The 72089-nt window shown below is 28.7% G+C and overlaps 2 protein-coding genes across 3 annotated transcripts; one reads left to right on the top strand and one right to left on the bottom strand.

Moving 5' to 3' along the window:
- Window positions 1-13545: 13545 nt before the first annotated feature.
- Window positions 13546-46478, top strand: LOC130672344 (uncharacterized). Of its 2 annotated transcripts, none has more exons than XM_057476897.1 (8): window positions 13546-14139; window positions 27872-27953; window positions 35308-35552; window positions 35676-35869; window positions 37916-38038; window positions 39009-39223; window positions 39436-39864; window positions 42087-46478. In XM_057476897.1, the coding sequence occupies exons 2-8, from the start codon at window positions 27882-27884 to the stop codon at window positions 42639-42641; spliced, it is 1833 nt and encodes a 610-aa protein (XP_057332880.1). In that variant the 5' UTR covers window positions 13546-14139; window positions 27872-27881; the 3' UTR covers window positions 42642-46478. The 2 variants fall into 2 exon arrangements, with proteins under 2 accessions (XP_057332880.1, XP_057332872.1); XM_057476889.1 differs by having other exon boundaries at window positions 42084-46478.
- A 5591-nt stretch (window positions 46479-52069) lies between these two features.
- LOC130674428 (uncharacterized) lies at window positions 52070-71307 on the bottom strand. Its single transcript, XM_057479756.1, has 3 exons — window positions 70722-71307; window positions 65147-65238; window positions 52070-57451 (listed from the first exon to the last, which is right to left on the bottom strand). Exons 2-3 carry the CDS (start codon window positions 65189-65191, stop codon window positions 55796-55798), a joined length of 1701 nt encoding a protein of 566 aa, XP_057335739.1. The 5' UTR covers window positions 65192-65238; window positions 70722-71307; the 3' UTR covers window positions 52070-55795.
- Window positions 71308-72089: the final 782 nt, after the last annotated feature.

The raw sequence follows: 72089 nt of genomic DNA, 5'->3' as shown, positions 1-72089 counted from the left end.
ATTATTAGGGATGTGGGAATTATTCGTATCAAGCCAATTATTAAAATTGAATGATTCGAAATAATTAAACTATTCGTTACTTTTCGAGTTTTCTGAAAAATATTACCCGCATGAAAATATCATGTATGGTAAACATATATTAAAAAATGTATGTTACAGATATAAATATATATGTATCAATACATGAAATCTTATATAGAACTATATATAGATTTTGGCCGATTTTATTATATTTCTATATATGTATTTTCTTATATGATTTCATATATTTCCGTATAACTTCAATATATTATTTATATATTTGAAAACTTATAATTTTAATATATTCAAAAATAAATATTATTTATGTATGGATACAAATAAGAATACATATATAATTCATCATTATATGGCACGATATATGTACCATGTATTTAACTTTATAAATTTTTTGTATATTTTTCGATATATAGAACCATATAAGTCTCCCCTTATATGTAAGAATAAATAAAATCTATTCTTTTCTGTCTTCCTCTCTCTGTTATAAGATTCAAACATTGTGTTCAGAATATATATATATATATGTATGTGTGCTAGCTTAAAAAATTTACATGTATAATTATCAATATATGTAATACATATATGTGCTAACTTATAAGTTTACATATATGATTATAAATATATATAATACATGTATTAACTTATAAACTTACGTATATAATTAATTATATTAAAACTTACTATATTATATATAAGAAAATATATATCGTTTTGGCCACTTATATGGTCCCATATTGATTATATATTTTTCCATATATGGTATTTTCATGCGGGTAATTATCGTAAAAAATTATTTAAAATTAATCATGTGTTAGTTAAGTTTCGTTACTTGAGACTTGAACCGAATATTTGAATTTGAATCATAGTTTGAATTTTTTCAACTATTAGATTTCTTCGCTTTGAATTTTAAATCGAGTAGTCGTAATATTCGATCCAAATCAATGGTAAGCTAAGGCACAATGGGCCATTTGAGGCACAATGGTCCATCCCAAAAATATGAAAAAAAAAAAAATTGTTGACTTCTTTCATAATTTAGAAGCTTATTAAGAATTTGGAAGCAAGTAAAGTATCTAGGGTAAAATAAGGTACAGAATTTATTTTTTTTTTAAACAAAAATTTTTATTTTACATGTTTTGAGGGTTAAGATCGTTGTGAAATTCGTTCTATATCAGAAATTTGAGACTTTTAAAAAAATTGATATATTTTCTAAAAGATTGATATCTTGAAGCGTTTGTTTTATTAAAAAGTTAGGAATAGATATAATAGTTAACAATATGCACAAAGTTGCATAGTCGAATGACGATTGTGTAGCAAGTGTTCCGGTGAACTCATCTGTTAAGTATTAACACACCTGCTGCAAACTACACGACTAGTACTATACCGCAAATATTCAAACTATAAGCTTGTAATCTCAAAACCACGCTCTTGCTTCCGATGAAGTAAATAATTATAAAGACAGTATTTTACAATTACTAAAAGAGGATTTATTTTTATGTTCTTATTTGAAAACGGAAGATGTTTTTTTTTTTTTAATAGTCACAAAAAGTCATCTTATAAGGAAACCTGGGGTAAAATGAGACACCATATTTGAGACAAAAAAAAATAATTTCCAATATATTAAAAGTTATATTTTTCTTGATGTATTGAAAATTATAGTCTTTATATACTTATATTTTTTGAGAAGCTGCCCGATAGCATAGAAATGAAAATTACAAATTAAAATGCATGGTTTTTATTATGTATCATACCATAGTACGAAAAATATGTATAGTACCATATATTTTGCAATATATTGAACGTTATATATTGCAAAATATATGGAGTACTATATATTTTGCAATACACTGGAAAACTTACATAAAAAATATACATCATACTGTATATTAATAAATATACGACTTTCAATACAATATATCAATATATAATAAAATATACCACGATATATATGCTAAATATACATAAAAAAAGTTATATTGATAAATATATAATTAATATATTGTAGCAGTATATTTTTTTTCAATATATTATCATGTATTTAGACGACAAAAATATAAAGATTGTTTTATATATTGTGCAATATATCACATTATAATATTCATATATTTTTAAGTATATTTTTTCATGTTTAAAGCTTTTTCATGCGGGTCTGCTAACTTTAGGATCATGTTTACTATCACACAATAGTTCAATTAAATAATAATTGTTGACATTTTTGATAACCTAAAAATAATTCACGGTACAAAAATAAAGTGGAAAAGTTAACATTTTTTTTTGTGTCGCCATTAACATTTAAGAAGTGTTGAAGTTATTTGAATCGTTTATTTGAGAAACCCCATAAGTCATGTTTTTTACGAAATTGGGTTTTTTGCATTTTTGGGTTCTTTGAATATCCCTCCATAGAAATCAATCAAAATATGCATCAAATCAGCGTTTAAAAAACAATTAACGGGGTAACAGCAATTTAATTTAATTGAGAAACCCCATAAGTCAATGACTCAAATAAACATATGCAGTTTTAGTTTTATAGAAATGATTTTTTTTTTTTTAATTTAAAATTCGCGCTTTTTTGGGAAATTAATTTCAAATGTTGTTTTATTGTTGACTGTTATATGACCAATTAAAATGTTTAAATTAATTATAATTTTTAATAATTTCTGAGTTTCAAAGTTCAAATACATGTTTAATACTTCATTTTATCAGTGTAATAAATTATTTGAGTGGAAACATTTAAAAAAACAATGATTTTATAACTTTTTTTTCCGTTTGGTTGCGAAACCCCATAAGTCAATCAACTTTAAATAATTTTTTTAAGTAGTTTCAGTGAAAACATTAAACTTTTTTGTTGGAATCGTTTTCAGAGACGCCAACATTATTGTATTTAATTATTTATTTATTATTTTAATGTCAAGTTTTTCCAAAAAAATGTTTTTTGTGTTTCCTGAAAAATTTTGTTTTCTTGACTTACGGGGTTTCTCAAATAAACGATTCACTTCTCATATAACTCGAACTGTGTGTTGAAATTTTAACACAAATTTTGTGTTGAAAAATAACACAAATATTGTGTGGACCGTTTCTAACATACAGATTCTGTTGATTTTACCACAATATTTTTTACTGTGTATGTCTTTAGCAAAACAATATTATTGAGAAACGTGAAGAAAAGTATAAATAAAACAATAAAATAAAAAAGAAATAAACAAACAAAACGTTTCCATAATTTCCACGAATGATTGCACATAAATCATGATAAAAATCTAGAAACTGTGATAAGAATAGTAGTTGGTTAAAACGAATATGGTATTGGTACGATGAGAAAATAAGACTCTTCTCTTCTACTATACTGGATTGGTGACAAAACGTTTAAAGACACACGTCGAATAAGAAGAAGAAGAAGTATAATAAATAAAAAACTGATTCTCTTTTCTGTTTCTGTTTATGTTATATCAAGCAATACAGCTTTCGTCTCCCTTCAACTTAAAGCTCTTTACTCTTTTCATATTATTATATACATCCTCTAACGTTGAACGAATTGAATGTATTGACCGTATCAATGTCGTGGTGAGACGTATAACGGGGTAAAGAGAGGATTGAGATCGACACATAGGGCAGAGTTTAATCAGGTTCGACTAGTTAGTTGGCAGGTGCGAGGACATACGAACCAACGTATTAACCTCGACTGGGATAGAGAAAGACAAACAACCAGATGGGTAAGGTGAAGTTATACGGTGTGTTCTCCAAGAAGCCTATGGCTACTATTGGCTTGACTGCAACTCTATATCAACACAAGAAATAGCTACCAGATCTTCTTCATGGTCACTCATGTGTATAGTGCACTATACACTTTAAGTAGTGCATTGTACAATAATACTTAGTCTTTTTATATTTTTATCATTTATCCTCATATATATATATATCTATATATTATTTTCAGTTTCTTTAACAACATCACAAGCAATCCAGTATATTCGTACAAGACACATACGTATTATTTTATTTTTATTTGTTATTTCCACCAACTCAACAGCGCACAGGTTTTAATACTCATCCACAAGTTCACGTACACGACAACGCATTCTATCTGAGGCGTTCTCACAGTCGTTAAACGTTTTTAATTTCTCGTTCTTGCTGTGAAATGTGGGATCCAAGAATTTGAGTTTTAACCTTGTAGTAAATGTGAGAAGTTTTTTTTTTTTCATCATTTTCCATTGACGTTTTTGCGGGATTTTTTAATTTAAAGCTGTCATAGATATGGATGTAATCAGAATTTTTTTAAATTGAAAGATTCATTTTTGAATTTTGGGCTTTTTCTGTAGTATTTGAAAATTCTTTAGTTATTTGATAGATTGGTTCATTAGAAATGACTGAGGTGGTTTCATTTCTGGTTCTAGGGGAAATCGGTACGAGATGTACTTATTAATTTTATCGGCTATTGGTTTTACAATTCACTTCGATTTCCTTTAGATAAAAAGAAGAGATTTTTTTGTAGCTAGGGTAGAATTTGGTGATACTTTTTTTTTATAGATTTTATATGAAGACGTTGCAATGCAGTCAAATGAGGGTTTGACATGTGAAATTTTTATTTTGAATTCAAAAAAATATTTTTTAAGTTTATCTCCACGATCCTGAATTTGATAATCAATCGAACTTTTAAATTATATAGATTTTTAAGAAATATTGCATTTCCACCTCGATTCGCGGGCATAGACGTGCAGTCGATTTAAAGGTAAAATTATTAGAATTGGAGGTAAAAAGTTTATTTTTGTTGTTTTATTTATGGATATTGCAACTTTTAAATTATATAGATTTTTAACAAATATTGCTCTATAACTCAATGGTATTATTCTAACTAATAATGGGCACGTGTGGCAGCCTGTAAGGCATCGACAAATTGTTGTTTCATGCACTTTTAAATAAATAATTATTATTTGCATCGTAGCTTGAGAGATTTTATTGCAGTTACGCGACAAATCGATGGACTCGCGAGGATGCTCTTATTCAATTTTACCGGAAGTTGATGATTTGTAACAAACTGGCAAACTGCAGTTGTAAAAAAAAATTAATAATAAATCGTATGATATCTGAGACGTTGAACTGCAAAATTAAAAAAGGATTTGTCTCATTGTTTTTTTTTTTTTTTTTTTTTTTATATCAAGTTATTTATGTTGTAATCAGACATTTGTATTTGTCTTTGGGCAGACATTTGTTCTTGACATAAAAGACGTGGCCTGGACGTCTATTGGAGAAAATTTGAAACTTTTTAAAGGAAATTTGGAAGCCTGTTGATTGCAACTTTCAAAATTATTCAAAGAATTCTTACGGCAAATTTTAAGAAACTGTTGTATAAGATTTAGATCTAATTAGATTTTTGAATCAATAGAATACATAGTTTTCGAGTTGTTTGAAAGATAAAACTTTTTTTAATCTTAAAAACTCATTTGTAAATTTTCCAATTTCGAACAGTCGTTATAAAATAAGATATTTTGATAAATTCTAGGCCAATATTAGTTGCTTCAATTTTTAAAACTAAATCTTGTACAAAATTATTGGAAAATGAATGTACTTTGTCATAGAATCAGTGGAAAAATTTGAGTTTCAAAAATGTATATTTATTTAGCAAATCAAGTTCAAAATTTGTCTTCGAAAATTTAAAAGTTGTTAAAAAAAAATTGTGACTAGTTTTTCGCAAATATCTTCGTGAATATCGAGTTTTTCGGAAAAATGAAAATGAGCTTTTTTGTAGCTCCTTCAATTCTCTATAAAAAAGTTATCTTATACTTTTTTGAAAATCTGAATATCTATCGAGATTTTCGGAGTTTAAAATTCTAAGGATTAAATATCGAAATTAGAAGTTTTAAATTGCTCGAGGTCTTATAGAGCGTTCACGGTCAAATATATATCCTTGCCAAACAACAAGTATTAAATTGAAAAATGCATTACACAAAAGTAATAATTGTTTCTATAAAACAATTTATCAAGTTAATTAATTAAAAAATAAAATTCTGATAAACTAAATCCGGTTAAATAAAACAAGTAAGATTTCATAAAATTCTCATTTAGTCGTAAGATAAAAATAAATTATCACTATTATGATTATTTATTCAACGAATCGAGACTATAAATCAACATTACTCTTTATTTACACTTCAATTATCTCTATCGCGCTATATAATTTACGACTTAACGTCGAGTGTTAAAATTGTTATTAAATCTAAGAAACGCCTACCGCAAAAGCAATAGCTCATGAAGAAGAAAATAAACTAAAGACATACCTTTATACACTACTCATCGACAGTAGCGTCACTCGTCACGTTTCTCTGTCAGTGACATTTAAAACGCCATTATCCTTGGCATTCATTGTAGATACATTGCACTTAGTCTCTATCTTTCTTTCTTTCTTTCCCTCTCTCTCTCTTTTTCTTTCTCTCTCACTTTTTTATTCTCTTTTCCGCTTTGAAACCACCCTGGCATGGGTTATACTAGCACGTTTTTACCGTTAAACTCAATGCCCATTGAACTTAATTAATGACTCAAACGTGTATAAACTCGAAAAAAAAATATTCAAAAAAAAACATTTTTTATAAATTCCAAATACTTGATAATTAAAAATTATGACAGAACTTTTTAATCCCCCGATTTTTTTTTTAACATCAATTTTATTAATGAGAAAAAAAATTTATCATTGCGATTAGCAAAAATAATTTTTCATTTTTTATTTCGAAGCATAAATTGACCCACTCAAATTTGTCTTTAAACTTATAACCAAATAATGAAATTAAAATCAATATTTTGACGTCTGATTCAAAATCGATAGTTTCAATTTTCAAATTTTATTGAAATGTCAATTTTTCCGTTTGAAAATTTGAAATCTGTCAAAAAGCCGTTGAGTTTCAGAAAAAAATTTTTTTGTTTCATGAATTTTTGAATTGCAGACAAAAACCCGACAATTAAACAAAATATCTCATTATTGGAAGAAATGTCAGACCCTAAGTACATATTTTTACAAATGACGATTAATTTTAGCATGTGTGAAAACTGATACAGAATTTGTATCCTCGTGTTTCGAACCCTGTAACAAATGGGTCATACTACTATAGCATCAGTAATAATATTGTTTTGGCTGGCAATTTTTTTTTCATATAAACTGTGATAAATTTTTTTTACTATCCCACGTTCGTTTCAAATCCGTTAATTTATTCAATACATTTAAAAAAAATTTAAACGCTTACACGCACATTCTCACGCCAATATAGGGAGGAGAGAGACGAAATAAGACAGCAGTTTTTAGTAAAAAAATTTGTTTTTTAAATCTTTACATATAGTCTCTAAAAAAATATAAGGTAAGTTGGTTACCCCGAGTAGAGCGACCGTATAAACAAAATACAATTTTTTCGAGATCAAATTTTGGAACGGTCCTATTTTGGATGACCAACTCACCCGACATTTTGCCCCTCACTCTTGAGAAATGTGATGTCTAATTTTGTCTTACTCTTATACTTCCAAGAATGTCTTCAAATTTAAGCACTAGAGAGTTCTAGAAATTTCAAAAATTACCTATTATTTTTAAAATCATTCAGCAGAACTTATTAACCTCAAAAATCGAGTCATGTTAAAAAAAAAATATAAAAATTAAACAAACTGTTCAAGTTCCTGTTTACTATTAACAAAATTCTAAGAACCACGTGCTTAACACAGTCGTCTAAGTACTTCCCCTTGAACCCCTCCCGCATCCATTCCACGATATTTTCTTTATTTTATTCCCATATGTAATGCATTTTCTTCTTTCGTTCCACTATACCGTCTTATAACGTCACGTACGCTAGCATGTGTCAGGTGTTAAGTTGTAACCGTACGTGGATTCATACGTATTGCTTTGAAAAAACAATACGTATGAATCCACGTACGGTTACAACATCTCTACATTGTTATTTCTATTCTTTTATTATTATTATTATTATTATTATTATTATTATTATTATTATTATTATTATTATTATTATTATTTGACCATAATTTACTTTCTTTTATTATTTAAGCTCATAGACTGTTAACTGTAATATATATATATATATATATATACATATGTATACATTATTAATTATTAGTCTATTAGCCGCTCCCTGGTTTGAGAGACATGAGACAAACTGAAAGACAAGAGACTGAGTGTAGCAGTTTTATTTATCTTCGTATAAGTATTTATATATGTCTATAATACTGTATAGTAGTAAAGTAGTATAGAACGTAATGATCTTACTGTATATTGTAAGTATGTAAGAGTGTGTAAGTAAAAGAAACGTAGAGTACAAGGCCGCGACTCTCGACGACCCGTGAGGCTAATGCGACGTAATGGATACGACAAAAAGGATCTTGAGATGGACTACCGGTTGACATGCCGCATCTCTTCGACGATCTTTAACATTTTGTTTTGTTTGCTACGGATGGATAAAAAATTTATATTCTTTTTTTAATTGCTTAAGAAATTTTATTTATTTATTTATCTATTGGGTACTGAGGAATTGTTTAAATTAAAGCTGCTCGCTTGTAACAATATTTTTAATTTTCCTTGTTATGTTCGAAAGTCAGTTTTAGAGAAATAACTGCAGGGGTCTTTTCAATAATTTTAATCATGTGCGCATGTAAAAAATTTAAGCTGCATATTAAACACGACAATTTGTTTACTTGACTTTACTATGCAGCATAATAATTTTTACTATACAGTCAGGGAGGGAGGGGGGGGGGTAAATAGGCCCCTTGAGAAAAAAGAGCTCATATCCTCAGTGTTTCTCGCTTGTTTTACTTCTTTCTAGCCCCTTACCATGTTTTTGGTTCAATATGCCGCTTTTGTTGAAAATCAAAAATAGGCCCCTCAAATAAAAAGTCATAATATTTGATTTTTTTACCCCCTTTAGTTTTTCTGTCTTCTGCCATGAATTTGTAATGAATATTAGAGTGTTTCAAAAAATCGACGAAGTATCTCTAGACAAAGACCCGGTTAAAATATGAGACCTTAATATTAATATTTAAAGGTGGCAATTCACGATTTTCTATTTTCCATTTAAATAACATGGGAAAAAAAAAATTTTAAGTTTGGAATTTTATACCTCGGTGATGGCTTATTGAACAGATAGGTTCAAGACATGTTTTTATAAGGAATTAAACGCTCTACAAAAAAAGTCTCTTATCATTTTTTGATAAATCCATCTGTTCAAAAGTTATTGGACCTCGAAGTCAAGTTAGAGTAAATTTCGAGATCTTTTTACTTTTCCGGCGAAACTATCGGACTTATCATAAAATGTTATGAAATCTTTTTTGTAGACAATATTATGTCCTACAAATTATCATTGATAAATTTTTTTTAAACTCTGCATTGTTTTCTAGTTATTTCCATTTTAATGCCAAACTCCTAAAAAAATAGTGTTCTGATCGATTTTAAGACTCATGCGTGTTCGATTATATCGTTTATAAAGATCTTATCAGATACACCTATGAGTTCTTCTGTGACCGAGTGGTCCAAGGCGTCGGTCGAGGGTCGAATGGACCCGTGTTCGAATCCAAACCCGTTCAGGCGATTATTATTTTATACTTTTATTTGAAATTTCTATTGCATCGAATTCTTAAATTTTACGATGTGAAATACTACAGAGTTTAGTACTGTGTTATTTGTAGGTTATATAATTTCTTAATTGAAATTTACAATGCAACCATAAAAATTGTAATGATTTTATAGTCCTCTGTTACAATGATCAATAGGAAAACTTTTGATGTTAGCATCGTAAATTGAACTGGAATTTTTTCTCCGTGTATACATTCGAATATTTCCTCTACCATTCACTGAAATTTTTCATTTTATTATTCTCACTTTTTACCTAAAAACTATTAAATGAATTTAAAACCCTCATTCTGATGGTAAGCAATAAAAAAATAAAAAATTTGTATTTGGGTCCGAAACGAAAAATTAAATGTTACAGTAATAGATCGAGGTGAAAAATGAAGTGTTTATCCTCTTGTAATGGGACTCATAAGTTATAAAATGACAAAAAATAATGAGAATAAACAAGAGCGGGAAATGTTTTGTTTCTATTCCAGGGATTAATTAAAAGTGCCGTTGGACGGGTTCGCACATAAAATGTTTCAGTTTGATTTCTATTCCGTATCATCTACGCTCCCACAAAATAAGCGAAAATCAGTTAAAAATTAAAATTAATTTTTATTTTTTTTCAAAAATCCATTTTAATAGGCCACTAGTGTGACCACCTGAAAAAAAGTGATTTTTGGGAATTTTTTTAAAGAAAACTACTGCATGGAAGGTTTCAATGCTTCAAGGATATATTTGTGGATATATAATGAATACAAGATAAAATGTTTGGACAAAAAAATACAAAATTCAGCGAGTTATCACAATCTCCCAAGGCTCTAAAAAAAAAGTCCTCCACTACAGTGATAGCGACCTTGCAGTGCCGAAAATAAAAAAAAAACAAAAAGTTTATTAAACTAGAAGGTATTTTCCGTAACATGACCCTCGTGCTGAGAAAAAAATTGAAATTTAACAAAATGGCGAAGTTTTTAAAAAAAAATTCAAATTTCGCGCGAAAATTTGATGATCATTGGCCTGGATGCCTGGAAAAATTACATTTTTGATTCGATCGTAAAACTGGAGGTTCATAGTACGTAGACACACATATAAAAGAAGCTGCAATTCGAATAAAATATATCGGATAATTTGTCTTCGAGTTTTAAGGGAGAGGGGTGCAGATTGGGCCCCTTAAGGAAAATAATTATAATATCATTAATTTTTTTTACGCGTTTACTTCTTTTTAGACCCTTGATACTTATTTTCACATCATTATGCTGGATCCATTAAAATTGAAAAATCGAAAATTAGGGGCAAAGTTGGCCTTCCAAAAAATTTCGGATTTGATATATTTTATTCTTTACACGTGTGATATTTGCAAATAACTATAAAATAATTGTATTTTAATAATATAAAAAATCATTTTAATAGTCTGCTGCAAGATAACTTTAAAACGTAATTTTATCTTTAATTTTGTTACTAAATTATATTTAATGAACAGTTTTGGTGGCCTATTTTAGGCCTCATTATATAAGAAATTTTGATAAGCTTATTATCCGTCCGAATTTATTGGCGTATAGAAAATTTTATGGGCCCACTTTGCCCCCTCCTCCCTTAACTGCAATTTTGAAAAATGTATTTTCGAGAATCGATAAACGGCTACTCTTTAGATGCCTGTGTCTCAAAAAAACTATTCGATGCACTTTAAATTTTACTGTTATTTTTGAAGATATAGACTATCGAAATATGCAAAAAAAAAAAATTTATTTTTTCAAAATTTCACACTAGTGATTCCCCTTCATTAAAAATTTTTTTTACTCATTTTTATTTATAATATTATAAATAATAATAATGGTAAAAAATTTTTGGATTTTAATAGTAGTTAATTTCCCTGAAGAATTGCTGGGTGATGATGGCAGGTGGTATGTCCCTAGTGTGTTACGTGGAAGCCATTATCGTCGCGATTCTCCCGTCAAGTGACTTGTGATGCTGAAGATGATGCAGAAGAAGTATAAGTATAAGTATAACCTTCAAGTGTAACATATTCGAGAATGTCGGTATTAAATGTCTGTCTCATGACTATACATAATAATTTTCTTCTTTAAGATTTAAATAATAGATAACAATAAAATTTTTGAACCCGCGAGGGCTGAATAAGGGCTTATGCAAACAATTAGCGATAACTGATAAGAATTATTTTATAGTGATAAGTGATCAGTGACGAGCGATGACAAGAGTTATAGTAATAATTATAATGATTCGAATGACATGATAAAATTTATTATACAGCAAAGTATAAGGTTACGAAGTATATAGCTGAATAAAATGAATAAAAATAAAAAGAAGCAGAGTAAGAGGCGAAGAAGAATTTGCTGGCATTCCACGCGCCTCTCGCTCGTCACCCAATTCGAGTCACATCTGCTGTTCCTCATGTTAGTCATTGCGTATTGCTTTTAAAGTAGGAAAAGGCCAAGTAAATGACAACATACATATACTCTAGTCATTTATGTGTACATAAACATTTATTTATTTATTTTTATCACCAGCGAATATTTATATGGGAGATCACGACAAAATGAGATATTTTTTTTTTTAGTTACAATTTGTAAAAAAAGTGAGGCAAGTTTATTACCTCAATTTGAGGGAAAATTTTGAATTTTTGAAACAAAATTTTTGTTATTTCAACTGGTAAATTTGACTGCCGGGTAAAGTAGACCAGTGTTCAACTTTTTTTATTCATGAATGAAAATTTTTTATGAATTTCAATTTTTATAGGCTACAAAAATTTTCAATTCTAATAGTGGCCATTTTACCCTAATTTCGGATTTTTTAAAATTTCAGTAAAATAATTAAAGTAAAAATAAAATTTCTACTGGAAGTTTCGAATTTCTGCCTTGTCTAAGGTGACCAATTTACCCCGCCTATTTTAAAAATCATAATCAATTATTTTTTATTAAAAAAAAAAAATTATGTCTCATTTTACCCCGGGTTACCTTATCTTTATATATTACAGTTTATTTTATTGAAAAAAAAATTTTTTAAAAAATAATTTGATAATTTATTAAAAATGCATTAGGCATTCAAAGTTTTTTTAAAATATACTTCTTTAAAAACTTCACTTCGTTCGTTTTATTATTTTTATTCTTTCAACTTCCCCGCTTCTTATTATATACTTCGAAGTCAAAGTTATCTCAACGACTCCGTATATTCTAAGAATTAACTTCAAGACCGTACACTGAACTGTCGTCATGTTTTTAGCTCCATTTAATTCAAAATAACAAAAAAACAATAATGCGAAATCAAACAAAAAAACGTTAACAATAAATGCAAACTCAAATAATAAATCAACATAAATTTAAACGCTTACTGAATATTTATAAAAAAAAAAGAAAAAAATGATAATTATATAATTTTTATATAACATACGAAACGTTTGGAATTTAAAATAAAAAAAAAAGTATAAATAAAAAATGACCGTGACAATAAATGTGAATCTCCGGTGAGAAATTCGGTAAATGTGTCGTGAGTAGTGGGGAAATAAGGCCCATCGTCTGGGCTTCAGTGTCGTTGCCCTCTATGGGTCTGTATACTCTTAGGACGGTCTGATGTCCACAGTGTCCACTTGACGTACGTCGTACAATTGAGGCTTTTCTCCCCACCCGCATAACTTGGGCCTTATCCCCACCACGTACACTCCGCTGGGCCTTACCCTCACTCAAGCGCCGTTGAGGCTTTATCCCTACCCCGTATTCTTCTCTTACGCACAGCGATCATGCTTCTATCCCTACTACACATTGTTCAAGCATCTGTAGCTCAGCGTACGCCGGGTCTTACCCCTCCCCTAACTAATGCCAGTCTGTTGGGGCCTTACTCCCACTTTTTACTCATCGTTCAGGCATCATCCCCACCACCCAATGCACCTGTCGCTTTACCGGCTTACCAGTCAAGTTATAGCGGACACTCGAATACGGAGCACGTTCTGCGACTACGGATAACTTTTAAATCTCTTATCGACTATTTTATCAACTTAAAACAACATTATTTATATTTTTATCATTATTACTATATGACTGCTATTACAAATATATATATTGTGTTAAATTATATATTTTATTTATTTATCCAATAAATAACTTTATTATTTGGGATACGATCACGTGAAATTGTGACATGTGAAGGACTAAAGAAATTTTTACTTTAGTGTAGTGGGATTTTTTTTAAATAATAAATATATAAAAATTTAATCAATTAAATTGACAAATAAATCTGATAAGATTTTGTAAATTGAGTGATTAAAAGTGTAGATTTTTTAGTTGTTTCAGTTGAATTAAATTAAACTTGTTTTAATTAAAATTTTTAATTATATTAGGAAATTAAATTGAATTGAAATAAAAAAAAAAAAAAAAAAAAAAAAAAAAAAAAAAAAAAAAAAGAACGGGTGTTTTTGGTATTGGTGGCCGGGATGCGGCACTCGAAGAACGTGAGTTCTAGTAGGTAACACGTGGCAATTTCACACACTCCTAATTTATTAGGTAAGAATTTTTTTTTAATTTTCAACATAAATTTTTTTTTGTGATTTATTGCCATCGATGTATGAATTAATTTTATAAATATTCAATATTTATAAATCAAATAATTTTGTTTTTACCTGCCAATTTAATTCATCGGAATGCGCTCTTTATTAATCATCGAAATCTTTTTAATTTATTACTTAACGCGATATTCGGTAGGGCCAAAGATTGATCTTTTCGTTATTTATATTTTTTTTTTTACTCTTTAAGAAGAAGGGAGAGAATGTGGTCAGTCGGGAAGTTATAAAACGAACACACAGAAAAAAAATTTATTTTTTCGGAACTTTCGCAAAAACCACGTGGATTTATTTTCATATATTTTTTTTTTCATTAATAAATTAATTATAATTTATATCTATATAAATATATGACAGATTTTTTTTTTAAATTAAAATTTTAAATTAATTTTTTTTTTTACTTAAATTTTTATTTTACGAGGATTTAAACGTTAATAAAATATATGTTTAACCCTCAATTAGTTGTCAGAGGTGTCAATTACTCAAACAAATCTCGAGTTAAGTATAATTATTATACTTATTACCCAGCAAAATGAAGAGTTATTGCTTATTACTCATAACATCTCTTTAAAGATACTTTTAAGGCGGAATTTCTTGCCCATAAATCAGACAAAATTAATTTTTTTTGTCTTCAAATATATATAGGGTGACTGAGCAAGTGAATGAACGGCCGTATTTTACGATATTTTAATGTAGAGGATGCAACAAAATTATAATTGAAGTTCTAATAGTTGTCAATTGAACCGCAATAAAGTATTTTCTTTATGTAATTGTGATTGAAATCTTAATTATTCAAGTAAAAATGAATGAATGTTCATTTACTGGCCGTGTTCACTCACTTGACCGATCACTATAAATACCCGGGTAAAAAAATTTCAAGCCTCCCGTATGAAAAAACAATGTGTGGTTAAAATATATAAAATCATATATGTTTGCAACAAAAAATATATGATATATTATATTATATATTATAACAAATCATATAGAGATTTTGGCCGATTTAATATAAAATTATATACAGTAGTAAATATATGTATTCCATATATGTAACTTATATGTTTTTTATATTAAGCTATTATACATTTACATTCACCTTATAATATATTGTATTGATATATTTCCTTTTATATTCAAAAAATATAAAAATTTTATATGAAATGAAATATATGGTAGCATATAATTTATATTATATATGGCACCATATATTTTCTTTGTTATATTTAAGCACATATTTTATTCGGTGTATGTATATGTATATAGGTATATATATTCGCATCAAATTAACTAATTTTGAAAATTTTAACTGCAATTTAAAGAGTATATTAAAATTTAGATCTAATTTAATTGGAGTTGGTCATACGAATAAGAAACTTTTTTTTCCCATACACAATATAAATATATGTTTTTATATACGATCAGAATATATTTTTCGTATATGATAGAAATATATATTTTTATGTATGATAAAAATATAGTCATCGTATATAACAAGAATATATATTTTCATATATGATAAAAATATATTTTTTGTACATGATCGACAAATATATTTTATATATGCTAAACATATACGGACTCGTATATGATGAATATTATATTTTTTAATATAAAAAAAAATATATCCGAAAATATAGTTAAATTGGCCACATATTTTTTCTGATATTTATCATATATTTTGACCATATATGTTATTTTCATACGGGCTACAAAATAGTTAAATTTTTTTGTAGCCCGGAAAGTGGACGACAATTGGCCAAGGTGAACACAAGGCCAAAAATTGGCCGATAATTAGGCCTAAAAATGGTCGAAAATAGGCCGACTCAATTTACTGATCAAATTTCAGCCAATTTCCGGTCTGTTTATTAGGAACAATAAAATTTCGGCGTATTTTCATAAAATTCTTTACTTCCGGCGTATTTTCGGTCAAATATTTTTTCTCGAGTATATATGTATATATTATCGATGTTTGTAATAAAAAAAAATATATGTCCCGAATAGAGAAAGAAATAAAGTAATAAAATTAATGAATCATTCAAAGTTCGCATTAATAAGAAAAAAAAATTCAAAATTCGAAATAGCTAACGGTTTATTTTTTTATTTTTTTTATTTGTGCGAATATATATGTCATCGTATGTTTTCATAGTTCATGAAATATTCACTAGGCATACAACGACTTAACTTGGTCGTCTCTTAAATAGTCACACCCATTTACTTTCTTGGATATAACTGTATTTTTTTATAATACATTTTCTTTAATTTTTCAAACAAATATAAGCTTACAAGTCAGTGTGCCGACTAGTCATCACTTATTCTTGTTTAACTACTGCCTTCTTCTCAAATATTTGTTTAAAGTTACTACCTCTATTTTTTATTTTTACTTTAAGTAAATACAATAAAATTTTACGGTAGATCGGACAAATGTTTATTTAATCTTTTTTTTTTTCTCTAATTGGTGTTAGGGATTATCTATGAACGCATTATTGCGGTTTAGAACCAGTGTCTTTATACACAGAGAATTTTGTAGTAAAAATTACTCAAAATTTTTAGGTAACCGTAGAAAATCTCGATATTTTTGAAAATTGAACTGCTTCCCTTTAATAAAATTTTCTTATAATATACTCAGAAATTATTTTTCTATACCACATATTAATATTTCTGACTTATCGAAAAATTTATTACTTTATTTTAATATTCAGATAAAGAAAAAACGCAATAGAAAATTTATCAACTTAAATTTCAAAATTCAAACTTTTATAGAACTTTGTACTACACAGCGTGGCAATTTTTTAAAAAAATATTTCGAATTCGAGTTTGTTAAATTTAACACCAAAAACCAAAACACCGGGATTCATAGACTTACACCGTTTTTTTTTTTCACAGTAAGTGTATTTAAATTTGTCCTTAACGCGGATAATTTTGGATACTACACTTTTTTTTTACACCGATTTAACACCAATATTTTAACACCGCGCGGTGTTGAGTACATTTTGGATACCGTTCTTTTTACAGTACATATATACACTGTACAAAATAACCGGGGTAAGCCCAAGCGGTGTAGGTGTTAAAATTTGCGGTGTTAAATTTACCCCCGAAAGCGGTGTTAAAATAGCGCCGCCGCCGGTGTAAATATTTTTTACTGATGTTAAAATATTTTACTTAGGGTGCGCGCATGTATGTTCATGTGTTTTTGAGTGAGTGCGCGTGTGTGTCATGTGTGTGTGCGTGTGTGAAGACACCGGTTTACACCGGTATTTTAACACTGCCAAATTACGCCTCCTACACCGGTGTAATTTTATTTTAACACCGCGCGAAGTTAAAATGAGTCCATTTTTAACACTGCTCTTTTTACAGTGTATTTATATATATTTATATATTTTTTGTGACTAATTGAATTATTTACTTAATAATAAGATAAAAAATTTACATTTCAATGTCAATTAAAACTCAACTAAAATTACTAATTAAGATAAAAAAAAACTATTTATTTTAAATAGGATTTAGGAACGTTTTTTTTCTATTTATATATAAATTTTGTAAACCGTTATAAAGTAATAACAATAAATACCGAAATTCAATTGATTCTCATAACACGTTTACGCAATTTAACTATCAATGGCTGTTAGCTATACATTAAGAATAAAATTAGAATAAGAGTTGGAGGGAAAGAGAGAGAGAGATATAGATATAGATATGGATTTATATGTATGGATAAGATTATGAGAGAGAAAGAAAGTAAGAAGGAAGGAAAAAAAAGATAAAAAGAAAGATGAAAGGCACCGGAGCGCGTGAGTATCATGAATGGAAGGTTCTCTTGGGTTGCGCGTCTGGATCGTGCAGCTAACGAGTCACGGTCTACGAATGACCGGCGTAATTACGAGTGTGGACAGCCGTTAAAGGCCAAGCCTTTCCACCTCGATTCACGGGCATAGACGTGCAGTCGATTTAAAGGTAAAATTATTAGAATTAGAGGTAAAAAGTTTATTTTCGTTGTTTTATTTATGGATATTGCAACTTTTAAATTATATAGATTTTTAACAAATATTGCTCTATAACTCAATGGTATTATTCTAACTAATAATGGGCACGTGTGGCAGCCTGTAAGGCATCGACAAATTGTTGTTTCATGCACTTTTAAATAAATAATTATTATTTGCATCGTAGTTTGAGAGATTTTATTGCAGTTACGCGACAAATCGATGGACTCGCGAGGATGCTCTTATTCAATTTTACCGGAAGTTGATGATTTGTAACAAACTGGCAAACTGCAGTTGTAAAAAAAAATTAATAATAAATCGTATGATATCTGAGACGTTGAACTGCAAAATTGAAAAAGGATTTGTCTCATTGTTTTTTTATTTTTTTTATATCAAGTTATTTATGTTGTAATCTGACATTTGTATTTGTCTTTGGGCAGACATTTGTTCTTGACATCAAAGACGAGGCCTGGACGTCTATTGGAGAAAATTTGAAACTTTTTAGAGGTAGTAAGTTCAAATACATGATTATTATTTTCCGAAATTTGGAAGCCTGTTGATTGCGACTTTCAAATTTATTCAAATAATTCTTACGGCAAATTTTAAGAAACTGTTGTATAAGATTTAGATCTAATTAGATTTTTAAATCAATAGAATACATAGTTTTCGAGTTATTTGAAAGATAAAACTTTTTTTAATCTTAAAAACTCTTATTTGTAAATTTTCCAATTTCGAACAGTCGTTATAAAATAAGATATTTTGATAAATTTAAGGCCAATATCAGTTGCTTCAATATTTCAAACTAAATCTTGTGCAAAATTATTGGACAATTACTGTAGTTCGTCATAGAATTCGTGGAAAAACTTGGGTTTCAAAAATGTATATTTATTTAGTAAATCAAGTTCAAAATTTGTCTTCAAAAATTTGAATGTTATTAAAAAAAAGTGTGACTGGTTTTTCGCAAATATCTTCATGAATATCGAATTTTTCGGAAAAATGAAGATGACATTTTTTGTAGCTCTTTTAATTTTCTGTAAAAAAGGTATCTTATACTTTTTTCAAAAACTGAATAGCTACTGAGATATTTGGAGTTTAAAATTCTAATAATTAGACATAGAAATTTTGAGTTAAAAATTTTTGGGTCTGATTGGTTTTTTGAAAATATCTCTGTAAATATTGAATTATTTGAAAAATTGTAAGAAACTTTTTTTGTAGCTCTTTAAATTATCTACAAAAAAGGTATCTTATACTTTTCTCAAAAATTGAATAACTATCGAGATTTTCGGAGTTTAAAATTCTCAAGATTAGTTATCGAAATTAGGATACTTAATTACGATTCGTGAGTAGAAAAGGACAAGTTGGTCAGCCTAGACATTTTTCTGTATATTTTATAATTATAAAGTTTAAATTAATTCAAATTAATTAAAGAATTCAATGAGTTTAATTCACAAGTTTTTCCATTGAAAAATAATTCACTCGATAAATTTATTAAACAAAAGTTCTGAGAAGCAAAATAGAATGAAGTATAATAAAATGAGAATAGATATATAGAATAGGAAATAAAATGAAGTAAAAAAAGTCTGTTGGAATTAAATTGTAACGCTGGATGCTTACTCTTAATTATCTCTATGTTACAAATATATTATATATACTATTTTACTCTCTCATTTCTTCTTTTATTCGTTCATTCGCTCACTCGTTACTTCGAACATCTATTCTCTTCACTTAGATTTTTTTTTTGCTTTTATTTCTAAAGTTACGGAATTGGATTTTTTTATTATTATAGACACTGTTAGGAGCTCGTTAGCTAATCAATTACCATTACCGAAATTTTTTGAGTTAACAAGTTTAAATATATATATTAGACACATTGCTAGAATTTTATATAATAGGAAGTTTGTGAGGATTGATATACATTTTATTAAATTTATTTAATTTTGAACTTTCAGCTCACGAAAAAATGGTTACTTAAAACGACTATTCGATATAGTGATGTAGTACCCTTTATATATTACATATCACGTATTCCGAAGGGAAAAATATTAATGTGACATATGTGCTCTGATGTATTGGCTTTGTAGTACATATATTTTTTCTTACGGGATATGACCTAAATCCTTAGAACATAAAATTTGAAAAACTTAACACTTCATAACTAAAAAAAAAATTGAAAAAAACAAAGAGATCTTTGCTTATGTTCAAATTATGATCTACTTCTTGAACGAATTAATTGATTATTTGGATCGTTCTTGCAGTTATCATAAAATTCAAATGAGGTAAAAGACCTAGTACCCGATCGGGGAACTAATACTCGATCACTCCATAAATTTGTATATCTGTATTTATTAAAATTTATTAAATATAAATATGAGTTATCGGATACTAGTTCCTTGGTCGGGTACTGGGTCTCTTACCTTACTTGAGAAGAAATATGATTTAATTAAGAATCAACTGATCGTGATATGCGTCTAAGTAGCTGATGCAAATCGAATGATTTGAATTTTTGAAAAATGGTTCAAATTTTAAATAAAAATTTTTTGTAGCTTGTAAAAAATTACACAGATACTTATAATATATATGTAAACGTTTTTTTTCATAATATACTGGCATAAAAAATTCAAGTTTCAACGACAGAAACCTGAAACAAGTTAATTTACAGCTGATGGTGTAAAGAAATATTGGCGAATTTGTAAACCACATTTTTCCCATCGGGATAAAAAGAAGAAAAAAAGGTTTATAATAAATGTTATCTACCACGATTAAGAATGTTTCTGGTTAAAACGATATTAATGTACTGAGATAACTTACGCACAAATGCTTTATCAACAAGATTAAAATTCAATTACGAACTCTGTCTTACAGTGGGAAGAAACTTGTTCCTCATTTTTTACAATAACTTGTATACAAAAAAAAATCTGGAAAACAGTTGACCCTGCGGGCTAAACCCAAGTACTTTTCAATTTGAATTCGCTGAGCTCAAAAATATATCACATGTTTTTGAGCTCTTTGACCCTGAAAAATATTCGCGTTTATAAGTTTTCAAGCTCAAAAAAAGTTTTCGTCAGAGCTCCTAATTTGAGCGTGATGTCATCTAAATTTTACTCCGAAAATGTTGGGGTCTTTCAGGCCCTTACTGTGTGATTAGAGTTAAAAAAGTAGTTTTCCTGGATTTTCACAGATCCCCAAAAGAATTTCATACCTCAAACCATATGCTTTCCATTTTCTCTTTATTAAACAGTATCTCAGAATTTTCCCAAGATAAAATTATGCATACAATCATTTCCAGAACTTTTAAAAGTTGCCTCGGGTCTATACCATCCCCTGTAGGAAATGTGCGACTTTTCAAGAGTGTAAGTGATTAGAGTTTAATTCTATGTTCATATGATACTGAAATTAGCCGACGTCTAGTAATTTTGAATTTCTTAACAAATGATAAGAAAATATAAAAAAAAAAATATTTCAAAAAATTGCACTTGTAGTCTTTCAAATTTTCTACATGTGCATATTTTTATTTTTTTTTTTTCTTCAAATTTAATTGCCCTAAAAAAAATCAAAAAATTTTTAATTGTTTGCTAACTTCAAGATCGTGTTCATAATTCGTAATATGAAACTTTTTTCATTACTATGCAATAAAAACTTTTTCCTGTAATAAATCGGAAGTGAATCCGAAATTTTTGACAGTGTAAGTTTTTATTTACTGTTAAGTCGTTCCAGAAAGTAAGTCGCCGTCGAGAATTTTCAAAAATTTTCGGTTTGTAATGTAAATGTTAATGTGTAGTAACGGGGTGAGATTAGACTTCTTTTCCAATAGTGGGGGTAAAGATCGACGGTGACTTACTCTCTGGGAAGACTTTATTAGAATAAACCTAAGCCAAGACACTATTCAAATCCTCGCTAATGTTTTTCTAGTATATATTTGCAGGTTATATTTAATCAAAAGCCTGATTCATTACATTAAATTCATAGAAAGAATGATAAAATATATGTGTATATATATTTATATATACTATTAATATATTTAAATTTATTCTGCTCACATATATTATGAACATTCTTTACGTCAACATCTATCATGTTAAATTGATTTAGCAAATGTTAGCTGAGTATTAATTAAATAATTAATTAGTTTTATTTAAAATACACATACGATTAATTGTAGCCGATTTAATTAATTCAGAGTTGTTGAACTCCAATTATTACTATACACTTCATTATAGATCATATACACGATTATAAAGCAATTAATTTACCCCGAATTATCGTATTACTAACCGACTTCTATTTGAGGTCTATTGTATTAATAGCTCCGATGATTTCGAAATCATTAGAATGCTGTCATTTTTTCATAAAATTTCAACGCGGCGATTTCAGTTATCAGATAATTCAAATTCGAAATTTTGGTCCTAGAAGAAATTTCGCCCGGCAAAAAAACTTTTTTTAAATTTTCGATCTGAGATCGACATGAATTTGAAAAAGTCTATTACCCCGCATGAAAATACCATAGATGATAAATATATATGGAAAAATATATAATCAATATGGGACCATATAAGTGGCCAAAAACGATAAATATTTTCTTATATATAACATAGTAAGTTTTAATATAATTAATTATATACGTAAGTTTATAAGTTAATACATGTATTATATATATTTATAATCATATATGTAAACTTATAAGTTAGCACATATATGTATTACATATATTGATAATTATATATGTAAATTTGTAAGCTAGTACACATGTATATATATTCTGAACACAATGTTTGAATCTTATAACATAGAGAGGAAGACAGAAAAGAATAGATTTTATTTATTCTTACATATATGGGGAGACTTATATGCTTCTATATATCGAAAAATATACAAAAATTTCTAAAGTTAAATACATGGTACATATATCGTGCCATATAATGATGAATTATATATGTATTCTTATTTGTTTCCATATATAAATAACATTTATTTTTGAATATATTAAAATTATAAGTTTTCAAATATATAAATAATATATTGAAGTTATACGGAAATATATGAAATCATACAAGAGAAAACATATATAGAAATATAATGAAATCGGCCAAAATCTATATAGAGTTCCATATAAGATTTCATGTATTGTCACATATATATTTATATCTGTAACATATATTTTTTAATATATATTTATCATATGTGATATTTTCATGCGGGACAAAAAAAAAATTGTCATTATTTTGACTCATTACTTCCACCGCATTTTTTCAAATCAATTGGATTCAAATCTAGTAGTACTAGTCAGCGATTCGAGTTGACATTTGTTCATTTCCACTAAAAAAATTCTTTCGAATCTTCAGAAAAAAAAATTATTCATAAAATTTATTAACTTCAATTTTTTAAAATTAATCACAAAAATTCAAAAAAATTTTTTACACCCCCACCTAAAAAAATTATTTTTCCCCATTAATAATTTTTTTTTTCCAACAAAATAATTTCTGCGATCTAAATATTATTATTAATTATAATAATAAATATATAATGAGATCATAAAATATATGTATTTATATATATAAAATTTATGTCTAGCAAAACTACAAAAACTTTTTTACCTCAATCCCATGTAAAATCTTGAATAATTGCAGTGACAATTTTTAATTAAGAAAAAAAAACAGTAATAATTTATTATCGCTTATGAATAATAAGTACATATTTTATCACTCGCTTTTTATGATTATTGTTATTGTTGTTATAATTACAATAATTAATATTTTAATTAATAAGAATACTGTAGTAAGTAACGGTATAATTAGTGATGAAAAGAAATTTTTTAATGGTCGAAAAAAAAAGAATATTATTATTATATTACAATAATTAAAATAATATCATAATAAGTAAGCTGGTTCGGTGAGGTCGAACGTCAGCCGGAAGTATGAAATAATAAAAATAAGGATAGGATGCTCGAGCTTGATCTCACGCACTCGCGGTTTAATATACACGTCCGTTCACATGTTTCTCCACTGGGTCATATTTAACATGTCGAACATTCTCAGATCTGTATGGACATCTTCACATATATATGTATATATATTTACATAAATAATCTCATATTTTACAAAACTCGATCGCGTTCCATTCTAGATAACATCACATGTTTTATGAAAGGATTTTACATATGCTACACATATGAGAATATATATATATGTGTACATATACTATATTTGTATGGACGTGTGTATATGTCGATATAATTATTATGCGCATTTATTATTTATTAACTGTGCCAAGAATGTATGTTGAGATTCCAATAAATCGGAAGAATTTGTTTGTTTTTATGATTAATTATTATTATTGTAAGCTAATTATTTAATGTGGCTAATCAACCATAAGTCAATATTGGGGGAGGGTGGGGCACGACGACCCCATTAAACCGGTAATTATTTTTTATGGCTTTTAATCTCTAGGTCAACTTAATTTGGACCTATCTTAATCAAATCCATTGAGATTTTACCAAGACTCAAAAAAAAAAAAATTTTTTCTGGGGCACGACGGCCCCCACTCCAACCCCCATAAAAAATTTTTGTTTTTTATTTATTGAAAAAAAATTATTTTAAGCTCAAATATACTATTTTCGTACCGTTGTAATCCCATGGACTTCTAATTTACTAAAAAAAAAATTTATTTAGCTGATATAATCAATTTTATGGATTTTTTTTATTTTAATCACAATATAATCTATTGACCTAAAAGAGTTTCAATCAATAAATTTTTCAAATTCATTTTAGTTTAGAAAAAAAATCAATTTTCTGTAGCTAATTTTTTTTTAGGTCTATTATACCCCAGATATTGCAGATCAGCCTAAAATATCTTTAAAACATCACAGATATCATAATTTGACCGAAAATGAAAAAGAAAAATTTTCCCAACTTTTTGAGGGGGGCTTTCGTGCCCCCCCCCCCTACTTGGGACTGATTCGCAGTGAATATTCACTGATTTGCAGGTTTTTTTCACTGATTCATTTTAAAAGAGCGGACCATGTAGGCCACCTGGCGAGAATTGAAAAAAAAACATTGCAGAAATTACTGTGGCCATATTAAAATTGACAATGATTTTATCACTACTCACTGCAACCGATGTAAATTTTATTGTGATCATAGTAATTTTTTTACATGTGTTTATTTCACTTTCCCCTGTGTAAAAAAATTCGTTCCATAAATATTCTAAAAAAGTTCCGCATGTGGAACATCTAAAAATGAGACAGATTAGAATTACGAATGGAACTTTTTTGGAACGTTAGTAATTTTGATGGTAAAAAAAAAGTTTTTATGAGTAAATTTGGAGTCAAAAAAGGACATTCTTGGAACTTCTTCGGAATTTTTTGTGGACGTTTTTTTTTGTTCTATAAAAAATTCAAAAGTAGTGATTTTGGAATTTTTTGGAGTACCTGTTTTAGTCCATAAAAAAATCAAAAGTCGTGACTCTGGAACTTTTTTGGAATATCCATATAAAACTCCAAAGAAGTTCCAAAAACGGCCTGTTAGAGACAAAAAAGGCTCATAACAATGAGTCTTACGGTATCAAAATTTGCTCATAAAAACTTTTTTTTACCATCAAAATTACTAACGTTCCAAAAAAGTTCCATTCGAAGTTCTAATCTGTCTCATGTTCAAAAGTTCCACATGCTGAACTTTTTTTTATTCTTTTTGAAATGAATTTTTTTTACACAGGCCGTCAGGCCGATATTGTCCGGATTTACTATCACAAATTTTGAAAAAAAATAAAAAGTAAAAATTATGATGTACCCGAAGATCGCAACGTTTTTCGCGGAACGAAAATAAGAAAGAATAAATGAGAAGTAAAAAATCTACTGGATCTAGATTTCGTAAATGTTTCGCACGTTACCCGAAAAGGACAGGCCACCCCGAACTACTCCTTAAGTCGCCATTAGACACAAATTTCATGAATTATTTTCATTTTCGTTGCGTGAAAAACGTTCGAAACTTCAAGTACATAAATTATGTTAATATTTAATAAGAATAAATTCTTATCATGTATAACATATGTAATTGATTACTTGATTACTTGATCTACAAAAAATAAATCAGCACGTGGTATGATTTATTAACCGATGAAATTAATGAATAACCAGTTTGATATGAAATAGTAATAAATAATAATAAACACATTAAGCGTACATACATTACAGCGTTATAGGCTGCAATTTAATACAGTGTGTATTAATGTCACACTGACATCTATGTATGTATAGTACAGGTAACTAATTAGCATGGCTAACTGATACTTGAAAGGCTTGTACAACGCCTCCAATCATCTGTAGCCCTTGTATTACCTTGTATTAGTTGATACCTAGCAATTACGCTTAATTGACTTTACTGACTGGCCAGTTGTGAGTAACGAGACTTGTGTTTATAGATGTACAACGCCTACCGATTATTTATTACATATATATCTTTATTTTATCATCATAATAATAATTATTTAATTTATAATTTATTAAGTGTCAATACGAGACATCTATATATTTTACTATTGATTAAAAGAAAAAAAGTAAAAAATAATCCAATGAGATTTTGACTTATGGTAACGTGGGATAAAATGGCCATCTCATATTTTCATTTCAAAGTGGAAGTTATTTTTTTATCAATTTAAGAAATCTGATAATTTTTTTAGTAATGAGAGCATTATTATGACTCAGGGGACAAAGTGGCCATTTTGAAATTTGTCGTATAAATTAGTTGATGGTAATTGCGCATGTGCAAAATAAAATTATTCCAGAAGTGTCCATGAGAGTGATCTTCAAAATTTGAGATAATTCTGAGCTCTGTTGACCATTTTGAGGACTGAAAAGTTTTTTTAAATTCTAAATCTAACCTCGTTCTTCAAAAATTCTAATAAGAGCCAAAAATTGTTCATATTTAGTTTAAGTCTTATTATTTTCTTACGCTTTTCAAATCTGAAAAATTTTCAAATTAAATTCTTTTAACTAAAAAGAACTTCGCAAAACCGGCTTGCTAATTACTTAGTCAAAATTTTGTTTATCTTTTTGGCTCTTTTTGGAACGAATTTCCCACACGGACGCTAGAAAAAAAATCTACAGGAATCTCCTTAGAAATCCATGGGGATTTCCAGGTGGATTTTTATTTTGATTCCCATGGAAAGTTCCCGTAGGAATTTTTCATATTTTGCGGAAAGTCTGTTTAGGAACCGTGATCGTGGATGTATTCTTTTTTTTTTCAGATATTGATGACTCACTGCTTATAATTATTACCTCTGTAAATAAATTTATGAATAAAATATGTAATTAAATATTTCAGTTAAAAAAGAAAAAAATGTTAATTAAGAATCTACTCTATGACCGCTATACCCTACGCTTCCATTTATTATAGTGCTATGTCATAATTGGTAATTCGCAAAACCGTGTTAATTATTAAAGCGTAACTAAAAAATGTAATTGAAACCTCAATTATAATTCTAACGTTACATTTTATGATACAAACATTTTATAAATTGACGATTTACACGAAACATTATTTATTATTATCATCATTATTTATGTTATAATTATATCCGGTTTTTTTTTATTTAAATTAACATCACAAAAAATACATATATATAAACATGTATATACAATTATTTTTATGCATTTTAAATAATTCCGAAAAAATCATTTTTTTTTACTAATAATTAATTTTCATATTTTAGGTTCACGCATATGCGCGTGAGAGGCTGTCGGACCACCAGAATGCGAGGGGTGTGGAAGTTGCTACGCATAATCATCTACACGGTAAATACATTTTTAACAATAAATTTTTACCTATTAATCGTCTTATTCAACACTGATTCCGGGAGTTTACTGCTAGCTTATGTCTAAGATAAGTCCTTTCGCCGCTATTCTTATAGCTGTATGCAAAATCAGGTCGATATGATTTTTCAACGAGTATTTATGTAAATGAATGCGAGGAAACCGATTTTGATAATTAAAAAGTTCTACGGTGATCCAGTTTTTTGTTATAAACAATTTAATTGTTAAAACTTAAATTACAAGAAAACTATAATTGATAACTCTTAGGCTGTGGATGCACGCGCAATTTTTAACCAAAAGGACCTGGCAAAAAGTTTGTATTTTTTAAGACGCTATATCTTAATAAATAATAGAAATAGACGAAAGATGATTCGGGCGTTATTCGTGTATTTTGATGCAACGAAGCTAATTTTGTCATTATTTAAGAGCAAGGAGTCACGGGAATGTTTAATCACACAACAAAATTCTGTGCTGATTTCCGAACAGCACAATGATTGTGTTACATTCTGAACATACTGATCATTAAACATAAAAAATCCATCAAAGTAAATTATTCCCACCGGCTCATCAACACAAAAATTTTAACCGACTAATTTTTTTATACAAATACACAAAATTTCTACTGCATAGTCTCGTTTTGCCCCAGGTTTTCTTACATCAGCCTAACAGTGATCATCTATTAAATATTATGTAATGATAGCTATCAACTATTAGCGATACTTAAGATGACTCGATAACGTCATTTTATTCCCGTGTACCGAAAGTTGAAATCATCCAGTAAACTAACACTGATAAACAAACAGATAAACTAAACAACAATAATAATAATAATCGACATTATATGACACGAAATCCATAACGACAATGAATTGACACAGTAGGATATAACATCTTGCAAGCGGATATATTCATGCCTACTCTAAGTACCGTTATGAGTATATCATTAAAGCATTACAACGTCTGCGTTTATGTTACATATATACATATATCTTATCTCTTTTCTTTTTCCTCACTTCTCTATCCTAATGTATTAACTCGCTCTTCACCTACTTATACCTTCTATCTTCCGACTCCTTTATCTTTTACGATTCTTGTCTTTTATCTATCGCTTTTACATCAACCTCTGTCTACTGATAATCCATTTATCCTTTTGGATAAATTATCATTATTTATAACTATTTTGCATTATAAAGTACCTTTATAAATTTATATACAACTGCTATTACTATTATAAATTATTCTTTTATTTTCATACCAATCAAAATTATTGTTCATATAAAAAATACTTCGCACAGTCGAACTTTGGAATTTGATACAATTTCGAACTTTTGTTGAATCTCGATACTGAATAAATATGTTAGAGAATAGAACTGTACGAAAAAAAATAGTTACACGGTAAAAAATATTTTGCGGATATCACTATCCCAGTATTGGTATCGACGATTTTTATAGGTTATAAAATTGTATGCATAGATGATTCAATCATTACGGGAATATTAACATTGGCCATAGTTGTCGCGGACGCCGCAATGTCAGTATGGCCGTCAGGCCCTTACTGTATTGCCGTATCCACATTGTTTCTGGCCGATAAACCTAGCCTAACGACATCTATATAGTTTTGTTGGTAATAGGATAGTATACATTGATTGACACGCCAGAAATGATGGCGCGAAAAACTAGTAGCATTGTGCTCTCGGCATTGTAGTATCGGTCTTAGGGCTATGCTGTTTCGCCGTGCCTGCTATGCATACGTGTGAGCAATACAATAGCTCCAGTACTATACAGTATAGTAAATAACGCCATACGTCTGGGACTCGTTACAATACTGTCTTGGAATATTTCACATACTATTTTAGTATCTGTCTTGAGACAATACCAACATGGTGTTGAACGCCATGCATTTTTTACAGTGTAGGAATGGTTACTGTGCTACACAATAATGTCCTAGTGGCAATATTGATCAATTCTGGAGCAAATCTTGAGCAAGTCAAAGAGAATACAGCGAAATATTAAATCTATACATACTGTAGTTTCAAAATTTTGACTAAGATAGCTACTAGGGTGATCGTAAAGTATGAAAATGATCTAAGGATATTACTAGTTCTCGTTATAATAGGGGTGGGTAGTTTTTACATACGACTGAGTACGATTCAACACAGTAACCATTACTATGTTACACATTATATCGAAAACACGACTGGTTATCGTGTTCATAGTCATCGTTCGCTTACCAAATAACACAGGTTTCTTTCAGCAGTAGATGTGTTACTGTATAAAATAGGCATAGGCGCTGTGTAAAGATGCGAAAGACTCCCTAAACAAATGCGTTCCACTGTCGTTTAACATATAGTAACTATTCCTGTGCTGGACAGGAACTGATATTTCCAATCACATGTCTAACTACTGCTGACAAAATTAGTTCCCGCTCATATGGTTTCTTATACAGTAACCCAAATCTTCATAGTTCACTACATGGATTTCTAGATTCACACTAATCCATATTTTCCTACATGAATCCCCATACAATCTTATATAGATTTTATATATGAGGTATCTATATCCCTTAATGATACCTGCGTACAGTTAAAAGTAAAAAAAAAAAACGACATTAAAGTTTCTTTTATTTTTTATACCCGGAAATAAGCAACACCGCATTCTACATAATTACCACATTAAATATTTAAAAACTTGTTTGGATTTCATTAATCAAAAAAATTATTTCATTTTGATCATGATTATTCACTGACTTTAAATAATTGCCTAGATAGTCTAGAAAGAAAAAGATATATAAATTCACTAACAAAAACGAAAGTCTTGTTAATTTTTTTTTTTGTGTATGCTACCAAAAAATCCTGTATGGGATTCCAGTTAAAACTCCACATGATTTCCAATCGATTTTCATGGGTTTCCATGGATCTGGATTATTATCAAGATACCGACATTTGTAATTTTTTCTCATGGATTTTCATAGATTCCGATGATCCCATACTTTATAGATTTCCATAGAAATCCATAGGAGTTCATGAATTCCCATGATCTATTCGGCAGGATTCCTAGAGGATTCCATAGGTTTTCATCTGAATTTTAATTTTTAGTTATCGACACAGGAAATATTTTCCCTTTATATTAAAAAATCTATACGAGCATCCATATAGATTGACCATAGAAAAAAGTATGGAATCCTATAAAAATTTGTGGGAAAATTTCTTTTGTCGATTTTTAAGTAAGAATCCAAATAGAAACCCATGAAACTCTATAATAATTCATGGGGACCGACTGAATGCATCATAAATATCCATGGGAACGATAGGATTCCATAAGAATTAACCAATTGCGTTATGGAAATCTATGGATTCCTATGAGTTTCTGCGGAAACCCATAGAGAAAGATAAAGGCTCCCATAAAAATCCATAAGAAAAATTTCCTACGTCGATATATCAAAATAGAAATCCATGAAATCCGGCCAAATACATCACAGGAATCTATGGAAACCCATAAAAATTACTAGATAATTTTCTATGTGAATTTTTATACAGGTTTTAAATTTTCGAACCCTCTAATCAATAATTTTCTAATAAATTTATGGTCATCGCTACCTTAGATGTTTAGCTAAGCCTCGGTGTTGGTTATTGAATAATTTAATAAATAATTATACTGTCAAAGTGATAAATGTTATTTTTATCGTCATTGATGATAAATTAATCGTAATTGTGTAATGATATAAATTAAAATGAACATTTATATCCTTTAATCTTAAGTTCCTCTTTTATTATTTTCCTCACTCTTTATCCCATTCTCTTTCTCTCTTATACAATGCTACTCTCTTTTGTCTTTGTTTAACGTTCGCAGAAACTTGTTTTCACTTGTGTGAAAAACGTCGACCGTTAATGCAGCGGTAAAGACGCCTCTCCCGTTACAGGATTGCACACGTTGTCAAGAGAAAGCAAGAAATACAAAGAAAGAAAGATAGAAAAATAAAATAAATAAATAAGTAAGAAAGATGTAGAATAGAATGAGAGACTGAGAGAGAGATAAATATATTAAAAGAGTAAGAATATGTGTGAACAACATATTTCCGGTTAATACTCTTTAGTTGGTTTATCGATTTCTCGAAACTCTGATTTGAATTTTTTTTATTTTTGTTGGAAATATATGTATATGTACTAGGGTGATCCAAAAAATAACAAACTTTTTTTTTTTTCTTCCAAACAGGTTCAAAAGTTTCATTTAGATAAAAAAAGACGCCTGTGAAAATTAGAGCTCTTAATATTAACATTAAGAGGTTCCTCATCGCACTTTTCTATTTTCCATAAGAATAACATGGGAAAAATTTTTTTTACGTCTTCTGATTTTCATAAGTAGCTAACGATGCGTCATAGGAATAATTGGCAGGCATATTTTTGTAGGGAATTGAATGCTCTACAAAAAAAGATTCTTATCATTTTTTGAGGAATCTATTTGTTCAAAAGTTATTTGAGGTTGAAGACGAATTCATATTAAATTTTGAGATTTTCTACTTTTCCGGCGAAACTATCAGACTTATTACAAAATATCATCAGACCTTTTTTGTAGACAATTTTATTCCCTAAAAGTTATTTCTAATAAAGTTTTTTCGAATTCCGCATTGCTTTCTAGTTATTTTTATTTTAATGTCAAGCTCTTAAAATCGATCAGAAGACTATTTTTTTATGAGCATGACATTAAAATAAAAATAACTAGAAAACAATGCGGAATTCGAAAAAAATTTATTCGAAATAACTTTTAGGGAATAAAATTGTCTACAAAAAAGGTCTAATGATATTTTGTAATAAGTCTGATAGTTTCGCCGGAAAAGTAGCAAATCTCAAAATTTAATATGAATTCGACTTCAACCTCAAATAACTTTTGAACAAATAGATTCCTCGAAAAATGATAAGAATCTTTTTTTGTAGAGCATTCAATTCCATACAAAAATATGCCTGTCATTTATTCCTATGACGCATCGTTAGCTACTTATAAAATTCAGAAGACGTAAAAAAAATTTTTCCCATGTTATTCTTATGGAAAATAGAAAAGTGCGATGAGGAACCTCTTAATGTTAATATTAAGAGCTCTAATTTTCACAGGCGTCTTTTTTTATCTAAATGAAACTTTTGAACCTGTTTGGAAGAAAAAAAAAAAAGTTTGTTATTTTTTGGATCACCCTAATATGTACATATATATACATCTGAAGAAAAATAAATGGATCTGATTAGATATCATATCTAAACGGTTAGATAGAACTAGAACCAAATTTTGATACGATCTAACTATATATAATTATATGTGGTTATGAATAATTATATATACTTGTATATGATTGGATCTAATCATTTATCTCAAATAGATTTTGAATTAATGAAATAAATTAAATTTATCCAGGAATATATGCAGGCAAAATAGCATACATACAACAATACTAAACATATAAACCAGATATATACTATTTTACCGGGATATATATTTTTTCGTGTGGGTTATATGTCGCAATGATCAATAATTATAATTATTATTAATAATTTACTCCTTGTGGCGTTAAAAATTCAATTACCGTTTTCACTGGGATTCGAACCCGGGTCCTTCTGCGTATCAGTCGGAGCTCGAACCACTCTGCCAATTCATGTACTCAATATTTAGAGTTTTTAGAATGTATGTATTTATCACAAAAATCTTATTAATCTTAACAATGCGCGTAACATTGATTATGATCCAGCAATTCTAAATAACTAGCGCATATAAGAACTAAGCTAATTATTTAAATGCAAATCGATATAAAGACCCAATAAATATATCCACATATATCTCATTTTTTTCTTGCACAAAACTGCGTCCTGTTGCAGCGCCTAATTTTTTCCGTGTAGTTTTGAAAGCTATATCTAGTTATATATAACTATTCATAATTATATACAACTATATATGATCATATCTAATTATATATAAGTAGACATGATCATTTTTTCTTATATATATATATATATATATATGTACACTTATATATATTGTCAGTATTCATTCTTATCATTTGTAAGTCTCAATGGACATCGGACATATAATTTTACAATAGTAGTAGTCAGTTTAGCGTGGTAATACATATGTTTGTAGCTAGTAGTAAAAGACGTCAAATAAAGCATCATCAATTACGTTCAGTATTACAACCAACTTAAACTGTAATGCCAGACAACTTTGACCATTAACCATTAATGTCACAACAAAACCATTCATTCTGATTTATTCTTTATTTATATTTCATTACCGCGCTTTATTTTCGATTTAACACTACAATAGAGGTAAGCGGAGTAAAGTTAATCACCTGAATAAGTGAATACTTAGTAACATATTTTTACAATCTATTAAATATTTGAAGAAGGGAGACTACCCTGCCAATACTCATATTAATTTTATCAACTCTTCTATGTCTTTATACCCTAATAGCCGAGGTGACGGTAAGTTGACTCAAATCTACTGTCGCAACCTCACGTCAAACTTTTTCCAAAATTAAATTTTATTGGTAACAGCCCGAGTCGAAATATTAGACGTAAGTTGAACGTTCTTAACGTTTTAAACGTAAATTGAACATTCTTAACGTTTTAAACGTGAATTGAACGTTTTTAACGGTTTGAAAGTAAATTGCACGATTTTTTTGCATTTTGGTTCGAATAAAATTGGTAATTTCATGAGTTATGATCTTAGTTTAATGATAACATTAATTAATTTATTTCAATATTTGTAATCACAATTTTCATAACCTTGATATCATAATATATGAAAAGATATAATAGTGTTAAAGATAGAAGTATGAAACTGAAGAACATTTTTTTTCAAAATACGAATTTTTTATTAAAGAGCCGGAAAGGCAGACGACAAAATTTTAGATAATTGACGTGATTATAATCCAGGAGTACAAAATCGATGAAAAAAATTTTTTGGTATACTTATGTTTTCTTATTGTAAGTCTAAATAGGTTTTAGTTACGTTTTCGATTTATGATACTCCAATCTACGTTTTGAATAAGTTAAAAGTTGTCAAATTGAGTTTTTAATGTCCAAAACGTTCAATATACGTTCCAAACGTTAAGAACGTTCAATTTACGTCTAATGTTTAATGACAAATTTTTGTGTCGACGTCTTCAGATTTCGGCAGTAGCATAACGCAAACTTGAATATAGTTTAACTTGTATTCATATTGTAGTCAGAAGTTAGAAAGTTTGAAGCTGGCATCAAGCTTCTTCTTTGATCCCAAATTTTGCTCATCAACTCTATTTACTAGAAATATTTTGTAGCAGCCTTTCTAACTGCATTATTGTATTTTATTGTTAAAGATGGTTGGCATAAAAATAGTCAGTGGTAACGGTGACATCTGGCCACTAGAACGTCCGGAAGGTATGCCATCAATCCAATCCTTGGAGGTTATGTGCGGTAAAGATCATATGGACGTTCATTTGTCATTTTCCCAACCATTTGATGGTATTGTATCATCAAAAGGACAACACGCTGATCCAAGATGTGTCTACGTGCCGCCATCTACTAGCCAAACTTTTTTTTCATTTCGAATAGCTTACGCTAGGTCAGTAAAATATAAAAATAGTATATTGTGCACCTAGGGACTTTTCTTCTAGGTGTATAATCTACTATTTTATGGTTTTTGTTCATTTATGACTGTATTTAATTGAGCAATTTCATTTTTCAGATGTGGCACCAAACCCGATATGCATGGGCAGTTTTATGAGAATACTGTTGTTGTACAATATGACAAAGATTTACTTGAAGTATGGGATGAAGCTAAAAGATTACGGTGTGAATGGTTTAATGATTATGAAAAAACAGCATCAAAACCGCCAATGGTCATCGCAGATTTGGACGTTATTCAATTAGACTTTAGGGGTATTTATATTTTTTTTGATAAATGTTCTCTATTCAAAATTTATTTTTAAGTTCCCGCTAAGAAAATTAAAAAAAAGGGAAGTTATTGGTTTCGGTCCGATTTTCGAAAATCGAATTCCTACCAGATCTTGATGTTTTGAGGTCCTAGGAAGCGGTGACATGACCTTTGACCCGAAGACAAAATACCCGCGACAAAATGAATATAGAAGTAATTTTGATAATTAATATAACCATGATGATAATAAATTAATGATTACCTGTTGGCATAATATCCACTGAAAAAGTATATCTATCAATTATATATTGATTCTATATTTGATCAGTATGTTTTTTTCTCTAAGATTGCCATCTTTCGCCCGAAATTGACAATAAATTCCATTACCATTTCGTAGAACTGGTAATCCTAATAAGATACTTACATACGGTAATAATTTTAAATTCGAGATAAAGAGGTCCAAGTGTATGTATTCGAGTTACGGAGGGGAAAAATGTACAGAAATAGCTTGTAGGGACTCACTAATTATTTCGATTTATAAAGGGTAAAAATTTCGAGCAACGGAGGTTTAGGGGCTTGGAGGGAAAGGCGTGAAACATTTCTTCGAGTTTAGGAGGTTTTCGACTTATCGAGGTTCGACTTACAGAGTTTCTACTGTATTAAGTTACATCACATTATATTTAATCTCATCATTGTTTTACGTGCTTTCGTTTTGCTTTAACTTTATTTGTATTTTTTTTGTGTTCAAATATGCCGTTGAAATTTGTTAGATCACAAGAGGGAAAAAAATTACTTATCCAAGAAGATTAACCAGAGATATTTTTGATATTGTTCAGTATAAATAATAATAATAATAATAATGATAATGATATATATACAAGCATTAAGTTTTTTGGTTGCGGTGATTTTTTCGAGAGTATTTTGTCGTCGGGTCAAAATTACGTAGCCCTAGGAAGCTATTTTGAATAATTTCAAGATGATGTCCGAGTGTATGGATGCGTGTATGTACGTACATATGTACGTTCGTACGAATGTAAATATTCTTAAACTTTTGAACGAATGAACCAATTTGACTTTTTGAGGTCGCATTTGAAGCGGCTATTAATCTTGAACAGTAGGACATTCTAATCCGCTTATCTGCTACCCTCACCTTCGGCTCGAGGACCCAATTGCGCATGCGGGTCGAAAAGTCCTATTTTAATCACTAAGTGTGTAATATACTAATTATTTTATAAATTTTTTTTCTTTTATTTATCAAAATTTGCCGTGCCTTCAACCGTTACAGAGCATAACTTAGTCCAGTCGACAGGTGTCGCTTTCTTCGCACACCCTGCTAATGAACATTTCGAGTCCACGTTCGAAAAGTGTCCTCACAGATCCTAAGAATGCGTCAAAGATACAAAATTAAATGAATAAAGGCATCGATAGATGACTTCAGTGTCGCATTGCATAAAAATAATATTAAAACATGGAAATGATTACTCGGTAGTAGGTTTTAAGTATCATCTGTCAGAGAACTGATGATGAAGAGACTTGAAAGGCGCATATACAATTAATCATACAAAATGAGATCTTAATGATGTCCATTGGATAGTAAACTATGAGAGATGACGGAATTACAAGGTGATGTCTCCACTGTTGTATTCTCATGAATAAAATTACTACTGTTTGCAGATATTACGATAATAATAAATGAATTAAAATACTGATGTTAGAAGTTCTTCAATTGATTCCTCTTATATATTTTCTTCCGCCTCTTATGCTTGTTATGTTCCGTTTCTTATTCTTATTCTTATTCGTTTAAAAGATTAAAACGACATTCAGAACTCGTGCTACTGCGGTAAACCACAAACACGTCAGTGGTTACATCCTCATGCTCTTTTCATCTCTCATGTTTCTTTATATTATTTTATTTAGGTTTTTTTTTAAATAACGTATACCTGTTTTGCTAATGTAAAATGTACTGTATACTGCATCTTTATGATGTTGATCATCATGACAACTGATGTACCATTAAATCTTTTATTTCATACATCTGTTATGTCATGCAGGAGACAATGTTGACTGTTGGATGGAGATACAGCATGGAAAAGGACCATGGGCACCTCCGGTATCGGGAATTGTACCCTTGGGCTCTACATTGACATTAGTCGTTGCGATTAATGATTATAGAGGTAAAGTCAAGTATTTTTTTATATTTTTAGTTATAAAGAAGAAAACCTGCAATTGTTGCGGGTACCTATTGTGGCAATGGATAAATATTGTCGTTCAAAATTTTTTGCTCAATGCGTTTTATTGCAGTAGGACTTTGAACTGAAATTTATGATTTTGGTTTAATTTTGAATAATTTAAGGCAATTTGGAGCAAGATAAAATCGTTTTTTAGGCAAAAAAAAATTTAGGGGTAAATTGGTCTGGGCGAGGGATTTGAAATTTGAAATTTTTTTTTTGGAAAGTCTTATTTTCCCCTAGATTCCTCTATAGTTTATAGAAAAAGGACTTGGAACTTTTTTTTCAATTTTGACAAATTTTCTGAAATATTTACTCCGTGAATTTAAACTCAAAATTTTGATATTTAATTATTAGAATTTTAAACTCAAATTATCTTTATAGTCATTCAGTTTTTGGAAAAAGTATAAGATATCTTTTTCGTAGAGAATTTAAAAAGCTACAAAAAAAGTTTCTTACTATTTTTCAAATAATTCGATATTTACAGAGATATTTACAAAAAACAAATCATACTTTTTTCTCGATAATTTTTAAATTTCCCACGCGAAATTTTCACCTTTATTTACTAAAATAAATACATTCCGTGAAAAATGAAACTTTTCCATTGATTTCATATCAAAGTCTATTTTCTCCCCGTTAATTAGCTACCAAATTTTCTAAAAAATATTAAAAATTTCCAACACTACATATTTTTCCAAAAATTAACCTTTACCATTTTTTCGCTATAGCCAATTTTTTTTAATTATAAACCAAAATTCATATTAAAAGTCCGTACCAGCTTCTAAAAAAATCTTAAACATCATCTACAAAGAATTGACAATTCAAAAAACACTTTCACAACTGCACTTTTTTTCTCCAATTCAATTCCCTATTCTTAAAAAAAAATTACAATAGATATTTATGTATTTATCAACAGGTGAATTCGATATGAGAGTAAAATCATGCGTAGCATCTGACGGCGGTGGGCACACAATACAATTGAGCGATGAACTCGGTTGTGTATTGAGGCCAAAGATGATAAGCAGATTTCTGAAAGCCCGTGGTGCTGATGACCGGGCTACGGTTATTACATATGCATTTTTCCACGCATTTAAATTCCCGGATGCACTCAGCGTTCATATTAAATGCAAGGTAACCATCCCAAAATATTATTCACAATTTACCGAACCTCGCAAAAAAAAGTATATATAAATATATTTTAACGATTTAAACGACCTTTTGTATGATAATACGGCACATTTACATTTATCTTGATGTGATTTGTGGGTTATTTTTTTTTTTTAAATGTTTATTTATTTGTTTGTTTGTTTGTTTCTGTTTTTTTGGGGAACCAAAACTCGTAGGTTGAAATATGCAGACATGGTTGCTTGGACCATTGTCAATTGAGTGGCGCAGGTGGTCATTACATTCAAGACCGCAAAGACCACCCGGTTCGGACACTATATCCTCAGACCACTCAAACCACAATGACCCATGAAGACGACACTTCACTGTACGACGATATTATACAAAATGGCGATGAAATGGCGTCAATTGGTGGACAATTTATTGGTGTTGAAAAGTCGGCACCCAAGGCACAAGCTCAGACTAGTAATCGTAATACTCCACAAGTCACTGATGAACAAGATGATGAAAATAATAATAATAATAATAATAATAATAGCAATAACAATAATAATAATAATAATTATAATAATAATAATAATAATAATAATAATGATAACAGCAATCAAGACAATCGTGATGGATCAGATTTAGCCCAATCATTTATGGTAAGTAAATTATAGCACAATTTTTTTTTTTAATTTTTAACTGTTCTCTGTAAAAATGTAATCGCGTTTTATCACTGAGTCACATTAGATATTTACTATTAGTCCCTGCTGTAAGTATATTACTAGAAATTATTAAATACTCACTAATAATTGAATATTATCATCAGTGAAATCAGTAAATCACTGTTCGTTTCCGTGAAATAGTCGCTGAGTAACAAATAAAATTCACTGATGGCTTCAGCGAAACAAAATTACTGAAGGTTTCAGTGAAACAAAATCACTGATCATATCAGTGAAATTTTAAGTTATTTCTATTTAATTTTACTTTTTATTTGAATACTGTAAAAAAAGCGGTGTTAAAAATGGACTTAATTTAATGGTGGTGTACACGGTGTAATTTTGCGGTGTTAAGTCGGTGTGAAAAAATTTCACGTACACGGAAAAAAAATTCCAGTTAAATTCACGATGCTAACACTAATTTTTCCTATTGATTATTGTAGTGGTGGACTACACCTTTAAAATCATAATTTTTACCATGTAGAATTGGAAATTACGTTTAAGGAGGATCGACCGAAACTAGTGAGTCAAAGTAATGTTTGAATTTTTTCATTTGCTAAATTCTCCTAATAGTTATAAAAATTCATTATTTTAATTTATAATAACATAACGAACTTATAAATTAATACTTATTACTTATTTCATTATATAAAGTAATGAAATTACTTGGTTATTTTTGACTCATATGATTCAATAAAAAGATTTGGCAACAGTGCGTTCTAACTTCTCACACATCGATTTTCAAATTTAAGTGGGAAAAATTTATTTCTAATCTCGTCGCTCTTATTAATGTATTTCTATCTTCGTTTTTTCTCTCAGCTGCTTCCGCGACGTTGCCAAACCCTCAATAATATGTATCTCTGTCGATGAACGAGATTAAATAATAAAGTTTAACTTCAATTATTTAAATAATTACAACGGTAACACCATATTGTTAAAATGTTATCATATTCTAAAAATATTCAAGTTTATGGCATGTGGTTTTTTATTTCTTAAACTTGGGAGGTTAATAATGAAAAAAATCGAATAAGTCATGACGGAAGCTTGTCCGCCATCAGAGTCTGTGTATGAGAACTTTAAAAACGTCATTTTTAAATCTTTTTTTCTAAAAAACTAGACGATGGATCATATTCAAATTTGGAGAATACATAGATAAAGTACTTCTTTACATGTATACTAAAGTTCAAATCTTAAAGTTGGAAAATCCTTTTTACATTAAATTCGCTCGAACCTCCTTAAGGTCTTTAGTACAAATTACGATGTAATTAGCGTATAATTACACCGGCACACAAAAAAAAAAGTTGTCTGTACTTTTGACGGGACCGGCATATCTCAAGGTATTTCGACCCGCTGAATCCGAATCTGAGGTCTATTTGACCCGTACACCGTCAAATTTTCGAGAAAACTTGGAAAAACCGAAAAAATGACGAAAATCGGCAGTATTGCTGTATTAACACAATATCTGGAATTTTATGCTTTTTTTTTGCAATTTTTCAGGGTTTTTTAGAATTTACTTAAACTTTTAACGGCTTATGGTCTAAATAAACTTCAGATAAGTATTCAGCGAATCGAAATACATCAAAATCATGCTTGGTTTAGGTCAAAAAAAATTTTTAAATCACTTAAACTGCCGATTTTCGTCATTTTTTTCGATTTTTCCAAATTTTCTCAAAAACCGGTCCCGTCAAAAGTACAGACAACTTTTTTTTTGTGTGCTGGTGTTATTGGAAAGATAAATATAAGAATAAATATAGTTTTTGAATTGTAGTTTTAATTGTATTTTTTTACGATGTTAATATTTTAATTTTTGAAACAATTTTTAATCCAAAAAGTCTTTGTTAAAATTATGACATTGAATAGTAAAAAATGTAACCTACATAGTAAATTTTAAAATAAGACATTTTAAAATTGATGCTACTAAAAGTATAGTCCACGATTACGATGTTAACATTTTAAATTTTAGTGGAATTTTCTTTCCGTGCGTGGCATTAATTATAAATTTTCATTTTAGCCAGTAGTATTTTTTCGATCGCATACTAAATTTAAAAATTCTCTCTTATTAAAAAAAAAATATCCAACCCGAATCCCCAGCAGAATAAAAATTCTTACAGCGGACTCTGCCTATCTCCCAAAAGTATTAAAAAAAAAAACTATATTTCCAGCAGGATCCGCCACGTGTGACTCGATACGAAGGAGAAGATCAATTTCCTCATGGGCCGCGTAATCTTGAAGAGGACGAAAAAGTCAGTCAAATTCTAACAAATGGCAGCACACGACGAAAACGTTCTGTTAGAGTATTGGATCGTAAAGCACGATCGGCAGATGTGGGTGTCAGTGGTATTTACGAAGTTATTTCCGAGGCTGATTTAGCATTCAGTCCTGACACTCACGCCGAGGCGGTAACAGTATTCCAAGGACGTATACGTGAAGAAGTTGTCTATGGTATTTGTTTACCAATGCCTGGTTTTAGCGCACTATTTATTATTGTCGCATTGTCGGCAGTGATATCAGCACTTGTTGCGGGTGCGATGTTACATAGACTACAAGTACAACGTGAAGTTGCTGCTGGTAATCAAAAAAATCGGGTAGCCGTTGCTGTTAATGCTAATGGATGGTTACCGTACGGATTATTACGTGTCAGGTGCAATGATCGACTAACAGAACCGGGGGAAGACAGAATTCAAAAACAACAAGACGAAACGGGTAATCCTATTGAATAGGGTTAAAAATAGCTCCCTCTTTATTTTTTTTATTATTTTTTTTTAGCACTTTGAATACTGTCTTAAAATATTTAAAAAAATTTCAATCAAAAATAATAATCAAAATATTTTTAAATGTAAAAAATATATTTTTTTAAAATTTATATTGAAAATTGTTGGAAAATCAAAATCGATATTTTATTGCTAGTAATATAGGAAAGAGTGGGACAAAATTAGACACGATAATTTTTTTAAGTGTCTGCACACATTTCTTTGTTAACAAAGAGAAATTTTTTTTTGTAAATGTTTATCTAGTCTCTAGAAAAAAAGACGAGTTAGTCACTAATAGTACGACCGTTTAAAAATTTTGAAAAAATTTACACCATTTTAAAATCCATGGATTTCCCATAGAGAAATCTATATTTCCAAGTTCCTGTATGGGAATCCAGATACTCATGGTTTTCTACATGCACGGAAAAATTGGAACCCGACTGGTTACTGCTCTGTACCGTACTGAGTCGGGTGGATTCTCATATAAATCCATATACTCCTATATTTATTCCTGTGGATTCTTACATAAATTCATATTTTCCTATATGGATTCCTATGGGTTCCCATGCAATCCCACATGGATTTTTTTGATAGGGTAAGTAACTGACATTCCTTTAATTGAAAAAAAAGTATATGTTTAGTATGATCAAGTGCCGTCTTGAATCACGCCGCTAGTGTCTCCAACCAAGAAAATAATCTTGGGTTAAGAATATCGCGCTATTGATTAAAAAACGACCTGACTTCTTTCAAAATTTTACAATTTTTGATTTAAGAACAAATTTTTCTCAATTAAGATTAAAATACTTGAAGAATAAATGACGAATTTTCTCGTTTTTCATGCAAGCGAACATTTTCTTTAATCAAGAAAACAGAATGACGAGACAGGAATTCAACTTAAAAAAAAAAAATTCTTGATTCAAGTAAAACTTTTTTTTATGACATGATTATTTTTCGATTTTAGAAAACATAAAAAAGTTTTTCTTTGATCAAAGTTCTAGAATGCTCGTACTACTTGAGGTGACCAACTAACCCCATAATTTTTCTACAGGCTATATAATATAAACCCGATGAAAAAAGATTTTATACAATTGTATAAAATTATATACAAAAAATGGCCCGATCCAATCGTATACAACTGTATAAAAATTGTATACAATTCTATACAAATTGTATACAAGTCTATATAATTATATACAATTTTATACAAATTATATACAATTTTATACAAATTATATACAATTCTATATAATTGCAATATACAGAATTGTATATAATTATATAGAATTGTATACAATTGGATCGGGCCATTTTTTCTATCCAATTATATATAGTCTATATATAATTATATATAGTCCATATATAATTGATATATAATTCTATACAATTGTATAAAATCTTTTTTCATCGGGAACATTTACACAAATAAATTTTCTTTTGAACCCTTCAGCACTTGCGTTAGAGCAACGTAAAACATTACCCGCGTGATGAGAAAAAGTCTCATGGCTTTTTAAAATAAATATTTTTAAAGTATTTTTTAACCTCGAAATAATTTTTAAATTTCATAATCATAAAAAGCATAAAATTCTACGAAGATAAAAAAAATTTCACTAGAAATTACTTAGAAAAAAATAGTTGAAGTCAAGTGTGAAAAAAATATCATAGCGCGGATGCTAAAGGGTTAACCCACTCTTCTCTATATATGTAATCACTCTATAGTTAGTTGAATATAATAAACATGTATTTAATTAATGACAAGAAATTAATTTTAATATTATTAACTACTTAGTTAGGAGACAATAAATACTACGAAAGAGCGCACTAATGACTTGAAAAAGAAAAAAAAAAACGAAAACTTTCAAAGAGAATTCGAGTATAGGTTAGGAAGAATATAGCTCTCTAATTCAGCCGTAAGAGACAATGTGCAATATAATGCTGTACAAAGTACCGTAAAATACGTCCTAAAGGATGCACGTCCCTGACAATTATATCAAATAAACTTCATACGCAATTTATTAGTATATAATTAATATGCTATATAAATACAATTACATAATTATAAGTATATAAAAATTATATTTTAATAAAATAATCAATTATTAAGTTTACTTCTTTTCTAAGACCATATATTATTTTTTTTTTAATGCATGAAAAGAATTTTTCGTTAAAAAATACGATGGTGTACCTAAAAATTAAAGATTCGGATAAGAAATTTCGTATGACGATATATGACAAGTTATGACTGATCAGATAAAAATAATTATTCTATATGATTATCTATAGCCATATATGAGCATATATGGGTTTACATTTTTATGATTATGCATAATTACATATTTACAAAAATAATCTTACTGTTTTATAATCGGCAATCGTATATGATCATATCTGATATTATATATAATCATAGATAAACATTTGCAATCATGTTTGGTCATACATGATCAGACATGGTCATATAAGATCATGTGTGGTAACATATGATCATATCTGTCATATGTGGTCGTGGACGTTCGTATATGATCTTATCTGATGTCATATAATTATATAGTAGTAATATCTAATATAACGTATTACCAGAGATGAGCATATGTAGTCATGTTTGGTCATATATGCTTAAATATGGTCATATATGATCACATGTGATCATAGATATTCATATATGATTATATCTGGTATCATATATAATTATATATAATCATACCTATTATTGTATATTACCAGACATGAGTATATATAGTCATGTTTGGTCATATATGTTCAGATATGGTCTTTTACAATCATGTCATATATGCTTAAATATTGTCATATATGATCGTGTGTGATCACATATGATCACATGTGATCGTGGATATTCATATATGAATATATCTGGTATCATATATAATTATATCTAATATTGTATATAACCGGACATGAGCATATATAGTCATGTTTGGTCATATATGTTCAGATATGGTCGTATATGATCATGTGTGGTCACATCTTATAATAAAATTAAGATGAAATATATGTGAAGCCAAACTATTCGTAACGTGATTGGTCAAAAGCGAAAAAATATATGCGACCGACACGAAAATATACATTAAAATAAATATAAAAAAAAGACACGCGCGCGCTTGCACGCGAACCATGTACGCTAGTATGATCATATTTCATGTCTGTATAATTATATATAATTACATTTAGTAATATATATTATTGTAGATAATCATATGTAATAATGTTTGGTCTTTTATAATCATATACCGTCATATTGAGTTATATTATAACTATATATGATCACAGATAATCATAAATAATTATATGAGTTAAATTCTTTTTTTTGAAAAAAAAAAAATAATAAACCAAATTGACGTTCACAATTTACGAAATTCTTAACCAATGAATGAACCAAAAACAACGACAAAAATTTTACTACAATGAGAAAATTTACCGCGTTCATTAAGTTTTTAAAAATATAGAAATTGTGAAAAAAAACATAGTAAATATTTAAATATAAATCAAAAAGTATTTAAATTGTATATTTTAACGAAAAATTCTATTCAAATTAATTTAAAAAACAAATTTTGTTTATAAAATCACATCAAAATGTGCTTAATTTAAGGTGCAATAATTTTTTTTAATAGCATATTAAAATAGTAATTAATTAATTACTTAATTACTTAGTTGATCATTAATATATTCATCGTTTTATGTTTATTATAAATTTTATAATTATACATTATACATCTTACATTATCATCATAATATAACATTAAATTGTCATGCTGGTGCTTAATCAAACTTATGATGTAATAAAAAAAAAATAATTAATGAGATTATTTTTTTTTTTAATTTTATTTCTATGTATTTCATTTCATTAAAATTAATTAATTATTTAGCATACTTACCAAAATATTGTCAAAAAAAAAATTCATTAATATTAAACATTAATTAATAATTATAATAAAAATATATTTTTACGACTTATATATTTTATTATACAATGAACGCATAATATTGCCAATAAAAAAAAAAAAATAAAAATTGATTGTTTGTTTTTAATAAATATCATATTTTATTTAAAAATTATTTATATTACATAGTTATTACAATTATTGTGAAGAATAAAAACATTTATAAAAATATTATCTTGTACAATGACAGGATTTTTTTTTTATTACAGTAGTTTACTTATAATTTCTAACTAATGTGACACTAATTTGATTAATTTCTTTAATTATTTGATTACTTACATAAATAATTTTTTTCTATCAGATACAATCAAATTTTTCACGGCCCGGGAAAAAAAGTTTTTATATGATCATATATATCAACATATATATTCAGATACAATTTATATATGATCATATAAGATAATATATAATTATATATCAGATCCTGCCAATTTTTAGATCTAATCATGTATAGGTTATTATATATATGATTAGACAAAATCTTTTTTTCCCGGGTATATATAACTTTATATGATTATAGAAGAATATATATGATAATATATGATTTTCTATTAATCACTTTCATATGATTTATATATGATCATATAAGAACTTTTTTCCCCGGGGGTGAAAAATATACAAAATTCTCCATACATCATCAGATTATACATTTTTTTATCATATATGATGATATCTGATCATCTTAGACAATATAATAGTCGATAGGACAAATTCTGACACATAAATTATCAATTGCGGTCAAAATTTATGACACTTACTACCGTCGATACTAAAATTTATATTATATTTTATCTGCTGACACATATATATTCATATAAATACATATATGATCGAATCTGATCATCGCATAAAGCAGATAAAAGTCCATGGAATTTTTTTTTTGGTTATGAAAATGGCAGTCATTCAAATTTATGTAATATACTGTCTGCTGGTATTTATTTAGTCATATAAGTCCATATATGATCTAGTGTGTGCCAGATATAACTACAAACGAATTTATGACAGAGATTATTGAATGCAACCAAAATTTATTGTAATAAAAACTATAAATATGACAATTTATATAATATTGTATCTGCTTATATATTTGTGATCATATAAGCGCATATATGATCATATATGGTTTGATCCTACATTTTGTATGAAAATATATATGATATATATGAGAAACGTGCATAAAAATTATCCAAGTTTATGAAAATATGTGATTGTATCTGATCAGATATTAACTAAATTTTATATGATAATGAATAATTTATTAATATATAAATACAGATCAATGATTATCTATGACACGTTACAAAAAAAATGTGCTTATAAATTAATGGATAAATATATGAGTATTTAAAATAAATATGACTATATCTGGTGCAATTATAAATCATATATAGATATATTTATTTTGTTTTAATTGTTCGAATTAGAACGTAATTGAGCATTACAATAACTTATACTATTGTTAAATGAGTTTGAAAGTCTATTTCAATCATATATCATCATATATGATCAGCATAAAATTATCAATATATGTGCTAATATATGATACATTTAGTAATAAACATATGTCAAGTGTTACAGATTAAATATATGATAAATTTTTATCATCTCCTTTGATTCATACTTCTGGGAACGGAAAATTTATTCATAATTATCTGGTTTTTTCGTATATATTTCTATATGACCTGTGAGAAATGGATTATATATGAGCATATATAAATCATATATGAAAATTGGCTCTATATGAAGCATATATGGATCGTCTATGATCCATATATGATTCATATATGGCTGATTTTCATATGTGATCCATATATAGTTCTTTATGACCTTTGAGAAATTAATCATATATGAGCATATATAGATCATATATGAAAATTGGCTCTATGTGAAGCATATATGGATCGTCTATGATCCATATATGATTCACATATGACTGATTCTCATATATGATCATATATGATTCTATATGACCTGTGAGAAATGGATCATAGATGAGCATATATGGACCATATATGGATTTTGCTCTAAATGAAACATATATGTATCGTCTATGGTCCATATGTGATTCATATGTGGCTGATTTTGATATATGATCCATATATGATTCATATATAACCGATTTTCGTATATGATATATATATGATTCGTTTTTTATCGACGATTTATAAAATTTTATTCATTGTCAGATAATCTAGAGGCTGAATTATTTTCACGCATCATAACAATATATGATCAGATGGAATAGTAGATCATATATCATCAGATACAATAGTAATTCTTATTGCGCACATAAACTTTGCTACAAATAATTATTCAAATGATCTATGATTAGTATTTAAATTTATATCAGATTTCGCATCATATACAGTTGTTCCGTCGAGAACGGAAGTCCAAAAATGAATTGTCATCGTAATAATATTCAAAATTTAAATATTCAAATCAGTCTCCATCTAGCGGTGCTAAACTCTATCTCGTCGCCAACTCGGATCGCACCGCGAACGCGCGCGCTAAACCTAGCGTCGGTTTCTCGGTGCATCTTCGTTGCACTCACGCCTTCAGCATATCTCTGTCGTTTGGGTGTCTGATTTTTCCGTTCCGTCGAAACGACGACCCGGCGTTACCGCGTCTTTTCGTCAGTTGACCACAAGTCTTCACGCTGTCCACACTTACTGTGAACGTTCTTTTCGCTACATTGCCAAGCCAATATTAAAATTAATAATAATTATTAATTATTTGATTATCAATTACGATTTCGTGCCATCGTGCCAAGATAAGTATTACTTAATACGGTTTCATAAGTTTTAATCATTATTTCGTAGAGTTTCACTAATATTTCGGGAATTGAATAAAGACCGGGTGTCGTATTACGTCGTAGTAAAAACAAGCCGGGACTTGTTGCGCGTGGGTATCACCCATCAAACATCGAATATTTAGTTGTGTTACTATTAATTATTCAATAGGATTGAATTCGGTATTTAATCTTAATATTCGTATTAATATTAAATAACAATCGATTCAAATAATATTGAATATTTAATAATTATTATCTTACATTAAATTCCGTCAATTCATCGATCTATTCGTTTTACATCTTAATTACCTTGCAATAATAAGCATCAATAATTATCATACATACGTGATAATCTTAATACAAATAAAACTAAAAATTGATTTGTTCGCGCTTTAATAATCAACGCATTTGGCCGTTGTCATATATATATCATATATAACCTCATTCGTATCATAGCCACGTGCTAACAACAGCCATCAATCCAATTGATGAGAATTTAATTAACTGCAGTTAAATAATAGCCTCTGTTGCAAACAATAACAATAATAATTTAACGTCGTCATATTGTCTTTGGAATATCCCATTACAATTTTGACATCTCAATTCATATCACCGATCTGATCAATCGGTAACATCGTCGCGACGCATATCATAACACAAACATCCCACAGTGGACTCTTACCATCGCATTAGTACCAAGTACTATTTAACTGTCCCACAGTGGACTCTTTAACATCGCATTAGTACCAAGTACTATTTAACTGTCCCACAGTGGACTCTTTAACATCGCATTAGTACCAAGTACTATTTAACTGTCCCACAGTGGACTCTTACCATCGCATTAGTACCAAGTACTATTTAACTGTCCCACAGTGGACTCCTTAACATCGCATTAGTACCAAGTACTATTCAACTGTCCCGCAGTGGACTCTCACCATCGCATTAGTACCAAGTACTATTTAACTGTTCCGCAGTGGACTCTCTATCATTACAGTACACATCAACACACACACACACACATACATACACACACATCTCTATATTTCATTTTGTATCTATTGTTCAACGAGTTACCCTCATTCTCATTATCTGAACATTCTCAATCTTTTTCATTGTACTTCTTCAAAGGGTTTTATGCCGTAGCGCTTTCCCTCAATTTTTTGGGTCAAAATATATTCTTCATTTTTGATATACCCAAACCACGAGTTTTATTAAACAATACCTATCACATCCTACCTATCATTACAATAAATTAATCAAATTCCAATTACTAATTTAAATTAATTTACAGATAAATTTAGACAATAAAAAATAACGTTTAATAAAAAGGGAAACATTTTCCCACAAACAACAGTCATATAAAGGAAGTCGGGGCATGACGGTCGATCTTAGCGAATAATTTCTTTCAGTTTTTTAGCACTGGATATAAATTGTTTCCACGTCTCGCAAACTAATTTTTAAATCTTTACAATAATTTCGATCACAAAATTTTTCTTTCAGGGGCAAAATGGCCCATCACTAAAAATTAATAATTTTTTTTTTTTTTTTCAAAATTTTGGGAGGCGGACTATTGTGTCCGTTTTCCACTACTATTAAGAATCACGATACAAATTTTTTTTTTCTACAAAACTACAGAGCAATTAAATACGTAAATTAAAGGTGAGTATTACCGCATTATTTTTTTAATTTTAATAATTCAATGCAACATAATAATTATAATTAAAAAAAAAAAAAATTTTTAATAACCACTCAATAATTGGCAGAACAATTATTCGCAAGGTGTCAATTAAACAAATAATAATAATTTAAAAAAATAAAAATGAACACGCGAGAAAAAAAAATTTCCCACGAATAAAATTGGAAAAATGTTAAGACTTAAAAATTATTATGATATGGAGTGACCTGACTTGTTCGTTCCCAGACATTTTTTATCCATCATTTCTTTTTCTTCCGTTCTCAAATTTTTTTCTCTCCTCCATCCTTTTCTTTATTTTTCCCTCTCTCTCTCTTTCTTTCTCTTTCTCTCTCATTCACGTTCGAATAACGGACTCACCGCCGACAGGCTTGAAACGATTTATCTGCTCATACCGCAATTTGTATGCTAATTACGCAAATTAGATGTACTTGTGTTGTTATACAACTTACATACATATATATTTATTTATATATATATATCATACATACGTACATATTAATACACACATATATACCGTGATATACATACTCAATTGATAATAAATTATACTTTTATTATTATTTTATATCAATGTTAATATTTATCAAATATATATATATATATATATATATATATATATATATATATATATATATATATATATATATATTCTATTTTTTATTCAGGCGCGTTAATAATAAATATGTGGCACAATTATTAATAATAATTTTTTTATAAAAATTTATATAAAAAAAAAAAAAAAATAATAAAATATTTCAAGTCTTATGTCAGTTTGTAAGAAGAAGAAATTATTTTTTTTTTATAAATGAGTTATTTTTAAGCATAAAAAAAAAATATTAATTATAATATATGAGTAAGTATATAGTTTAGTAGTTATATATTATATATAATTGACAAGATAAGTTTATTTAATATTATATATTATATATATATTTCCAATAAATAATTACTGGCGACTACTACGTATAATTTATATAATTATAATTTAATTGAAACGTTCAATATATATTTTATTACTGAGACCAAATTTTGTAATGGAATTTTTAAACGGAACTTCATAAGAAGAGATGAAATAATCATTAGGTTAAAATTATCAATGTATGAAATTTGAAGAATCCAAATTCGCTATGATTTTTTGTTTCAAATTTTGACTAGCGCCATTTTTACTAAAAAATTTTTTCTCAAATTTTAATACTTCGAAGTCAAAAAAAAATTTCTATTATAAAGAACTTGTCCACTTGCTTTTCTTTTCAGTGGAGAAGAAAATTGATAATTTACGAAATCTAATTTTGGTCTGTATAAAAAATCAATATATTTCTATATCGATCTAAATAAAGAACAAAATTATTCCTACGTAACCTCGAATGCAGGATTTAAATCTCCGTACTTCGCCTAATTAATAATCTACAATTAACTTCAAAAAATTTTTAAATAAGGTAAAAGCCCCTATACTTGCTCACTTTTCATTGGAGTGACATTAAATCACTCAATATAAATTAATAAATAAAATGAAAAACCAGATTTTTTTTTATAGTTATTTTTTGAAGTTTCGAGTATTAGAATAAAATTTAAGTTTGAAGAATAATCTTGATAATTAATTATTATTAATTTTTTAAATAAGGTCCTTGAGTGTACCCATAGTCGCTCACTAAAAGTTGTCATGTACTATTACTCGATCAACACATGGCCCTATAGTCGCTTAAAGACAATATCAATTAAACTATGATAAGTTTATTGATTTGGACAAATAATTTATAAATTATACTTCTTTATTCTTTCATAATATAAAATTTCATGAATTTTAAAAATGTATTTAATAAGATATAGTTATAACAATTCTTAAAAAATTTAACGTACCCTAAATTTAATCTAACGAATGAACGTTAAAGTAAAAAATGCCCGGCTTTGCGCGATTTTGAAAACAGTCATTTAATTTAAATTTATAATCTATTATAAAATAATTTGATACATCATATTTTAATATATTTAGATTCATGAATAATTATTTATCACTAATAATATTTTTAGTTGTAATTTTTTTTTATAAAAATTATAAAAAAACGCCTTAAACCGTTAAAGTGAGCGACTAATGGTACTGAGCGGGTATAGGGGCTTTTACCTTACCTAAAATATATAATAAATTTTTTAAAAAATAAATAAATAAATTTGTAACACAAAACTTTATTTTATTTAAAAACTTTCTTACTAAAATTTGAGTAATAAATTTAGACACTCGAAATTAGGTCTCAAAATTTTGTGAAGTAATTGCATAAAAAATAAAATAAATATTTTTTTAAATAATAACAATATTGCAAGAACGACCTCAAATTAAAACCGGAGCACTTGACCCATTTAAACGATTTAATTTTGATTTAATCACCTCTATATTACCGCCTGACAACTTCAAAAAATAAAGTCCTATACGATGATAAATAAAAATATAATGTTACAATTAGTTACACTATATACCCCCATGAAAAAAATATATAAATATATATAAAATATGTATACAAAATGTATTTTTAATAGCTAACTTATTGCCAATTTTCGTATATATTTTAAATGTAATTTCCATATATTAATAATATATCTTAAAATATATAAGAAATACATGTATGAAAATATGAAAAAAATATATATAAAATATACACGAAAATCTGTCAAAAGTTTGCTACTAGAAATATATTTTTTATACATATTTCATATATATTCATATATTTTTTTCAGGCGATCACACTAGTGGTCCCTCTTAACCCCATTATCCAAAAATTTTTATCTCAGATAATTTGTTCGTCAACAATTTTTTTATTTTACGATTTAAAAAAAAATTTTTTAGTTACTAAGGAATCATTTGGTACAAAAATATAAAAAATGGTTTTTTTGTGGGTGGACACGTTATTGCATATCTGCACCCATATATCATACTAAAATAATCCATTTGTTAAGCACGAGTCGACGTTATAAAATATCCAGTTGGCTCACTGACCCCCCTATCGGGAAGTCTCCCTTTCACAAGATCAGCCTAAGGGTCAGGTGCGCATCCTCTTTGAGGTCACGCGCAAGCATTAACAATCATATGTGTAATGGGATTTAAATATACACATGTACACACATTTCAATCCATACTAAACATACATCCATGTATACATGCTTATACCATGTACTCTTAATATATATATGTATATATATATGAAATCGTGCCTCCACCAAGGTATTTTATAGCCTCGAGTGCACCACGTACGTCACGACATTCAACGAGCCGTGTAAGAATGAGGTAGGACGAACGTTTTACCAGCGACACATATTATTACTATATATAAATATAAATAAGGGGAAGCCGGCCCAAAATGGGGACGTTAATAAAATAATGATGATTTTATTTTTTATTTAAATAAACTGCAACAATTTTTTAAAAATATTTATATTTTTTTTAAGGACGCGTAAAAGTTAATTTGAATTAAGTGCCTCGATAAAAATTTATAAAATAAAATTTTTTATATATGTATATATATAGGTTGAGTTATTACTTTTTAATCCACGGTGTGTAAAAAAATTTATGTCTCTACGTGTATCGTGTTATAAAAAATTATATAAGATGAAGAATATTATTATTTAACCCTCAGCGGTCACACTGGCGGGAATTTCAATGTACAAGGATCTAGAGGACATGGCGTCTTTGATCAGCTGTGGAAATTTGAGTGATAAAAATTTTTATAAAAAATTTAATAGAGATTATTTTAGAAAAGGGAAAAATTTCCTATTGGAGATTTTAAAGTTGGCATTATAAAGTATGATTGGTTTTTTGGCAATATCTCTGTAAATATTGAGTTTTTAAAAAAATTGCACGAGACCTTTTTTGTAGCTCTTAGAATTTTCTACAAAAAAGAATCTCTGTATTTTTTTCAAAAATTTGAAAGTTACTGAGATATTTGGAGTTTAAAATTGCAGGAATTAGATACAGGAATTTTCGGTTTGAATTTCTGTGGGTGATGTTTTTTGCTAATATCTCTGTAAATATTGAGTTTTTCAAAAAATTGAATGAGACTTTTTTTGTAGCCCTTTAAATTTTCTACAAAAAAGATACCCTATACTTTTTTCAAAAACTTGAAAGTTACTGAGATATTTGGAGTTTAAAATTGCAAGAATTAGATACAGGAATTTTCGGTTTGAAATTCTGTAGGTGATGTTTTTTGCAAATATCTCTGTAAATATTGACTTTATCAAAAAATTAAACGAGATCTTTTTTGTAGTTCTTTAAATTTTCTACAAAAAAGATACCTTATACTTTTTTTCAAAAACTCAACAGTTATTAAGATATTCGGAGTTTAAAATTTGAAAAATTAGATTCCGAAGTCCAGAGTTAAAAATGACCATTAAGGGTTAAAATAATAATCTTGGTGGTTCAAAAATAAAATTTAAAAATTTCTGCAGTCATATTTTCAAATTTCAAACCCTAGAGGCAGTCAATATCTATAATAAAAGTATATATAGATATAGTATTTAGCTTGATTCGCTCTAGACAATCAAGATTGTTGCTGAGTTTAAATTTTTTGCCAACCCATTTCACCCCGTTCTTCCCCATACATTAATCCCCGATTCATAAATTTATATACAAAATTATAAAATAAATAAGTATAAAAACCATTTTGATAAAATGCTTACAATAATCTTAACTAGTCGCCTAAGAATAGAAACACGTTTTAGGTTTTTTCGTAACATAAGCAGCTACAATACATTTCTTTTTAGTGGTTGGTCGTAATCTAATCCACAAATACGCAGACAGTATGCATGAGAACAGTAGAATAGCTAATAATATAATCAGAGTAAAAGCAAACTTAGGCGTCGTCATACAGATCAACGTTGAAGAATTTGGTGCTGCTTCGCGGACAGGAAAAACTACAGTTTCGTCCTCGTTATTGTTGTCCTCCGTCTTTTCGTCGATGGCAAACGTCAAATCACCTGTAGAAACGACTCTAATAATACGATTGACACCAACAGTCGTCAATGACGAAGTAGTGGGCGCCAGAGGGTTTATTTCTCTTGATTTACGTCGTCTTTCGTCCCGGGGACGACCAGCACCAGCTTGAAGGTAAGCTTCCAACGGCAATGGCGGCGGTAATCCATAGCTTACGTCAGGATGAGAATTCTCAAGTAATCCTGGTCCCGGATCAAGTGGACCATTTTCTGAGCACTGATCCGGACAATGGTAGCGACAAATTTGTATCGTACATTGAAAGTGTACTTCCATTGAATCGGGAAATTTAAACGCTTGGAAATGAGCGTAAGATAGAACTGAAGCACTGGCGCCAAAATTTTTAATTTTCGTAAACCGCGACATCAATTTTGGCCGAGTAATGCAACCTTTCTGATCGACTAATTGAATTGGTGCGCGTTTACCATCGTGCGCCATACAATTACGCACAAGCATATCGAATTTAGCTTCATCATCTTTGATAGCGAGTACCATGGTCATGGTCTGGCCAATTTTAACAAGTCCGGATACTTCTGAAGCCCACGGTCCTTTGCCGACTTGAATCTGCATCCAGCAACCGACATTGTCACCAGCGAAATCGGCGCGTACAACATCCAACATATCAACGGGAAATGGACGAAATGTTACCGACTTTTCATACAAGTCGTGCCAAGTACATCGCAATTTACGTGCTTGATCCCAGACTTCTTGAACTTGTGGATCATACTGTACGACGATTATGTTTTCAAAGTATGTTCCCGAACCGGATTCGGCTCCATAACCGTACAGACCGTTTTCGGTATTACCCGCGGTACCACACGCATGTATACCAATTTCGAAATTAACCGACGTACGTCCCAATCCCGCGGGTAAGTGAACACAGTTAATGTTACTGTAATGCCCTTTACTAAAGACTATTCCGTAAAATGGTTTGTCGAAGCCGAGAAATATCTTCATTAGATTCTTCTCACATTTAACGTCTAGCGATACTATTTTAGGCATATCGGGCGAGGATGCTGGCCAATCATTGCTTACGCCATTTCCGGTCGTAAAAATCTTATCAAGGGCTTCTGTTTGAACCGGTTTGTTGGACGACTGTGGGGGCGGTGGAGGCGGACCATGATAGGCAACATTGTGACGATTTTGACCGACACTTCCACGAATTGGTGAAGATAAACTATTACCGGGGTTGTTACCACCTGGATTATTGGGATTGTTACTGTTGCCGGAACCAGTAGCGCCGCCCAGGGACTCCAGAGCCAGTTGATCGGCTGTGTTCGCATCATCTTGACGATTTAATGATGACTCGGAACGATTATCATCGCCGGGAATGGCTTCTACTACTTCTACATCTTCCGATGTCACCTGCAACATAATTTTTAAATAGATGTTATTGTTATATTTGTGTAGATCAATATTTCATGGGTTTTTTCCTGGGGTCGCAGTCTAGAGGAAGGGGTAAAAGTACGCGAGATAAATTAGTTTAGATCTGCATTGAGCTAAACCATTTATTTGGGTATTTCTGTTGAGACATTGCCTTTTTAAAATGGGAATTATCGCCGTTATACTAAATTTTTTAACTAAGTACATACATATATGTTCTTATAAATCGCTTTATTAAAAATTCCGATTAAATCCCATTGGAAACAGAATAGAGTTCAAATTTGATTGAACGATCATCAAATCAAATTATTCTTTAGTTTTCGAATTGATCGTAAACTTTCAGATTATTCATAAATTCTTGCAACAGGCAAATTTTTTAAATTCAAATATTCGTAGGTCGGTTCCCAAATTGTAGTAAATAACTATTTGGGTTACAGTCCTAGATATCCTATTGTTAATAAGCATCACAATAAAAACTAGTCAAAATAACCTGACACAAAAATGACTATTTACAAAAATAACCAAACACAATAATAACCTTGTAATAAAAACTTATTGCCACTATTGCATATCAATATATCTCCGCATGAAAATATCATATATGGTAAACATATATTAAAAAATATATGTTACAGATATAAATATATATATATATATATGTGACAATACATGAAATCTTATATAGAACTATATATAGATTTTGGCCGATTTTATTATATTTTGATATATGTTTTCTCTTATATGATTTCATATATTTCCGTATAACTTCAATATATTATTTATATATTTGAAAACTTATAATTTTAATAAACTCAAAAATAAATGTTATTCATATATGGAAACAAATAAGAATACATATATAATTCATCATTATATGGCACGATATATGTACCATGTATTTAACTTTATAAATTTTTGTGTATTTTTCGATATATAGAACCATATAAGTTTCCCCATATATGTAAGAATAAATAAAATCTATTTTTTTCTGTCTTCCTCTCTCTGTTATAAAATTCAAAGATTGTGTTCAGAATATATATATATGTGTGCTAGCTTACAAATTTACATATATAATTGTCAATATATGTAATACATATATGTGCTAACTTATAAGTTTACATATATGATTATAAATATATATAATACATGTATTAACTTATAAACTTACGTATATAATTAATTATATTAAAACTTACTATATTATATATCAGAAAATATATATCGTTTTTGGCCACTTATATGGTCCCATATTGATTATATATTCTTCCACATATATTCATCATAAATGGTATTTTCATGCGGGTCAACTAATTAATATTCTTCTCACTTATTTTACCGACAGATAGCAACAAAAACATAGCCACCAATCAGCAACCGTAATATTGTATCGATTTATATCATATCGATTGGATATTAATGTATGCAGATATTATTAACTCGATATTTTATAGTATACAGTTTTTATTGTTATGGTTATTTTTGTATGGGAAATTTTTATTGTGATATTCTGAGCGGACACCAACTATTTGATAACTAATAATTTAAAAAAGAGTATTGAACTAAAGCTATGTTCGTCTGAACTAAATGTTGTTGACTTTAAAAACGAGTGCCTTGAAGCTTCAACCTGATGGTTCGTAGAATCCGAACGGAAAAAGAGCAAGACAAATATGGTGATAGCAGATGAAAAAGAAGTTGAGGAAGAGGATAGGTAGGGCAGCGCCGGAATAGGAACACAGACAGTTGATGCGACTAGACTAGATTAAATGCAGCCGAGACTAGACTCTGGATTGCCAAAGCAGAACAACTGGAGAAGAGAATTACACTGTACTGTTGCACGGTAATATTACTTTACTCGTATTCTTACGTTGTGAAGGTATAGGTATGGAATTATTCTGAGAGTCTACACACCAGACAAGAGTAGACCAGACTAGGCTAGACTGATTGCGTCACACTTGACCCTCAAGCGTAACGGGCTCCATCTGTGTTTGTAGAGTTATACTACAGGTCAATCGGCCACTGTTTACTAGATAAACTCACCTCATTTTTAATAGTAATCCTTATATATATTTAGATACGGGGAATTCGTAGAAAATTATTTTTTTAACAAATTTTATGGTAATATTGACTAGTTGGTTTTTATTACTTATGTCGATAGATCGATTTATAAATAATAAATATATTGACGGCCTCGTACACAAAAAAAAAATGTTTCTTTGCGGAAGTAATATTTTGCATTATAAAATGAAATAATAAGTATAAAAAAAATTATTCAAGAACTATTTTGCTAGAAGTTAAGTTATAAATTTATCACTTATATATGTAAGAAGGTATTACAAAAAAAATTTTGAGATTACATTTGAAAACTAAAAAACGATTAAACAATTTGTCAAGAGCTGAAAAAAAGTTGACGGGCCTAAGAACACAAAAACTTGAATTTTTCAAAATTAAATCATAATGATTCCAAATTTTGGTCAGGCTAAGGCTCAATGTATAAAAACATAATTCCAAGGGTACGACTCATTTTTTCAAATCCTATTTACAGCGTTAAATTAAAATTATAAATAATAGAGGTAGAGTTCCGGAAGTAGGACTTTTTATAGGAAATTTTGTTCTCTTTAAGAATCTTTTTTCAAAATTTCTTAATTATTAATATTTCCGAATTATTTGCCAATAACTAAATATACACGAAAAATAGGTGCTGCAGCAGGACGCAGTTCTGTGGGAGCAACAAAACAAGACCCTGTTGCAGCAACAGGACTTTTTTTTTATTTTTCTTTCATTTATTAAGTTCATATGCCAATGCAACATCCGAATGGCAAATTGTACATAAAACAATAATACAATCATGTAATTTCAATAACAATATAAGAACAATGTAAGGAACAATTTAAACATAAATTTAGCAATACAATAGAACAAACAAGCCTAGTTACTGCTATTTAATTCAAGATCTAGGAAATAATTAAACGCTTTAATTTTAAATATCTCAACAAAAAGTGAATTTACGAGATCAATCGGTAACTCTTGCCATAGACGAATAGCTGGTACAACGAATGATCGCTCGTAGAAGGTAGTGGCAAAATTTGGAATTTTAAAAGAAATATTATTATTCTTCACTGCTAATCTATTTGAAATTTTCCATTACGAAAATTTCGAAAAAAAATTCAAATTTTGGAAAAATGTTCACATTCTAGATATGTCCTGATGCTGTAACACGAAAATCCTGCTGCACCCATACGATAAAAAATATATATCCGGGCAAATCTGGAATTTGTCGCATATATGCAACATATACATAAATATATGCAGATTTGCCCGGATATATCCGCATATATATTTTTTTCGTATGAGTGCAGCAGGATTTTATCCTGTTGTTCTCACAGGACTGTGTCCTACTGCAGTTTCTATTTTTTTTTTGCATGTATGCTTTCCTTCATCTTAATTTGTTAATAACTTTTGCAATTTTTGTACATTTTTTTAGACGTCATTCCGAATCCATTGAACCATCGCGCATATTTTTACGAGCTTTATATCGAATTAGAACCGATTTGAACTTTTGAACCCGACCACTATGGACCTCACGCCCATAATTGCATAGTGATACCCGCAATAAATTTTTTCCGTGTACATCCATGTGTGCGGGATAAATTTTCTGGGGTTAATTACTTAGTATCTATTATTATTAATACGAAGCGGCATTTTTATCCACTTTCATTAATTAAAACATCCGTACTATTTATTAAGCAAACAAAGTATCCACTTAAAAAATAAAAAAAAAACAGTTATTATCTTCTATTCAATTGACAATAAATATCTAAAAAAAAATACGTAGTTTTTAATTAAAGAAATAAAAATAATCGAATTTCACATATAAGTAAAATATTTACTAAAAAAGATTTATGATTATTTTCCAGTTAATCTTTGAATATATATTATTTTAATCTCTGTTTTCTTTGGTTAATTTATTTGCCGTCCGATAGCACGTGGACTAATATAACCGGTATTATAGTAATCATTTATTTTATTTTTTTATATTGACACGAAGAAAAAAAGAAGCACAAGCCAACGGAATATTTAAAATTACAATCGAACGGTTTTTTTCTTGAATTTTTTATTTTTACTTATATTTTTATTAAATCTTCTCACGTTTTTTAGGTTAAATCGTTATCAGGCGCGCATAGTTTTTGAATTAATTTTTTTTTTATAACTGTCTTATTGGTTATATTAGTCACGTATCTATTTGACTATATAACATATATGTTATATATACTTTTGTTTCATGTTCTAATGTAAGTGTTACACTTTTTTATAATAGTAAAATATTATAATTTGAAATAATATAAAATTTTACTAAATCTTTTTGTTTATTGAAATCTTATAAATTTTTTATTTAATATAAAAATAAAAATATTAAATTTTTCAGTCATTAATAAAAAAAAATTTACAGTTTTTTTTTTTCTAATAATAATAGGCAGCACAAATATGAAAGAATAATTAAATAAGAAATTTAAAAAAGTATGTTAAAATAAGCATAAAAAATAATAATTTAAATTTGAATATGGTAAAGATTCTCTTGACATTCTAATGGCTGTTCTCTATGGATATATATTTTTATGTGTATAACGGCATTATTATAAGAATATTCTTTTTCATTAAATACGACTTAGAATTCTTTTTTTTTTATTTTTTCATTTATAACATTACAATGATATGTAGGTTACACAAAAATATTATTATTATTATCTATATTATTAAGAGAATAAGGAAAATTTTGAATAATTTTTTTTTTGCTTACCCCTAATATAATATCAAATTCATATAATAACAAAAAAATATTGATGCTCTTTTCTCAAGAAATTAGTAATTAATAATAATAAAATAATTATTTTTAACGGATTTTTTGAACCAAGAAATTTTTGTTTGGATGATAGTTTTTTTTTCTCAGTGTAGTATTGTTTTATGTATGCGATCCCTGATTATACAACTGAATTTGACCGAATTAAAAATTTTAATTCTGTCGAATTCTGCAAAACAGAATTCAACAATTGAAAATTTCAATTCTGTTCTATTCTGTTAAATTCGGTAAGACAGAATTTAAAAGAATTCAAGGATTATTTTTAAATTAAACAGAATAAAAGCGATTTAAAATTTTTGAATTGGTTTGAATTCGGTTTAATTCGGAGTCAGAACCAGAAATCAGAGGATTATTTTCGAATTGAACAGAATAAAACCGATTTAAAAATTTAGAATCTGTTTTGATTCAGTTTAATTCGGAGTCAGAACGAAAAGTTTGAGAATTATTTTCGAATTAAACCGAATAAAATTATTTTAATTCGTTTCAATTTGGATAAATTCTAGTTTACCTGCCGAATTAGACAGAATTCTTTTTTAAGTTAGGTACCGAATTAACAGAATTTATCTGAATTATATAGAATTAAAAATTCACTTCTGTTTAATTCGGTCGAATTCAGTTGTTTAATTCGGGATTGTTTCGGCATATATTCCCGGATGTATATTTTTTTGTATGGGGGTTTCCCCGGATATGTTCGGTTCTGAAATATCTGAAGCAGTGCCAGGCTAAATAATTAATAAACTTCAACAGCTGAATTTATTTACCCACAAAACGGTTTTTAAATTTACTCTTTTAGTGTGCGAAAAGTTGCACATAGCTCTTAAAATTTTCAGACATCCAAATTTTTTGAAAAATGCCGGGGGGAGGGGGGTCAATCTACAGATCCAGGGTTTGAAAAAATTTTGTAGGTAACTCCAGTTTAATGTTACATGGCAATTTTATAAATTTTTTTCAAGCAATTGTGAGTGACCCAAATTACCCCACAATGTTTGAATTGTCTGTGTAATTTTTTTATAATTTCCGGGACCTATTTTGTAAAAGAATTTTTTCTACTCAGTATTTTATTGTTGAATATAACTATCGCGCTCTATTACAATTTTCGCACCTTTTTGCGACCGGAAGTAACTTTTTTTTCTTGAAATCTGTTATTAGAAGAATAATAAACATTTTTTAACCTCATTAATAATTTCAAGATCACCGATAATTAACCAAATATTAAAATCAAATTTCTTCAATAAAAATTATCAGAAACTAGGTCAGTCGTACCTTAATGAAATTGTAAGTAATTTGTGTATGAAGCATTAATGCCGATCGTTAGTTAGGTTTATTAAAATATTTTTTGTGAAGATGTTAAATATTATAAACATAAAATGAAATTATTTCCGGCTGCCGGATCTTGTGTGATAAAACTTTTTTCCCAGGTAAAGTTTAACTCCAAGAGTTAATAAGATATTACTTCGCGTTAGCTCTGCTCGAACTCTACAGAGTTTTTTACAAGATATAATTATCTGCACGGAGGATCCGTATCAAAAAATTCATCGTGAATATAGTTGTTGCAGCAAGTGAGATCTTGTTTTTTTTTTTTTTTTTACTTTTTAATTTTTTTCCAAACCAAACAGAATATTTTTTAGTCCCATATATATGGAAAAATATATAACCAATATAGGACTATATAAGTGGCCAAAAACGATATATATTTTCTGATATATAATATTGTAAGTTTTAATATAATTAATTATATACGTTAGTTTATAAGTTAATACATGTATTATATATATTTATAATCATATATGTAAACTTATAAGTTAGCACATATATGTATTACATATATTGATAATTATATATGTAAATTTGTAAGCTAGCACGCATGTATATATATTCTGACCACAATGTTTGAATCTTATAACAGAGAGAGGAAGACAGAAAAGAATAGATTTGATTTATTCTTACATATATGAGGAGACTTATATGGTTCTATATATCAAAAAATATACAAAAATTTATAAAGTTAAATACATGGAACATATATCGTGCCATATAATGATGAATTATATATGTATTCTTATTTGTTTCCATATATAGGGGAAGGGGGGGGGGGGGCAAAATGGGATACCCTCAAAATTTCGTCAAAATTTTTTTTTCTCGAAAAACTTTCGAAAATGGTCAAAAATGACATCTGGTATCATTTTACACTATTAAAAGCTAAAAAAAAACATTTTTATATTTTTTGCGAAAAGTATAATATTGGCGCCAATTTCAAATTTTGAAAAGAAATAACAAGCAAAAACTTCTTTAAAAATATGTTGAGAGTAAATTTTATTACTTACATCAATTTAGAAAGACATTATTACATCAATTTTATTCACTTGAAAAAAAAAAAAAAAAAATTTACTTTTTTTTGGGGTATCCCATTTTGCCCGCAGAAAATAAAAATTTTTTTTCTGATGGCAGTCTAAAATTCGTTATATTTATTTCAAATAGAATCAAAATGAAGCCAATTTACGATATTTATGTTCCTAAAAACTAAATTCTTCGTTAAGTATCCCGTTTTGCCCCCCCTTCCCCTAAATAACATTTATTTTTGAATATATTAAAATTATAAGTTTTCAAATATATGAATAATATATTGAAGTTATACGGAAATATATGAAATTATAAAAGAGAAAACATATATAGAAATATTATAAAATCGGCCAAAATTTATGTATAGTTCTATATAAGATTTCATGTATTGTCACATATATATTTATATCTGTAACATATATTTTTTAATATATGTTTACCATATATATTTTTATGCGGGATAATAATAAACTTTGACTTACCCCACCAAGTAGGAGACATATTAAAATAATATGATAAAACCGCATTCCGTGATTCCGTAATACTGATAACTTTTTCACACCAATTTGGTTCTCTGAAAAAAAAAAAAAAAATGATTAATTATTAATTATATGGATAAAAGAAAATTATCTAAAAAATTAAATTGATATAATAAATATAAATATATATAAGTGTAAAAGCTAACACAGCACACCTGTACGATTATCTTCTTGCAAATTAGTATATATTATAAGAACTTTATGAACGAAAAATATTCAGGTTTGTTTGATCATTATTTATCAAGTAAAGACACACAACATGAATACAAGAATAAGAATGAGAGGATAAAGAAGAATAAGTCGATAAAAAAAAAAAATTAACCATGTGTGATCCGGTCTTCGCATATACTACCGTCCCAAATTCCATAACTCCGTTATTTTTCTAGAGGAGAAGACGATATTTTCGTATTAAAATATAAAGATAATTTTATTGAATGATTCTCAATCAGTTGTTATTATTATTATTATTATTGCTATTATTAATTATGTTTTTGATCGTGGGAACGGGAATAGATAATGATAGATCGACCGAAATAAAAAATGAGTAAAAAAAAAAATTGAGACCTAATGCGAGTCGATTTAGACAATAGAAGATTTATGAAAGTAGGACTGTTTGAAGTTGTGACTTGATATTAAGATTGATATAATGGTTGTGATAATAATAATAATTATTATTATTACGAAGAAGATGATGATGTTGCTCAAAGGCATGTGCATAACATGCGGCCTACTAACTCAATGAATTTACTCTCATCGGTCCTACTTTCATAAGTAAATTCCGCACGTGACAATAACTTGTACTCATTTGCATTAATATCATTATTATTTCACATATGGTTATAATGGTAAAACAAATGGATAATAGATTTCTATTATTGGATACAGAATTTTTGAGACCGTGTTATTAGAAACGTAAAACACGATCTGGGACAAAAGGTGTTAGATCACCGTAGATCTACATTGATCTATTTTGATCTCTTAAATGGAAAAAATTGATCTATGTACGCTGACTAACAATTCCGGTTGATGCCAATTTGAACTTGAAAGCGAATACTAAGATAGCAAAAATTAAAATGAATACCGAATCTGTTCATATTTATGATTACGTCTGATTCAAAATCTGAACAAAGTCATTAAGAAGTTCGCAAGATGTCAAATGCATTGACCGAATTCAATAAGACCCTTCAGAAGAGTTCTTTTTTATGACAGCGAATAGGATTGCTGTTAGAATTCGTTTATCTAACTTTGCAGAAACATCGGCATGGATATTTCAGTTCTGATTCATTATCTCTTAATTTTGACTTTATGAAGAAGTTACAAAAATGAATACATCAAGATGCCCGAAAACTGATGTCTTATTAATGGCGTTTTCAAGAAATTTTAATTGGGCGTTCTTGAAAATGATGTCTTAAGAAGCTATTAGAAGACTTCTTGAAGACGCCTTCTAAAAGACATTGTAAAGAAGTCATTCTGATTTGAATGCTGCCTAAGCGTTTTGATTGGTTCATTTGAAACCGATTGAGATCGGAATGATTCTAATCAGAGCAGATCTAATTCATATTTTTCCGGGGCTCAATTTTTCGATTTGATCGAATTATGAGCATTCACATGGAGAGAAAATGATAGAAATAGTTCTCCTGTCCGTATGATAATGGAACATGAAGAAATAGTTTCTATAGACACATGAAAATGGTTCCTGTATTATGGAAAATGCTTCTATAAAAACAAAAACAGTTTCCTAATGTAGGTAACTAATTTCGGTGCATATGAATAGTCTTAGAAATACTTATAGGACCAGTTCCCATAATGTACAGAAATGGTTGCTATCTATTAGAAATAGATCCTTATGGAAATGCAAAACCATTGGTCACTAATTGGTCATAAATGGTCACTAGGTTTCATAATTGGGTCAGCTAATTTACTCTAAAAATTCTGAGTTAAAATTTTCAAGGTCATTAAACAGCTGGCACCATAAAATCGATCGAAAAATTCTTCTCAACTGTCAACTAATTGTTTTTCTCTTACGTTTCGCGGATAAAATAAAACACCGACCGTTACTGCCGAGTAGTGATCTAACCAAAAAACCTAGAGCAGTAACCAGTGATGCACTCACTGTTGTGCGTTACAGTTAAAATTCCTGTAAAATGAGCAACTATTCTGATGTTCCGATATTAGAAGTTTTTTTATGCATTGTAATTATAATTACGGTTGATTTACTTTGCCCAGAATTGGAATTTAATGGGCCATAAATTGAAACACAAAATTTTTTAAGGTTAAGTATTGTTTGCTTATGTACAGCCTAAATTTGAAGTAAATCAGTCCAGTGGCGAGTAAATGTTTCGTGTAATCCCAAAAAAACTCTTTCAATAAACCGGCGTTTAAAGTTTAAAGTACAGATATATAATATACTTAAGTGCAATGTACCAATGCGGCGAATTACTTAACAACCAATAATTTTGGTAGTTTCATGAACTCCGACTTCAAATTATCGAAATATTTTGAAAACATGTAAGTAAACGGTTGTGTTTTAAAAATTGAATTTTTGACCGAAAATAAAAAAAATGTAACTCTTAAAATTATCGACATACTTAAGGTAAAAATTGTATAAATGTAAACTTGTTTACTGAAATTAAATCGTACATTTAATTCAAATATATTTATACTGTAAAACATTCGTGAAGTATAATATCAAAATTATCTTTAATTGCTATACAGATAATGTACAGAAAAATTAAGGCAAGCATTTTTTTTACAATGGTGGCCTACTTTAATTAATTCAAATAACCACCCGGAAAAAATCGGCATGCATGATCAAGCAAAATTCAGGCATGACAAAACACGATTTACGGAGACTCATGTCTGATCATGCAAAATCATGTTTAATCATGCATGACTGAATATGAATTTGCATGATCACCCGGAAAAAAATCAGCATGCATGATCAAGCAAAATTCAGGCATGATAAAGCACGATTCATGGAGACTTATGCCTGATCATTCAAAGTCATGTTCAATCATGCATGATCATGCCTGATTTAGCAGAGCCATACTCAGTCACACATGATCATTATTTTTCCCACTATCCATTATCATACATGATCATGCATTATTGAGTATGACTCTGCTAAATCAGGCATGATCATGCATGATTGAATATGATTTTGCATTATCAGACATGAGTCTCTAGGAATCGTGCTTGGTCATGCCTGAATTTTACTTGATCATGCATGTTGATTTTTCGGGTGATCACGCAGTCATATTCAATCATGTATGATTCATGTAGAATTGTGCCTGATTTTGCATGATTTATGTAAAGTCGTAATTAATCATGCATGACCATGCATGAAAAGGAATGAAAGGTCATGCAAAAACCTGCATAACTATGATTTTGCATGACCATGCCCAATCATGCATGATAATGTTTAGCGGGAAACTAATGGTCACGCATGACTAAGTATGACTTTGCATGGTTATTTTTTCGCGGAAAACATTTAAAAAAAAAATTTAGTGAAAACTCTAATTTCCTGCACTATCTAGAAATAGTATCTCATTTTAAATAAATATACTGTATATATATTTAAAATTGATTCAATGTAGTTTAAAATATAAAAAAAAAATGAGGACACCATGAGACACGTGGAATTGTCATAAAAATGAGTAAAGTTATGTATTTATATCGAGGACAGAATTGATTATCCTGAATTTAAGTCCCAATTTTAAGTCTTAAAACATATACCAGCACGAGGCGAGGAATAAAAATGAGCTGAGCACGAGCAAGAATATAAGTGACTGCTAAAGAGTAAGATGATGAAGCACAAGTATAAGACGAGGACGAAAACGATAAAGAAGAAAACGATGAAGAAGATACTAAAAATGCCCTGAACACCAATAAAACCCGTTATATGTATTTGGCAAGATGCCCATTCCTTTTCCGCGTACCTAATTCGTTAAAATGTTTAAGCAACTGGATATATATTTAAAAACAACCGACCACTTATACAAACGATCATCATCATCATCATCATTATCATTTTCATCTTTATCTTTATCATGCCGATCGTTTAATTCCCTATTTGACTTGCGAATAATTTAATTCATAAATTTTATAAATTCTTTTTCTTTTTTTTTTTTTTTTTTTTCAGATGAATTGGATTATTAAACGATCGCCCATTTATTTAACGCTGGTCCACAATTCACGTTCGTCCCTTTCGGTGCTTACTATACTGAAACGGGTTCATATTAAAAGACATAAGATCCATGAGAATTGACCTGACACCTCGTAAACTAAACTAAATCTTTCCTTGTCTTAAAAAGCTGCTGTTTACTCGAGTCTATTTCCTCTTTAAATAAATCATTGAAAAAAAATAATTTGTATCGATTATAAAAAAAAAAAAAATATATAAATTGTCGGTTAAGATAAATGAGAATAATGAGGTTATGGATAAAAAAAATTTTAAAGTGTCCTAGTGTCCCAAATTTAAAATATTTCATTGATTATTTTTATAACTGAGATGTTAATCTCTAATTACCACTCCAACGAATTCTTCGAATTTTAAACTCGAAATATCTCAGTAACTATCAGGTATTTATAAAAAGTATAAGATACCTTTTTTTGTAGAGAATTTTAAAAGCTACCAAAAAGGTTTCTTACAATTTTTTTGATTACTCAAAATTCACAGAGATATTTGCAAAAAACCAATCACCTAGGTAATTTTAAACTCCGAATTTCGATATCTAATTTTTCAAATTTTAAACTCTAAATATCTTGGCAGCTATCAAGTTTTTAAAAAAATTATAAGATACTTTTTTTGTACAGAATTAAAAACGCTGCAAAAAATGATTCTTGTAATTTTTTTAAAAACTTAATAGCTGCTGAGATATTTACAAAAATCAATTAACATCTTAAAAATCAAATTCTTTTATCATTCCAATATCAAAGTAAATTCATTTCCTCATAATTAGCCACCAGTTGTTCTCAAAAATATTAAAAATTCCCAAAGCTATGCGTATTTTTTCTCAAAAATTCACCTCAACCTTAAAACCAAAATTTCTTTTAAAAATATTAAATACTCAAATTTCTACAGCTGATCAACGACACCGTGACCGACAGACCCCGCGACTCCGTTACAATTCCCGCCAGTGCGACCATCGAGGGTTAAGTGTCCCAGTGTCCCAAATCAAATCTCCCATTTATAATTATCACTACTTCGATATTTAATAATCAAATCGATAAATTAAATTGTTTTTCTAAGATTTTAAAAAATACCATTTTTTTTTTTTTTTGGTAACGTGTAATTTATTTTCAATTATCCAGCCGATAGTGGCCATCAAATAAATCTTAATAATTCACATCCAATTAGTCTACTCTCGTGTTCATTTAATAAATTCAAAGCTCCATTTCCGCACCAGCGATCAAGTTAATCGTCGCGCTAATGACTAAATTAATTAATAATCACTTTCAATTACATCAGCCTTTAATTTAAAATTAAATTTTTTAAAAAGATAAAAAAAATACGTACCTCCTTTTACAAATTATCACTCCACTCTAATCACTGTCACAAAAATTCACTCGAAATAATTTTCAAATTTTAAATTTAAAAAAAAACCTTCTAATTTTGAAAAAAATTTTCTATCATTGAACTGAAAAATTTTTATCACTTGACTTTTAAAAAAATTTTTTGTCACAAGCGGATTTAAAAAATTTGATAAATTTTTTTTGAAGGATAGTCGAGGAATACAAGGAGTTAAAAAATAATTTTATTAAATTTAGGATGGTGATGATGCGTGAACACTGTAACTGATGGAGACGAAGAGTAAGAATGGAATACACCTGTCCGATATACAGTGTATACTATAAGATCGTGTGTCCCGCCCCCTGACCCAGACACACGACGACAGTACAGTTATATAGGTCTCTGAGGTATATCGTGGTATCATATCGTAAAACAGGCATACCTTACATTGAAAGAGACCCCCATCCCATACCAGTAGTTTAAACGTAGACGTGTCCCAGCCAGAGTCAGACTGTGTCAGACTTTGCTGATGGCACACTCAAATATACCCTAAGTAAACAAATAAATTTATAAGTAAGTAAGTAAGTATGTAAGTATGTAAGTAAGTGAGCAAGTACGCGAAGAGAAGGAATAGTAATGATTACCATTCTGCATAGTAACCAGACTCATTTTTTGTAAAATGGTAAATAATGCTCTGTAGAATAAAATTAATTACCATTTTTCTGGTAATGATTCCCAGGTCAAAAATAAAACTTGATTCAGGCTCGCTTCACCTTAGTTTCTTTTGAAGTTATCGATTTGCCGACGATTTTTCGATAAGATTTCGACTTTTTCGACTTAAATTAATTTTTTTTTTAACTTTTTTCATCTTAGTTTCAACTTATTTCAACTTATTCGTATCCCGTATGAAAAAACAATATATGGTTAAAATATATAAAATCATATATGTTTGCAACGAAAAATATATGATATATTATATTGTATATTATAAAAAGTCATATAGAGATTTTCGCCGATTTAATATAAAATTATATACAGTAGTAAATATATGTATTCCATATATGTTTTTTATATTAAGCTATATATACATTTACATTAACCTTATAATATATTGTATTGATATATTTCCTTTTATATTGAAAAAATATAAAATTTGTATATGAAATGAAATATATGGTAGCATATAATTTATAATATATATGGCACCATATATTTTCTTTGTTATATATAAGCATATATTTTATTCGGATTATGTATATGTATATGGATATGCATAATCGCATCAAATTAACTAATATTGAAAATTTTAACTGCAATTTAAAGAGTATATTAAAATTTAGATCTGATTTAATTGGAGTTAATCATCCGAATAAG

The sequence above is a fragment of the Microplitis mediator genome, chromosome 1, assembly GCF_029852145.1.
Source record: "Microplitis mediator isolate UGA2020A chromosome 1, iyMicMedi2.1, whole genome shotgun sequence".
In the NCBI taxonomy this organism is placed as follows: Eukaryota; Metazoa; Arthropoda; class Insecta; order Hymenoptera; family Braconidae; genus Microplitis; species Microplitis mediator.
Note: the sequence above shows the minus strand (reverse complement) of the source record. Positions and strands in the feature narration are given on the sequence as shown.

Coding starts and splice junctions, on each gene's coding strand:
- LOC130674428 (XM_057479756.1), bottom strand. CDS start 65,191: ATGCGGTTTTATCATATTATTTTAATATGTCTCCTACTTGGTGGG. Junction 57,452..65,146: donor TATGTCTCCTACTTGGTGGG/GTAAGTCAAAGT, acceptor ATTATGTTGCAG/GTGACATCGGAAGATGTAGA.
- LOC130672344 (XM_057476889.1), top strand. CDS start 27,882: ATGCGCGTGAGAGGCTGTCGGACCACCAGAATGCGAGGGGTGTGGAAG. Junction 38,039..39,008: donor TGCGATTAATGATTATAGAG/GTAAAGTCAAGT, acceptor ATTTATCAACAG/GTGAATTCGATATGAGAGTA. Junction 39,865..42,083: donor ATTTAGCCCAATCATTTATG/GTAAGTAAATTA, acceptor CTATATTTCCAG/CAGGATCCGCCACGTGTGAC.